Source organism: Strix uralensis, chromosome 30 (genome assembly GCF_047716275.1).
Source record: "Strix uralensis isolate ZFMK-TIS-50842 chromosome 30, bStrUra1, whole genome shotgun sequence".
In the NCBI taxonomy this organism is placed as follows: domain Eukaryota; kingdom Metazoa; phylum Chordata; class Aves; order Strigiformes; family Strigidae; genus Strix; species Strix uralensis.
This window is the reverse complement of record NC_134001.1, coordinates 3,557,235-3,629,323: the sequence shown is the minus strand read 5'-3', so window position 1 is coordinate 3,629,323 and position 72,089 is coordinate 3,557,235. Positions and strand designations below refer to the sequence as shown.

General features: G+C 44.1%; 1 protein-coding gene and 1 long non-coding RNA gene across 2 annotated transcripts; one reads left to right on the top strand and one right to left on the bottom strand.

Moving 5' to 3' along the window:
* Nucleotides 1-16,375: 16,375 nt before the first annotated feature.
* LOC141935932 (E3 ubiquitin-protein ligase RBBP6-like) lies at nt 16,376-59,091 on the top strand. Its single transcript, XM_074852616.1, is given in 26 exon segments — nt 16,376-16,541; nt 24,016-24,115; nt 26,077-26,115; nt 26,779-26,815; nt 28,910-28,954; nt 31,275-31,363; nt 31,481-31,565; nt 32,421-32,560; nt 33,472-33,653; nt 34,377-34,480; nt 34,927-35,243; nt 36,326-36,422; nt 36,501-36,579; nt 36,672-36,729; nt 37,884-38,086; nt 38,089-38,136; nt 38,139-38,244; nt 38,602-38,703; nt 45,083-45,615; nt 45,618-45,769; nt 54,921-54,972; nt 55,828-55,837; nt 55,872-56,411; nt 57,550-58,366; nt 58,368-58,852; nt 58,854-59,091. Coding segments are annotated over 26 exon segments (4,824 nt in total).
* On the bottom strand, nt 47,473-54,911 carry LOC141935903 (uncharacterized). Its single transcript, XR_012626657.1, has 2 exons — nt 54,192-54,911; nt 47,473-49,218 (listed from the first exon to the last, which is right to left on the bottom strand). It is a non-coding gene; the product is annotated as an uncharacterized LOC141935903 (long non-coding RNA).
* Nucleotides 59,092-72,089: the final 12,998 nt, after the last annotated feature.

The window sequence follows — 72,089 nt, the reverse complement described above, 5'->3', positions numbered from 1 at the left end:
GGCCTGTGCCTACCGAGTCAGTGTGCAGAGGTGAAAGCCGTCCAGCTGGCCTTGGCTATCACTGAGCGAGAAAGGTGGCCAGTGCTCTGTCTCTGCACTGACTCATGGGTGGTGGCAAATGCGCTGTGGGGGCGGTTACAGCAGTGGAAACGGAGCCACTGGCAACGCAGAGGCAAACCCGTCTGGGCTGCTGAATGATGGCAAGATGTTGCTGCTGGGGTAGAGAACCTGGCTGTGAACTGCTTAGTGCTGAAGGACTCTGCCCAATGCATTGGTGGTTAATTTTTAATTTTTTATATTTAAGCCCAAGCGACAACAAGCTGCAGCTTTCCCGTACTCACACCACCAGAACCTTCCTGCGGAGTTTGGTTGAGGGATGATCTCTCCCAAAGGAGCCTGGGAGTACCATGGGCAGAAGAGGTGAATCCAGCCCTGGGGTTGGTTTGAAGACTGTTCACTGCCTCCCCAGCCACCCTCCCTGGCTGGAGAACTGCTGCAGCACATTGAAGGCGAAGAGCAGAGCCCAGCTCTGCACCATCAGCACTTCACCGGGACACAGACAGCCTGAGTGGAGCCTGAACCTACCAGTACACTCCACCAGAGACATCCAGAGCACACCCAGACACCCCGACATCCTCCACATGAAGGCCATTTCTCACCCCAGCTGGCCAGTGCCATGGGCTGCCTACCTTCTTGAAGGACATCAGCAGTTTGATGCTGATGAAGCCCATCTTGTTCTTCTGGAGGAAAGCGTCCTTGGCCAGGTTCTTGTCAGAGAGACAGAACTCCACCTGTGACACAATCCTCCAGACTAGCTGCGGGTCAGGGATGGAGCAGTTGCAGCCCAACAGATCAGCCCCCAAATCATCACGAGCGTCACAGAAGCTCCTGGAAGAGCAGCAGGTACACAGGAGTGAGTTGGTGGCCTTTGGGATAGGCAAGAGTCACAAATGCATTTGCCATGTGGCACAGGGAGGCTGTGGGTGGCAGTGAGGCCATGACCCAGGCAGCTCATAGTCCCCACTCAGCTCAGCTGGATCAGCTGCTTCTTTTTCCGTGCATTGGGCTTCTGTGACCAGGTTTTGGTAGCTGGGTAGGGGCAGGCTACAGGGCAATGGGGGTTGTGGTCAGTTTGCCTCCTTCCTCCTCAGGGGAAGGACTCCTCACGCTTTTCCCCTGTTCCAGCGTGGAGTCCCACCCATGAGAGACAGTCATCTGTGAACTTCTTCAACGTGAGCCCTTTCTCACAAACTGCTCCAGCCTGGGTCCTTTCCACAGGGTGCTTCTGTGAGAAGATGCCAGAAGCTTCCCCCACATCCAGCAGAGCAAGCTGCAGCCAGCTCCTAGTCAGACCTGCCGCTGGCCAAAGCTGAGCCCATCAGCAATGGTGTTAGCCCCATGGAGAGCTGCCCACACGGGAGCAGGAGGACCCACACTAGAGCAGTCTGTTTCTGAAGGATCGCACCCTGTGGAAAGGACCCAGCTACCATAAACAAGGCTGCCCTTGCGTTTCTGACACTGACCTTTGCCTCTGCGGGCGCTTACTAGCCACGCTGAACTGCCCGCTGCCGTGGTTCTTTTCTGTGGTCATTCATGGCTTTCCCATGAAGTTCAGGAAGCGAACCAGGCAGTGTCCAAGATGGCTTTGGAAGTCTACATCAAGATGCCTGACTGGGCCCTGAAAAGCCGAGCTGAGCAGGGAGCCTGCCTTTGCCCAGAGGTGGCAAGCAGAAAGACCGCCCTAGAGAAGATGCCAAGGGGCCTCAAAAGGCTTCTTGGGGAACAAGGCCAACGCACAGCTGGCAGGGGAGGCAGCAGGGCTGAGCCGCTGCCAGACCATGAGGTATGAAGTGGGCTGCTGCTGCCTGGGTCGTCAGGTTGGGGCGGTAGCAGGGACATGCCCCAACACAGCCAGTGGGGCACTGAGCAGCATGGGGAAGACTACAGAGGCTTCTGAAGAAAAGCCCCATGGACTGCAAAGCCCCCCTTCTGGGGGCTGGGTTGCAGCTGAAAGCTTGGCTTGATCTCTTGGCCAAAAGCACTGGCTGGGGCAGACTGGCACAAATTAGGGGCAGCTGGGGTCAACAGCAGCTCTGACTCCCCCACACCACTGGGAACAGCCACCACAAGGCTCCCCACGCCCCCCCAGACCCTGGGGGCTGCCTCTCCCAGCACAGCCCAGGGGGGATCCACACGCTCTCTTCTTGCAGAACACCGCCAGCTTCAGCATGGGATGCTGCTCTTTCTTCCTCCTCCCCAACATCATCTTAGCTCTCCGGCTCGCCAAGCACTTCCACCCCATCCACAACCTGCTCGTGCCAGCGGCCAGCACGGGCTGGGTGGGCTGCCCATGGCAGGGGAGATGTGGGCTCCTTCTCAGCCCCCCAATGTTTTCTACTTCTCCCTCCGCAGCTCTGCAGGAGCAGACCTGTCTCTTCCACATCTCCTGTGTCATGGCACTCAAGCTCCAGGCCGTGGGTCTGCTGGGTGCATCACTTCCAGATTTTTCCAAACATTGAGTTTTAAGTATATCTCTAAATATATTTTTTTTAATCTTTATTCATTATTTCCAGATTTTTCTGAACATCAAGAGGTTTTTTTCCAGCATATTTGTGAAAATGTATTTTTTAATCTTTGGTATGGAAGAAAATATTGATGATACTGAGCTCTGATAAGCTAAGCATTTGCCTTATTATCTTGAGGGGTTTGGTGGTGGTGGTTTTTTTGTTAATAGTTAAGTACTTTCCAATCCCCGCAGACTAAACTGACTTATGGTATTTCAGTGAATAAGCAGGGCATTACCTAGCTATTACGCATTCATTCTTCCCTACCTTGCGTTTTTTTGGATAAGATTTTTTTACATTAGGCAGTGACTTTTAGCCAATAGCCAGCAGAGTGCTTGATGGGCCAACTACATGGAACTCTCACTATCTTATTAAATTACACAAATATACTTGTGAGTAGGAGATTTAGGCCAATACAACTATGACCATCTATTACTGGTCAATAAAAGAGATTATTTTTTTAAAAAAATATGCTTTCTTCTGTGTCCAGAGCAATTGTTCTGTGAACACCGTGCTTTGCTGAACTGGAGATCACTGATCCTATCCTAATCACACGATCTTTTTCAATAGTAACAAATTACACAGACAAGCCAATGAATTAAGTATGCTACAAAAAAATGAAGATACCAACCAAGGGCACTAAGCAGAGGTATATATAAACATTGCAACACAGGAAAGTAACCTCTGTGTTCAACAGACCACAGGCATTGCTGAAGTCAAGAGTACTGCCAGCACACGCATTAAGCGTAGCAAATACAACTGTTGATGTAAAAGCCATTCCCTTCCACTCCTGAATTTGCAGTGGAAGTGTTCTAGCTTACCTTGATAAATGCTCAAGCTTTTGTCGATGACCAGTATAGCAGCTCTGAATCAGAGGATAATTGTAGAAAGGTCTAGACAAATGCATGTCATCACCTATAGGCAATAAAGGAAAAGCAAGTTAAAGAAGTAACATCACATTTTTAAACTAAAATTGTGGACTAAAAAGACAGAAGATTGTACAAGTTAAGCCTCAAGCACAGGCAAGACTCCAACTTTGAAAGAAGCCAGTCCTGTTTCTGCCTTTGCTAAAAGAGAGGTAAGACACAAGACTCAATTCCTCCTTGTCTCAAGTGCCATTTCAAGTTGATGTAGCACTCAGAATACGTAGTGTAAGCTGAAGTTCGCTATAAAAAAATCCCAACAATTCTCAAAGGGAATGGTTTTTAAACATGCCACATGAGCATTTGTAAGACAATTAAGGCTGACAATTGAATTTATAATCCATCCAAATAAAGAAGTTTTTCCAAGGTGTATTTCCTCCTCAAGCAATAAATAAAAAGTTCAAAACATGCAGGTAATGCTTTTACTGGAAAAACAAGCATTACAGTATTTCTTGTTTAATAGTAATGTGTTTGAAATTACAAGTATTTCAAGCTGTGGACACAAGCAACTCCTTGAAGTTAGAGCCATACTGTTCTTTCTAAAAAACATCCAGGAAAGAAACTGCTTGCATTATTCTACACTATTTGAAAAAACAGACTAGTCTCAGTTTCACGAACAAAATTTCAACACACGCTGCAACTGAACCAACACGGTTTGTTATCGATGAAACATTAACAGAAACATGGCTGAGCATGTGTTCATAGGAATCACTCACTGGAGAGTCTCCTTGTCACAAACAGGTTACAGTTTAGGCTTACCTAAACCCTCTGGAAGGAGACTGGGTCCACAGAACCAGGTGACCACTTGTGCACACCAAGAAATGAGGTCAGTTATCACCTGCTGATTTGTCAAGTCTGTAAAACCTGAAAAAAGGCGTAAGATGATTGTTGTTATGCAATTCCTTTAATTTTGACAAAACTCCCTTCATCATCCTAAACAGAAAGTCTAAAAATAACACAGTAGAAATCTTTGTCTTTCCATTTTTCACTCTGTATCACTTTCTTATTTGAAGAAAAAACCCACAATCACCACCAAAACAAAAAGCAATCCCTACAAAGAGCCACATTCACTCAAGGCTAAAATAAAAAAAAAAAAAATAAAGCCTGAACTTTTAAATACACTCATGAATAAGACATGTCTTTTTCACATAGCAGAGATTTTTACTATAGCAAAGGGATATTCTTTTTTTCCCTCAGTATGCCAAGGACAACTGATAACACAAAAAGCTACAGAAACTCAAGTTACTTACTTTAGAAGTTACTCATTTATGCTTCCTTTATATTCTTTACCAATTTGCAATACAATATTTGCATGCTATTATAAATTGCTAGCTAAGAATTGCTCTGTTGATTGAGGATGCCAATTAAACTCAGACACCAGAGTAAAAAGAGTAGGCTTATTTTACTGTTAATAATTAAAAGATATAACCAAGTAATACAGAAAATAAGCAGTAAGAAAAATACAGAATATTACACTTAATTATTACTACATACAGTTAATTATAGAAAAATAAGAATAAGCAAGGTAATGCACCTAATCATTACTACACGATGGGGAGAATAGTGATTAAGGAAGATCCATCCCCACTCGCACCCGTTGCCATCACCCAGACCCGCAGGCGCTGGGCAGCCCTGGGTGCAGCGAGGATTTGTTGAGCCTTTCCTGGCGAGTGGGAAATCCTACGCGGGGCGTCCACCTGAGGCATCCAGAGTCGCTGTGAGCGGGTCCAGCCTTATGGACCAAAAATCAGCAAGTCAGAAAGACTTGCACTTTTCTTTGAGTGGAAACATCTGGTTTCATCCTCCTGTGGGATTCTACCCAGAACCTGGCCAGGGCTCGGGGGAGAACCAAGGGAGTTTCTAACAAGGCCAAACACCTGGGTTCTCAGCCTCGAACAAGGCTGAACAAGGGAAGTTGGGTACATTCTCACAACATTTCATCCTCACTACTGATTATATTTTGTCTAAGCTACATCTGTCACTAGTGAGCATACATATTCCGTTAATGATCAGATACTAATAATTAACGCTAATGGTAATACAGATTTTACCAATTAGCAGATACTAATAATGGATAACCTTTGGTTGTGAGGTTCATCTAGAGGTCAGCTTTGTTTCAGGGCCTATTATTCAGGCCCTAGCACTACAAGAATGAAAAAGAACAGTTTTCAGCATTGCTGCACTCAGTTGCTGTAATTTCAACCCAGCTGCTTACGCACCTTCCTGCTGAATGCAGCCTCCCCCACCCACCTGCATGAACTCCACAGCAGTTTCCCTGAACTCAGGGCATATTAAGTGCTATTCCCAACCTCTCAGATTTAAGCCCCTTCTCCCAGCTAAATTTGACTGTCTTCCAGTCATCAACAATGACAAAAGCTCATGTTTCCACAATTACAACCCAGGCATCATTCTAAATCCTAATAAAACATACCAAAGGTTTAGCAATGCTATTACAAACCTTTTTCAGTAAGCTCTTGTGCTTCTGCTAGAAAAAAATTCAAGACTGTGCTAAGGTTGCTCAAAAGCAACTGGCAGCGCTGAAGAGACTGGAATGTCTGTGGGTCAGTGTAGTTGCAAGAGCCATCAAACAGCAGAACCTTTTCAAGAATAAATATTAAATCATCAGCCTACAGAGCAACTTCAGAGTTTCGAAAGTCCACTTCAAGAACCACATGCAATATCACATACCAGCAGATTACTGAATAAGCTCAGTTAGAAAGAATGATTTTATGTTTGCAGAATGGCTACACTAGTACTCACCTGTTTGGTCAAATTCATCTGTTCTATAGATCACTTTGTTCCCTGTCCACTCGAGAACAAACTAGCAGAGAATAAATTAGCAGCAGAACTTGGCTGCTCCTTAAAAAAAGAAAACAAAAAAGAAATGAATCAATGATTCAAACTAAAAAATATATAACATAAAAACAACAGAAGAAGTATTACCTTCAGATGTCCAATGTTTAATGCATCCAGTCGGAAGTTCTAAAGAACCTCTATGGACAGCAGCTGACAACACCGCTCCTCCTAAACATAACAGACAAAATAAAATGAGAATCTTGCATACTTTCAATATCTGAACCATCAACAGTAGGTATACTAATTCAGCATCACAAAGTCAATTAGTACACATGCAACTAATGCCACATTCTTTTTCTGAATTCTAGTCACAGGCTGTACTGCTTGTTGGTCGCAGGAACACATTAAACTTTTCCTCTGGCATTTGGAATTACTGAAGGCTAATTCTCATCTTGATTTGCATGTCTCTGTGTTACCGTAAATCCAGTCTCAAAAGAACTCTCTAAGGCTTAGTTTGAAGTTTTTAGAAGGCAGGCATTCTTTATTGCAGCGCTGGGTGCGCGGGGGATCATTCCACCTAACGTGCATCCACTGAAACAGAAGTTTATCCTTTCTATACCTTAAAGACATGAATATTCACACATTTACCAAGAAGTCTCCACCTTTCTGCCTATCTATTACATTTACATAATGCTGGCATTGCAAAATTACACTACACATACGCAGGGGGTCTTGGGTGGTTGTCGGTGGTCGTTTGGGGAGTTAGCGCCCTACTCCTTTTTCCCTTCTATGGTCATGAGTCTTTTGAGGACAATTTATTCTCCTTGGATGTTTCCCAACTCTGTTGTCCAGCCAAGATGTTCGTTCTTATCTGGTATCTATTCTCAAGGATAGGATATTTTCTCTGTACATTTTAATCACTCAGGTCTTGTTAAATACAAAGTTAAAAATTGTTTGGTAGAAGAATTTCTTAATATTTAAGGTATAATGGATCACTAATTGTTGCAGTCACCAACTGCTCGCAGGCATCAGCTAGCAGACATCATTGTGACAATTTTAAAACGTGGGTTTTGCAGCATATGGATTCCCACAGCTGGAGGGACGGTGCCCAGCACACCTGACACTGAAACTTCTAAAGTGTCTGGCTGACATACTCTGTTCCCATGCTCACGTCACGTGGGTTCCCAGCTGGGAGAGATGCTTTCCTGGGTATCTGGGTATAACGTATTGACATTTTTCCGTGCTATCCTAGGGATCTATAAACGCTAGTGGGGCCCTTCCTGCTCTCTTAGCTTTGACTTTTGGTCTTACGTTTATAAAAAAAAATGCTGGTAAGTGACTTGTAGCCTTTGCTGAATCAGGCCATGGGGAGGCAGTGGTTCATGGATCTTTCCAGAATGATCTTTTTTTTTTGCACAGTTGTCCCCCATAAGTGGAGGCTGAAGGTAACAACCATGTGGTCCCAATTATTTGTATAGTGTTGGGAAACGGGCCAAGAGTGCTCTATTGTCTTACCCAACTTTTAAGAGCAAGAAGAAGGTCACGTCAATTAGCAGGAGGCACCAGAAGTGACTGGGGCCCTGCTGGGTGGCGGTGTCAGTGTCACCCCTGAGGCAGGAGCAGTCCGTGAGACCATCCAACGCACCACGTGCACCAAGGCGCTCACCGGCCAGACAGCAGCAACTGCTCAGTAGGATTCCGGCACACGGGGCGTCCTGCAGGCAAATTTCTCAGTAAGTCATCGGGTTAAAGCAAGGCTGAAGTTTGGGACCTTTTCCTAAAAACAACCATGACTGGCTCAAAATACCATACGAGGAGATCAAGAGGCATGTGCGACTGCAGCTAAGTGTGTCTGTGAATAAGGACACCCGCAGTGAACACCGTCACCAGGAAGAGGAAGGAGGAAGCACCGCAGGGTCACGTATGGTTTAGCCAGTCTCAGGAAGAGACGCGTTGGGGCAGGGGAAGCGGCTCAACAAATGCTGGCATGTCTGCACGGCTGGTGTCCAGTGCAGGTTTGTACCATGGAGAGGTTGTTCCCTGCTGGCACAGATGAGAAATTAAATTCAGTGAAAGGCACTCCCCAGGGATGGGGGGACTAGGGTGATGTGGCAGATGTTTGGTTCACCAAGATAACACCACCCTTCCTCCCCTTTCACCGCCCCCAGGAGATAGCAGCGGGGTAAGGGGCTGGGAGCAGGATGCATGCTGAGCCGGTGACAGCCTCAGGTGAGCAGAAATGAATGATGATTGCCTGTGGGGGTTACTGCTGGGCTGCACCTAAAGGAGTTATATTATTCAAACAGCAGACCCTCTGAGTCCCATTGTCTGCATTTTGCCTTTCCCCTGCACATCCAGAACAACCCTTCTGTTCATCATCCTCCACCTGTTGCCAGCTGTAAAAGTTTAGTGTTCCTATTTCTAACACAATCCTAACGTAAGCGCCGACGGTAAAAAACGCAGTGCTAAAAACAGTTCCTCTATTTTTACATTCGTTTCAGACCGGAATTCACACAATTTGCTAACCATATGCTTTACGAGACTTCCCAGTCCCGCAGGGCTCACAGGACTCCTCAAACCTAAAACTGAAGACTATACCTGCTTCTGAATTCTGCAACATTGATGTCGTCCTAGAAATCACTGTCTCCACTCCCCGGCTGCTCATCAGGAGCCAAGAGATTTTCACAGCTGCAGCACTAAGGGCCTGGCGACACATCTACAGCAATCGTTACTGTGGGATGGTTCACCAAGGCAAAGAAGATGCATGGCTGGAAGAACAGCTTTGACATTTTTTTTTCTGTAAATGCAGCAATACAGTCATTTGGCTAGACGGAGAACCTGATAGGGGAAATCACCTTGTTGATATTTAAGAATAACCTTTATATGTTCCAACCAGAATGTTCACTTCCTATCCCCATTCCTTATGAATACCCCGGGAAGGAGGCCGTTACAGACACCTGGGACACCTGCAGTGCCCATCCTCCCTGCAATAGCTGACAAAGAGCAGTAACCCTGAAATTACATTTTATAGTCCTGCTTTTTCCCAACTCCTTCAGCTCCTCTCTTAGGAATTAGTCAAGTGAAAGACTTCAGCCATGTTCTTAAACAATTCCTGACAGGACGCAAGCCACCGTGCTAAATAGATGCAGACAGGTACAGCTCAAACAAAGTTCAGTAGCTACTCAAGAGAAAATTTTCTCTAACCTCAAGTTAGCTCTTTATTTCTGCAGAGGACACATCAGACACATATTTAATTGAGAACACACTGCTCTAGTTAACCACTGGCAAAACTGCTGTAACGGAGATTTAACACAAGTATTCATTTAAAGCCTCTGCTAACTGGGGCCATAAGTGAGTACCTCACTTGGGAACCAGGAATTATCATCAGAATACCTGCATCTGCAATAGGCTGCTGGGAACTGCTTTCAGAATGGCTTCTAAAACGTTTTCAACACCCTACTATCAACTCTCCTTGGGAAGCAATGGATTTCCCCGTATTTTATCTGCTGCAGTAGGCACCAAAAGGAGGATCCCATTTCAAGTCCTCAGACCTTCCTCAGAAAAAGAGTGGTTTCTCTTTCAAGCTTTCCACAAGCGTGAGCGGAAAAATGGTTAAAAAAAAAAAGTTGTATTAAGGTCAGCAGAGGCAGTATCACAATTTCCATGTTTTCCATCTTCTCCAGATATGGAGAACAAAGTACGATTTAGCAAGAGAAGTAAATTGAGGCTGTGCTTCACCTTTCTCCTTTGCCAACACAATGGAGCCGTCAGCAATAGAACCTTGAATATATTCATCAGGACAATATTCATTTTCACACATTAACCCTTTGAGTCCTGTAAATACAAACAGTCTTTTTGTCTCACGGGGGGGAAAAGTGCATTTTAAACTCCTGAAACAATGGAGAACAGAAATTTTAATTAAAGTTTTACTTGTACACAGATAACCCTCCCTTTAGCAAAGAAAAGCCCTTTTTAAAATTAAAGTTATCATGCTGAAATTGTTAACATAACTCCCGGGAAAAATGCATAATCTTGGCATATCAAATGCCAAAATGACGTGAACTATGTTTAATAAATATTATGCTTCCCTTTGAGTTCATAGACTCAGTTCATCATAGGTGAAAAATATTTTAAATATTTATATTAATATTTAACATTTTTATCTTGAATGTGAACTTCCCAAAATACGCTATACCATTTAGAAACAGACCACTGATTTGTTTTACAGGCTGAAATAGAGGCACTGGGAGACTAACTGGCTACATCAATAGAATCCCAAATATTTTTCAAGCATATATTAGTAGGTAAACACCACTTCCAGATCTCTCGTACTGAAGATGTATACGGCCTATCTGAAAACACCTACAGTGTTTCGGAAGAGTTTCTGAAGAATGGTCTTGACAACTTTAGGAGCAGCCCCAGTGCCAGTTCATCCCCAGCCCAGCCCCTCACACACTGGGTTTTAGCATTCTGGATGGACCAAGTCTATGATAAACTATGGGAAAAGAAGGACCAAAGATGGGATGAAGAAATACAAAACCCCCAGAGTTTTGCCAGAGTGATAAAAACATTTGTTGATTGTAGAAAATACCGCCTATGTAAAGAAGGCTTCCCCGAAGTATAAGGTGTAGAAGCAAAACACAGGCGTAATAGCAACATGGAAGCTGGCCCTGCTCTGTCTTCTAAGGTTAATTAAAACCCTCAGAGAAACAGATCCCTGGTGTGATTCTAACACAGCAGTCTGAGGATCTGGGCAAGACTGAAGTCTGACAGAAGTGATCTCGGCTCTCTGCCATTGCATTTCACAATCACCATTTTCCTTCCTAACCGGAAGAGTCCATAACGGTATTTCCCATTTTATATACCATATTACCTAAAATGAAAGGTATTAATTAGTAGAATAATGTAATTTGCATTTAAGCCCCAGGCAGCAAATCTACAGCAATTTCTGATTTTTTTTTAAAAAAAGGTATATATTATAAAGAATCACTTCAGCTCTCTCCAAGGGAGCTAAGCTGTCAAAGAGCAATGTAAGAGCGAAAGGGATGCAGTTCTGCTCTTCCATACAGCCTCAAAAAGCCTCATTCTTGTACCATTTGTTGTTTAGTCCAGACAGAGGTGCTGTACTCTTGTCTCCAGGAGAGCTCAGCAATCGGCTGTATCAGCAGCTCCAAGGAGGATTTTTCCCCCCGGCTGCTGGTTTTAAAAGCAGGTTAGGACAGACTTTCTCTCACTGTAATGAACCTTCTAAGGATCAAGCACATTGCATTGATTTTCTGGATAAAATTGTGCAGTCAGTCACAAGGCCAAGCACTTTCACAGACCCACTCTGCCCCAGCAGACCCACGGCCCCAGAATCACCCATTAACCCCAGCAAGGGGAAAAAAACTGCAGCTGTGAACCATAAAAGCCCAAATGGGATTCTCAGGTCATGGGTAACTTTGCTTTCTATCCAGTTCAGATGAGGAACAACCCACACAGGAACACAGGAACAGACAACAGCACTGAAGATGCTCACCCCACTCCTGTTCAGTCAGAGCCAGAAAATGATAGAACACGATGTGTCTTTAGTTACTACATGATATCTGCCATTAACTCCCTAAAAATCTGCCCATTTATGGCAAAATAATGAAAAGTCAACTTCTCTAAAAATTTGCAGTAAGATCAAAAATTACTGTCAAGTAACTTTCCCCATCAATTGTTTCTTTACATGCGTCCCCCCCGTACCATCCCAGCTTGACGAGGGTTTGAAGATACGAAACCCAGAGATTTTCTTCTTGCTGGACGGTCACAAAAGCTCAGTCACCTGTCTCAGCAACGTGAACCCTGCGGGTGCAAGAAGCCTTCCATGCAGACCCCCCTCCTGCGCCAGACGACTCTGGACACCAAACCAGAGCGTGCAGACACCACATTTTAAACCATCTCATGAACACAAATGTCCCTTCTGGTGATGCTGAAACTCAAGATGACAGGAGCTGTCTGCTATGAAAAGGCACAACCCTCAGTGTGGTTGAAAAACAAATAAGCAAAAAAGCAGAGGGCAGAATCCCACTGCCTTTTTCTTCTTTAAATTTTACAAATCATTATTAAATACCTGAAGATCATTGTGCTCTACAGCTCAGTAATAACGGATTTACCCTTCCAGAAATACTGCCAAGCATATTTCACTCCAGAACTGAATTTTATGGAACAATGTATGGCATTTGCAACCATTTCCAGCAGGCAAAACTTCAAAATGCCAGTAGACGTCTATTACTTTTTCTCAGAAAAAAAAATAGGAAATTAATTAATTGAAACGTTTATGATAGCGATGCAATGTTGCAAGGAATCTCTGCGTTGATCTCTCCAAATCAAAAGCCTGTACACTAAGAGACAGCTCAAGCAGCTCAAGCCTGTACACTGGGACAGCTCAAGCAGACTTCCCGAAAGATCCAAGGCAGTTAAATATATCCACTGGATATAGGACATCAGAAATCAGGGGAAGTTCCGAGTCCTCAGCGTGTCTCCATTCTACAGTCCCCAAAGAGGTGCTACGGTCAAGTTTATCACACTGAGTTAGAGAGTCACCCAGAACACGGGGAGGAATTGATCTTGTCCCCTCCGGAGCAGTGAAACCCCCGCCAGGGATCAGAAAAGGAGCAAGATCGGGCAGTTTGAGAATAAAGAAATGCAGCTGCTGCCGTTCTCCCGTTCACGAAATCACCTACCTCGTGCAGGAAAATGAAACCACGTTCCCTCGGGCCGCCCGGAGCATTTCGCTGACACCCCCGGCCGAGCCTCCCCCGCCTCCCATCTGAACATCGGGAGGGGGGGAACCGCCGCCACCGGCCCCCAGCGCGGGAGCGGCTCCAGCCGCGGGGCCCCGCCGGGAGCAGCCTCCGCCCCCTCCCCGGGACGTGCCGCCGGCAAACCGGGACCACCCGGCGCCCCGCGGGGACGCGCACACGCCCGCCCGCGCCCCCCCCCCCGGCCCCCGGCCCGGCCCCCACCTTCCCCAGCTCCCGCGGGCCGGCAGCGGGCGGGGGGTGCGCGGGGGCCGCTGGCGGGCGCCGCCCGGGAGGGGACGAGGAGGACGGTGTCGGGCAGCTCGTCCCCGCCGCAGCCCCCGGGACGCGGCGCTCGGGGCGGCGCAGCCCGTGGCTGGAGCTGGCGCCGCTCTCCCGGCAGCGGCGGCGGGAGGGGCGCAGGCTCGGCAGCGGCTCGGCCGCGGTGTGCGGCCGCTCCCGGCACACGGAGCCTCCGGCACACGGACCCCGGGGCCGCCGCGGCCGGCGATGGCGGCGAGGGAGGGGGACCGCGGCGGGGTCCATCGGGGCGGCGGGGCCGCTCCCGGCGACGGGCCGTGGCCACCTCGGGGCGTGCCTGCGCGGCGCCCCCCCCCGCCCCGTGCGCCGCAGCGGCGCTGCCCGCGGCGCGCCTCCCCCCGCCGCCCGGCGCCGCCCGGCTCAGCCTCCGCGCGGGGCGGGGAGCGGCGGGGAGCCCCAGGGGGGGCCACGGTACACGGGGCAGGCCCAGGCCCCGCGGGGGCGCAGCAATTCGCTCTCCGGGGGGGGGGCTTCTGGCGGGGGGCGCGGGTATCCCCGGTTATCCATCGGCAGCTCTCCCGGCGCCCAGGGGCGCTGGACGCGTCCCTGTCACAGCCCATCCTCCCCGGTGTCGGTCTGACAGAATTCCTGCCGGCTCCTGCCCCCGGCAGCAGTTACACCCCAGGAGGAAAGGACGGCGCTTTGGAGAGTTTTAAAGCTCTGACCAAACCTTGACACTCCTACTCCAGATCTGCTCAGGAGCCGGCAATGCACAGGCTTTCTGGTAACCTGTCAGCAGCTGCACTCCCCTGTCGGTACTGACATCTCCCCCTCCATGCCTCGCGCTAATTTACCGTTTACAAAATTTATTTTACTTTATATTATATTCCCAAGGGAGAGCTGTCAATGCCTGTAAAATTTTTTTAACTTTCTTTTGCAACAGCTCTGATTCCCTGTGGACGTTAAAGACACCCACTTAGCTTTGTACTTTCATTGCAATGTCAGTTACTACCATGATTCTGCTTGGGGCCTCTCTTTTTTTTAAACCATCTGTATCTTCCAGTTGGTCCATCACTGACTCCAAGTAACTTTGCTAATATCGTTATGTACACTTCAATTCCACAATGCGCTTGTACTACAGTAATAAAAATACTTACTACCTCAATTGATCAAATAATTACTACTACATTCATTCACTTTTTATTCAGTATTTTAATAAAATTTATCATTACCTTAATAGTATTTGCAACTATTTAGTGCCTGTGATTCTCTACGTTCTAACCCAAACCCTTTTAGTTCACAGTCCTCTACCTAAGTTTGGGAGCCAAATAGATTTAGGGGAGATCCCTGCCTTACTTCATGCAATATTTTTAAATGAGTCTTTATTTTGTTTCTATCAATCAGTTTCATTTTTCTGGTCTTGATTTACATAAAAACCTCCTCACCTGTTCTTCATTAATACACATACTGTCCTGAACTTCTAAAAGGTGGTCTAGGGCTAATCAATTCTGTATTACCATTTGTGATAATAATTTGATTTCTTCTTGCAGGGCTGTAATACTACCTGTGCTTTCATTAATGGCTTTTTCTAATTCTCTGAGCACATTTGGAATAGCTCTTTCTAGTTTTGCAACCCCTAACTGGGATAAAATCTGTTACAGACAGGTGGAACTTAGTGCCACGTCCCATCAGAGGGCTGTAACATTTTTTCCTGTAGATACCAGTAGTTAGGAGCTACAGAGGCAAAAGAAATCCTGGTTCTAACCTGTGCGGGTGATATTAATGCACTTAAAATGCGCTTTTTGGCTCAGGTTGAGAGTAAATCCCTGAATGCCATTTCTCCAGCTACCCAATATTGCCCTGGCAGTTGTGTCAGTGGGTAGCATAATCTTCACATAAATCTGACTGATGTCAATTATTTCCTTTAAACGGGTTAGCACGTGCTGGATTTGGTTGTTCAGGTAAACCAGTAAGGTTCAGACCCAGGGTGGATGACCCAGAGCAATCAGGATCCTACAGGCCTGGAGTGGGAATGAGAATTGTGTCATCATCTTTAGTTTGATTATGGCTTCCCGCAGAAAACCCGGTTAGTCTGTCTGCGAATATCCACATAATCTCGGAGTCTTCAGGGCCTGATAAACTCCATCCAGGAGCAAATGTACAGCGTGATGGCGTGTTAGAATAGGTTTTATGTAAGGGCCTCTGGAGACTCTCCCGTCCACGTTCAGAGACTGTGGTATATAGCACAGCCTGGGGGGACAGGAGGGACACCAGGCGGTGACAGGCCTGGGGGGTGACAGGACGTCAGGTGGTGATGGGCCCAGAGCTGTTGGGAGGGACACCACAGGCCCAGGGGCTGGTGGGAGGTGATGCTGTGTGGTAAAGGCCCAGGGGTGACAGGAGGGACACCACACGCCCAGGGGTGGCAAGACACCGGGCAGTGACAGGCCCGGGGGGTGACAGGAGGGACACCAAAGTCCTGGGGGTGTGACAGGACACTGGGCAGTGACAGGACACGGGTCTTCTGTCCAAAGGCTCCGGGGCAGGCGAGGCGCGGGGGGGGTGCGGTGGGCCGTGGCACCTGCGCAGTGGCACACTGGTGGCAGTCCGTGCGGTTGGTGGCCAGGCAGCCCCTCAGCAGAGCGCTGAGGTGGGGGCACCCGAGTCGCCACAGCGAGCGGGGGGCCTGGCAGCGCTGCTGGCGAGAGAGGGAGTGGAGGCCGAGCTTGCCTGGGTTGCGAAGAGCAGCCGGGTGGGTGCTGCCACCACAGCCCAGCTCCATCGCTGAGGGCCACAGGCCACAGTCGTTGCAGGGGGGGGGGGGCCGGGGCCCCGCAGGGCCACCACGATGGAGCCCTGAGGCCTCCGCCAGCCGAGTCTGCCTGAGCCCACAGGGTCTGGCTGTGGCAGGGCGTCCCCAGCCTGCCTGGCTCAGCCCACGCTGTTTGCCCCGGCCCCCTGGGTGGGCCCTTCCCTGTGCTATCACAGGCCCTAACCTGGCACGGAGGCTGCAACACCATCTGCCACAGCAGGCGCCATCACAGAGCAGGCATCGCCTGGCCCAGCCATGCCATGTGTGCACTACAAGTTCTTCTCCAAGGTGAGCTCTGATACGGTCACCTTCGATGGCCTCCACATCTCCCTGTGTGACTTCAAGCGCCTGATCATGAGCCGTGAGAAGCTGAAGGCGGCCAACTGCGACCTGCAGATCACCAACGCCCAGACCAACGAAGGTGCGTGGGGCGGCGGGCACGGGGCCTCGGGCACTGCCCGGCTGGCGGCGGCCGCGGCCTACGGGAGCCACACTCTGCTCTCTGTGGCTTGTCCCCACGGGGCGTGAGTCAGCCTGGGGCCCGTCACGCCGGCGTGCGGGGAACCGGGAGGGCAAGTGGCACCAGCGATTCAGTGGGGTGAGAAGTGACAATGCGATTCGGCCACGATCAGTAGCTGTGGCTTGTGTTGGGGGCATCACAGAGCTGTTCTTTTGTAGTTGCTGTTCTGACAGCTACCTTCCCATCTGTCTGTTAGACATGGAGCTGGGCGTAGAAGAATGTGGTTCATGTGTGACATACAGTGCTTACAAAAGCTTTTGTTTCCTGGAATATTCTAGGTAAAATGATAAGGAAATGTGGGAGGATATCTTATAATAAAAAACTTGCCAGATTTCTTTGAAATCTGGTGGAGAAAGCGGAAAGTGATGGAAATAGAACAGATGGCTAATTTGAAGAAAAAAAGTGGGTTTGGTAACTTAATTTTGTCTTCAACTTGTTTTACTCCACTACATTGGAAAACTGCTTTTGTGGCTGTTGCAGAAACTGCTCACGAGCAACATTTTGGCTCCAGAGTGTATCTGTGAGTTATAATCTATGCAGACCCTTTAAAGCCATCTTGCATGAGTGTTCTCTCTATCTAAATTATACTTTGGAATTTGTTGTTAATATAACTTCTTTTCTGTACCAGTGATGTTGTCATTCCGATGCTCTTGAGCACCACTTCATCATTCATTTCCAACCTTTTATTTTCCTGGTACTATGTGTTAACCACGTCAGGGCAGTACTGAAGTTTTATGGCAGGTTATTTATGGTGACTATACATAAGAAGTGTTCTTATTTAAATCTAATAAATAGCGCTTGATTCTCAGAGATGATAATGATTTTATATTACTTAGTATGATATTACAGTTTGGTAATCTGCCATCTTGATGTTTGAACATGATTAAAGAATTTGGCATGTGACTTTGCAGAAATAAAAAGAACTGTGTTTTCATTCCTTAGACATTACATTTCTTTTTATTTTTTCCCGTGGTTCTGTGGCACTCTTACAACAGTCTTTTCTTTAAAATGTCTACTAGTGGGTTTTTCCTCTTTTTTTTCCCTCTTTCATGTATTAAAACTTAAACAGAATAAAATGTTCGCTGCAGTAACTGTAACTTCAGTCCTAGCCTTTAAAGTGGGTGGACCTCCAGCTTGCTGTTTATCTACAGATATTTAAATTATTTCCAGGAGGATGTCTGTGAAGACACAATGTTAGGGGTCTTAGGGATGCTGTTGGATTGTATGACGTGTAGGTAAAGATGCATTTCAGAAGTCTTGTATTTTTCTAGTAGTATTGAATAAATTTGTCAAGAGCTTTTGAAAACAATTTAATTAGCTTTAAGGGCTTTGCTGCAGAAGGGTCTCTGAATTTTGTCTTCAGTCGCTAATGTACTTTCAGCTTCACAAATGCTAGCAGGCTGAGTGGCCAGCTGGCTGACGACACTCCTGTAATAGTTGGGTCTGTGTAAAACAGAGCCTTAAAACCAGAACGCTGGATGGTAATGAACTGTGATGGAGCCTGATTAGTGTCACCAGAAGAAAAAATGTTTTGAAATAGGCCAAGGTGAGGAACAGAAAGCAAAGTTTTAGAAGAAAAATTTATGCTCATAAATTTCTTACCCCATAAATTGTTACTCTAATTGACATAATACCAATTTTACAAAATGTGTAGCTTTGTTTTCATACGCAATCAGAATCCAGTGAGGAAAAAGCATCTGCTTCAGTAGGTTCTGTTAGATGTGCTATTGCCCAAAGGTGAAGTTAAAGAGGGAATATCCTTCATACTTTAAAGAGTTTGTTTAACAGTGACAAGTCCTCCTCTAGGTAGGTTGTGTTGCACTTTGACTTTTGTAAAATAAGTCTAAAATTTTAGACTTGGTATATTAGTGTCACAGGTGCTTATTGAAGCTTTTGTAAGGGTGTTTTCCATGTGAAAATGCAAGAATTCTTCAGTGGTTTTCGGAGCAAAGCTAGAGAATATATTTTGGTGTAATATATGTGCATGTCAAATTTTTGGTTTATATGCATAACCATGAATTTCAGTTTTTATTATTCAGATGTACACGCTTAAACTCCCCTTCAGAAAGTAAAGGAAAAAAGTAGACCAGGATATTCTGCCTAAATGGGATGTTTGGAATTCTTACATGTGGACATAAAGTATTGGGTTTTTATAACTTTGTGCAGGAGCCCTGACTACGTGTTGCAATGATCTTGGAAAGAACAAAGTGGAGATTTGTCCGAGTACTCTGACTTTTTACAGCTCAGTAACTGCTACTTTTCATAATGGAAACCTAGTAATAGAAACAATGCTAATATAAGCTAAAAGTAAACAGGATTTTAAATATAGTAGAAAAAAATTATAGGATGGAATCTTTTTAAGATGCTGGGAAGGCAAAATGGATGGTTGGGACCTATTTTAAAAAGGGAGAGGGGATGTGTGTGTGTCCTCTTCCATGCTTACTATAAAGGTGTGTCCTCTAAAGGCAGAATTCCCTTCAAAAAGCCTGTACCCAAGAATGATGCATTTAAACTTGCCTCCTTTTAATTTGATCTGAATTTCTTGACCTGTCTCTTATAACAGATGTTCTCACAATATTGTAGGAGAACTGCAAACTCCAAAACTCTGGTTTCTTGAGTACTCTTTCCTGCCCTGTAACATTCTGACTCAGAACACTTGGAGAATGAGCAATTTTGCTTATCAGGCTAAATACAGAAAAATCTAAAATCAAAAATGGGACTCTGAGCTGGTCTTAGATGACTAGTTTTAAGGAAGAATAGTGCTTTTTAAGACTGTCTCTTGAACTCAGAACTTGCCCGAGTTCAGTGTTGCAGCACGCACTTGGCAGTTTTAGTAGTGCCACGGTGTGATGTCTTCAAAACAGACTCATGCTAACTCTGAGTGACATCATTTGGCCTCACAGCTGATGTCTGTCTGTCTGCTGGAATGTCTTCAACACTCTGCAAACGTAGCCTTTTAGAGAAAACATTTAAGCAGCTTTTAAACCTTGCCCTTCCCTGTGCCGTTTTGTGTTGCAGTGCTACTGTGGGGGAGTTACTTTGGTTACACCCCGGAGTGCAAGGAATTCTTGGGCTGCCGTGCAGCATTATTGCGTGGAGCTGTCAGAGAGGGGATGGAGTTCCCTGTTTCCCTGGCTGAGTTCACAAAACGTGATGTCACAGTGGAGCTCATGCCCTGCCTGTCTGGGAGTCGGCTGCTTTGACTCTGTCACCAGTGGGCTGGGACCTCTCCGGGCTACGCTGTCAGATCGGGTCACGTCCCCTGGCCGGGTGCTCAGGCCAGGCTCAGTTTGGTTCATTACCACGTTGTCTCCAGCATTGCTTTTGCTTTCCCAGTCACACGCTGAAGTGGCAAGCAGGGCCAGTAAGACATTCAGGCATGGGGCGGTCTGTTTATACAGATTAACGATTATCAGATTAACGATTGAAAGTATGTTAGATTTCATCGACTCATCCTTTCAAAGCCATAGAGGTGCTCTTTTGGATCATTGATCATTCTAGTGGAAGAAATAATAGCCGTCTGTTAATCAGGATGTTTCGAGGCAGTGCTTTCAGTGCCAGCTCCATAGATGATTTATTTGTTGCAAAGTGTGCAAGTGGTGTTGATTAGAGCAGAGTTAAAAAAAATGACATAATGAGAAAGTACATTTTTAAGTGCTAGGGAGAAATGTGTTCTTGGGAGTTCCCCTGTTTCCTGGTAGAGGCAGTCTGGCACATTGATAGTCATTTTCATCTTTTACTCTGCAAATCCTCCCACCAGTAGCGTAACAGCTGGTTAACCTAATAAAGGCTTTTCATTGTTGTTTCACATACAGGCTTGCCTCCTGATGACTTCTGCTTTGATGAACTTCTGTACTTTATCTGGGTGAAAATACTTCTCTAGGTAGTGCTCAGAGAGATGCTTTTGCCATGTTGTCAGCCTCAAAACAGTGGATTAAAGCAGACCATAAAATAAAGTAGGAACATCTTTCTGTAACTTGTTTATAGTGTACATAGGACACAAATTATTAAATTTTCAGAATTATAGATGATAATAGATAGATATAGATTTTCAGAATTATAGATGAACTTAAAAATGGGATTTTTAAATTGTTCATTAAATGTGAAGCAGTACAAACCAGAGCATAACCTGAGCTGTCTGTACTTTTTTGCAGGAATAAGGTTGTGGACACTAATGCAATTGTTAAGATTTCTGTCAGTACGAGGCAGCAGTCAGAGTAGCCATTGTTTAACTCGTCTGCCTCCATCCATTCCTTGAAATACTTCTTTCCCTTGACTCTTTCAAGCGTACTGTTGTCATGTAGAATAGATAGCAAGTTTTAGACTGTTATCTCTCTTCTGCTCTTGACTTTAATATACCATCCAAATATTCCTTTGCTTTTGCACATTTTTTGAGTTAACCGAATCCTTATTTTTAATCGCAGATCGACAGATTGTCAGATTGATAAAAGCCCAGTAGCCACTTTCTGGCCATCACTGGCGGTAAAACAAGTTTCGTGCTGTAAGGGAATAGGAATCAGCAATGTTGTTATCTCCATCTTTGTTGAACATTTCTGTTGGAGCTCTGCTTGGACAACTGTGAAAAGTAGACTTGTTGAGCGTGATGTCACTGCTCATTTTGCAGATGTGGAGTTGTGGCGAGGCAGAGTGACACTGCTTTGCAGGTCCTGGTAGTTCCCAAGTCTGGGGAACAGGCTCCTGCTGGGAGATTCCAGTTTAGTCTGAGAGCTGATAGACTAAGCTGGCATCTGCTAAATTCAAATCAAGCAAACAAAAATTTCTGGGGACTTCAGGAATAGTGCTTCAGCTTTAGTCCTTTCCTATTTAAAACAAAAAAGTTAACTTTTTAGTCTACATTGTTTGACTTCACCTTTAATAACATTTAATAACCAAACCAAATTCAATTAATTGAGGTGAAGGAAAAATAATACTAAAGCCAACTGCTATGAGGTCCCTTCACAGAACTAAACTCAGCAATGAACTCTGCTGTATGTAAACACTCTTCCACAAATTCTCTGACTCAGTGACCAAGCTAGTAGGCTACTTCAAGTACCAAATACAAGTATGTGCAGTGATGTGTCCTATACAAATAAAGCCTTTACTTCACCAAGCTATTGTCACTCTTCAGTTCATCCATTTAGAAGTATACTGATTGACTTCTAAGGTGAATTAATTTTTCTATCAGCCTGTTATTAAATGGCTGGAGCTCTCTTCACTGTGTGCTTAACAAGCAGATTGAAAAGAAGGATATCTCTGTCTCTCTCTACATGCAAGGATAGTCTATTCAGAAGGCAGATGTCAATGTTTCCCTTCTAATGGTCAATGAATTGCCATGGAATACTAAAAGAGGATTTATTCCTCTTTTTGCATTGTACACCTGTTGTGCGTGTTCCAATTGACCTCTGCAGGCTGGAGGTCAACTGGTCAATTTGTGAATAAAGCACTGGTTGCTGTCTGCATACCTACAGTCTCTTGCTAGGAGAGGTGCTGCCACTTGTAATCTTCTGTGGAACTACCACAACCCTCAGCTGGGCACAGGCGTAGCAAACTCCTGTCTTTTGTGGAGCCACGGTTGCTTATCCTGTATGTCTGAAATCTCAGTCCAGTGGTTTGTGATCTGGACCAGAGAGAACACTCTGTATGACTCCGTTCAGCAGGTGGAAACAGCTGCTTTGGGCTTCCAGAGCTGCCGCTGGCATCATCTCCCAGTTTTTTGTCTGGGCGTCACTACTACTTGAGCTCTTGTGCCATCAGAAAGTCCCAGTGCAGGCCTCTCTTGATGGGTGGCTGTATAAGGGTTAGATTTTCCTTTTCAGAAGAGTGCTAGGGGTTGGTTTCAGGATATGACTTCTGTAAAAGCTTCTGGTTTTGTCATTAGTAGCCCTTTCCCCTGCAGTTTGAAACTACTCTGAAGTCCAGAGGAAGCTTGCTGTTCAGTTCCCTAAGGGGGAAGAGCAGGAATTAGTTTCAGCTAAATGATTTCTCAGTTTTCTGAAGAAGCATTCTGTCATTTGGAAATAGAAGTAAAATTTTCATGCCATTATTGAAATGTCTTCTGGTAAGTACGTTTTGGTCTAAGAGAGGTTCCTGCCCACAGGAATGATATACTGATAAATGAAGCATAAATTGTGAAATGCACCTATTTTGTGTGAGATCACTGAGCAAAGCCACCCTGACAGAACTTGACTTGATATCTAGCATCTTTGGTTTTCAGACCATCATTCTGATTTGGTCTGCAAAGGTAAAGGCTTTTAATGCTTAAAACTGTAGTGGATTACAGGGAATGGCTGCTGATAGTGCTTTAAAATATTTAGTCATATCCAGGTTGTGTAGGTACAATATAAAAACCATTCACCTGGGGAGAGCTTTGCATTTTAGCTTACTCTGGCAAAGGGTCTCAGGTAGTTGGGTTTTCTGTTTGGGCCTCATGTAAAAGGTCAGAAGGCTTTGCTCCTCTTCAAAAGACTAACATGGTGTAAGCCGAGGCAAAGCATGGAGAGCTTCAGGCACACACTGTTTTCAAAAGGCTTTTCAAGGCTGTCTTCATGAGTAATTTAGTTTGAGTCTCTCTAATCTGCAAAAAATGAATTGAAAAAAATTCATGTCCCTTTGGTTAATTCAAACTAGATGATTAGCTTACTAGGGGAAATACCACTTTAGTTTGGGCCAGTTCTGCCCTACTAGTGAAAGCAAGCTCAACACCCCCCTACCCCCCCCCCCCCCCGAAATTTCTGCAATCCAAGTTCTAGCACTGCCAGTTTCATTTCCATTTAAATGTAAAGCACTGAGCTTGACAAGTGTGGCTGTCGATGGATGAAGCTCCAAGAAACAGAGAGCTGGCGGCTCTCTTCTGTGTTCTGTCAGTCTGCAGCACTTTCAGCATAGGTGAATCGTTTTTAGTGAACAGCTCTGAAAGCAACGGCGCAGAGTTTTCATGCTTTAGCCAAGTGCAGTTTTGTTGCAGGGCAAGCTGGTCAGACTTCAGAATCTGGTTTATGCAGGTGAGACTTTGCTGTGGTTTGTTTCTCTCCAAAGATCTCTCGGGTGTGCAGCCTAACAGAAGCAAAAGCAACTTAAGCTAGGTCAGGAAAGAACCTCATGCATTAGCAGACTCTCCTTTAGTGACCTTTGAGACCATTTTGCATTCAAACTCTTAAAAAAATGAAAAAGACTTTGCTACTTGTGTTTGATATTCAAACCTGAAGATTTCTTGAAAGGTACTCTTAGTGTGTTGAGACAATAAAAGCACGATGTTACATATAAAATTTTGCTTTTATGTCTGTGAAGGGGTTCTCTGAAGTGCTATGTAATTACATATTAATACACATTCTTACAAATTGACTAATGTTTTCTTCTGTATTGATGTCATTTTCAGAATACACAGATGATAATGCCCTGATTCCCAAGAACTCCTCGGTAATTGTTAGAAGAATCGCTGTTGGAGGAATTAAAGCTGCCAGCAAAACACGTGTTATGTAAGTACCCATAAAGCATTGTAGTCTTTGTGAGGGGTTGCAGTGTGTTAACTTTTTTTATGGAGATTAGTTTACAGAGGCATTGGAATCGTATCTTTCTTGTTAAAGCTGCTGTTCCTTTTGGTTGTCATGGGGTAGATTTTGATGTGTCTGTCCCACAGTAGAGTTACATTTTCAGCCCTGCTGGGACATGGGGTTCAAACTCCGACAATGGTGACTTTTAAGATTATTCTGTTGGGTTTGTTCTTGGGTTGATTTTTCTGAGAGTCAAGTTGTAGATCCTGTTTCCTCTACGTGGAGAGATTCCTTATTATATGTGTTTGCTTTTATTGCTTTTGTAGTAAAGACAGATAGTCATCGTAGTATAAACATATAATTTGTTCCCACCTCAGAAGAGTCTGATTCGCAGTGTTGACTATTTGTTGTGTTTGGGGAAGGAGGGGCAGGATATGGCAGGTGTTGTTACTCCTCAGATCTGGGTATGTTGCATACTAGCTATAGAGGCAAGACGAAGGGTTGCCAGCCGGCGAACCATGCAGACAAGAAGTGTCATTCATAAGTGAGACCTGTTAGATTCCTAAAGACGATGTCTGTTTCAGGCAAGAGAAGAACAATATCCTAAAGTGCATTGTCTTTGTGTGAGTATGATGAAGGAATAGGTAATTCTTTACAAACTTGAAACTCAGTAAGCAGTTTAGCATGTTACCAAATGTTGCTAGTTATCTTTCTAAGTCTGATTTTACGCTAAGCTGATACCTGTGCTCCAGGTTTTAATTCTGTATTCCTAAGATTTATGGATGACAGAGAATCGAGCCTATCGATTAAAATTACAGCTATTCAAATGCAATCCTGACTACAGGACTATTGCTGTCATTTATGTATTCATACAGTTCAGTTCTGTATCAGCTACATTAGCATTGTGTGAATGGTCATGTTTTCTTAAAGAGATGCCTCTCCACCACAGTTAGTAGATATTATTAGCTTGTGGTTTTTCCATGTCTTTCTAATGTTGGTTCTCAATAAATGAAGTAGACTGATCAGCTACAGAGTATCTTGAACAAAGAGTGCAGCAGCATTCTGGTACCCATGAAGCATTTGCAAGCAAAAAACCCTGAATTTATGTGGCTCCGCATGTAAACTTTGGGCATATTACTACAGTAGTTGCTGCAGTGCTTTCAGGCACTGCCTAGTAATTCTGGATGCCCCCGTGTTGTGCTTATAGACGTTGTTTTGGGGGTTAATTTAAATATGTCTGCTTAGTGCTGTCTTGTCACTGCATCCTCTGTTTCTGGTTGGATGGCAGCCTCTGCTCGTGTGGTAATGCTGCCCTAAAAGGAGGGGATAGGTGCTGCTAGCATCAAAGATCAAATGAATACCTATACGTGGGGATAAGGAAAGAATGGCACTGCTGTTCCAGCATTGAAAATTAACCAGGCCGATTGGCTTTGTGTTCCTGCAGCTGGAAACGTTGCAGAAACAACTGGTAGAGTGGTGAATGTTTGGGACTGATGAATGTGTGCTGTAATGGTGAAGGTTACTAGCCTTGTAGTATGTTCTTCAAGGTAAATGGATGAAGAAACTACTGTGTGGTAATCTAAAGGATTTCCTTGGACTTCCTCATCCTCAGGAGTGGCTGTGTTCATGAGGCTGGTGGTGTTCTAGCAGTGGCAGGAAGCATGAGCCTTTCTACTTGTACGTAAATTCCACAGCAGCCTTTGAATTGCCTCTGCTCACGGGACACTTTGAATGATGTGTGAATTGTTTGTTAACTATATCAGTGGTTGCATGTCTGATTCATGACATGATGATACATGCAGATACAGATCAATGAGCATGGGGAACCTCAGCAAGTTTTCAAATGTAATAAATATTTCCTAAAATATTGCAGCATTTTCAAGATTATCTTAAAGCAAATTCTGGCAATTAAGACCTTTTTCTTTTTTTTTTTTTTTTTGTCACAGGGCTCCTAAATCACAAAAAATCTTAGAAACTGCCTTCAGGTGACATTCCAACTACTATTTGTAGTCAATGTAGCCTATGTAACACATTTAGTGTTTTGGCACTTTCATGGCTAAGTATGGTAGATATCTGAGCACAGTGCTTGGGCTTCCACAAAGAAACACTGTCCCAAGGACTATGCTGCTGGCTGTTTTGTTATTTCTTTGTCAGATGACTGTTTTCTTCACTTAAGTAAACTTGCACTTTGGACTGTCTAGACTATCACTGTTCTTTCTTGGAAACTAAAGTACTGGTACCTGGTATTTGGTATACAGATACACAGATTGGCTGAAGTTGCCTTCCTATTTCGATGGTTGATTATTTAAGAACACAAAACTGTAGTGCAGATTTAATCTTTTTGATACTTATGTAGTAGAGACAAAATATGTGAGGAGTCCCTCTTGCACTGTTGTGTTCTATAGCTGTAAGTCTCAGAGCAATTGGTGACAAAGTACAAATGTAATTTTGGGGGTTTTTTTTAGTTGCACTGAATGTACCAAGAGAGAACAGTTTATGCAGATGAATAAATTTCCACATTCACTAGACTATCAGAACATAGTATTTTAATGTTCAAATTTTATAATCTGGTTTCACTGCTTTATGCTCGGTAAAAGTGCTTTATTTTAAGTTCTGATCACCTTTATTCTTCTTCTTTATTCTTCTAGAAGTCGAACCGAGCCAGTGAAACATCAAAAGCAGTATGTAAAAACACAATCTCACACTTTTTTCTGCACACTGCACTTGTTTCTAAACAATGTAGCCTTGTATTAATTTTCCAAATATTAATATATTTTCCAGTAAAATATAGTATACATTGTAAAGACAATGTATTTGATTCAACATAGTAAAGACTGAATAACGCCACCATTTGCACAGTTCTGATGTGAATGTTGGTATTTGTGCCTAGTGATGCATTGTATTTCATATTGAATATGCTGGAATATTTCCTGAATGACCTCATGTCAGATCAGGTAGGTTCAGGGTTTGCACAGCTGAACTTGGTTCCATGTTCTACATCTGCCTGTCTATAGGTAGTAATATGTATGTTTGTATATGTGGTTGTGTGCTTTTTGTTTCTTGCAATTAAAATTGTTTGGAATGTATTTTTTGCCATTTCACTTTGTGTCACTTGGCTTTTGTTTTTAAATACTTTCTTTGCCTTATGGTATTAGAAAATGTTATCAAAACCCACTGAGAAACCATTGTTGTTTAACTCGGTACTGTTTATTACTTCTGACTTGGGTGTTCAAACAAATACCAAAACCAGCATGTCCCGCATGTTTTGAGGACAGTTCTGTGCAGCTAAATGATTCCTTTCTGTGCGCTGAAGTACTTGGGTATTTGTTCCTAAAACTGTATAACTGAAGTGATATTGTTTGGGCCCCTCTGAGTAGATTACTGTCTCTAATACAGTGTGCAAACTTTGGCACAAGGTTAGAGCCTGGTGCATTTGTGGGTAATACCTGTTCGTTTTCTTAACTTCTGCCTGCAGTACATTTTTTAATCTGGGTGACTTGGGGGTTGACTGCTGCTTTGGTTTCGCAAAAGTTAAAGCTTTTCTTTAGTATACCACCACTTGGAATTTACATTTGGGAAAGGGGCAGCATTTTTATTTGCGTTTGAAAACACCGTCATTCAGCTGTTAAAATGTAAACAAGTAACACAAGGAAATACTTGACTGCTAGTGGTCTAGATCCTGATTTGCCACTTGGGTCAAATACTGTGTGTAACTACACATTTTGAAGGAGTCTTTATAGTATAAAAATTACTATGTAGTGGGTTTTATTTTCCCTCTTTATTTCAACTATAACTGCTTTTTCCTCACGAGAATGATGTGAGGCATTACACTAACCCTGGATCATTGGATCTGATCACTGATAAGCTGTTAGGATAACTTAATCTAGAAATTTATGAACTCTGTCTGTGTGTTCTGTGAAGAATACAGCCTCTGATTCTTGTGGAATAGTATACAATCAGCTTTAAACTGAAAACTTTTTGAATGTAGGTCTAAAACCACTAATGTGAGATCTGCAATTCTATCACTGCTTGGTTAGAGTTCCTTTTTGGACATGAATGCCTTTCGTTGTGAGGTTGAGTTAGTTTAACTGGCCCAGTGACCCTAGTAGTGAATGTAACGCATTTACATGAACCATGTTGATAGTATTTGATTTAAATCAGGTGGGGTTTTATTACTTGAAAAGAGTTCTTTTCCCTTTTGCTTACTAGCATGTGTATAACCACAAATCACATGTTCATGAATAAGGTTAACATTCTTTTAGCTTCACGTGTTCTCTGACATCTTACCATAAGCTAACATAGATGCTTCAAAAAAAATTAATGTTCGTAAAAGCATAACCATGTGCATTTATAAATGATGAAACATTAACTGATTAATTTACAAACTACACTGAAAGTAAGTTTCCTGTAGTGGTGCTTCCTCCTCAAATAAATATTTTTAAAAATCCTTTTTAAATGAAAATTGACAGCTTCGTTACACCTTTGAGTTTTAAGCAGTTGTGAGCTTTTGACAAGGGTCTGTCTCTGATATTCTGGAGCAATAAGTTGATATCAAGCAGATTTGGTTATTTTAGTTTCTTCTCATTAACCGCATGGGCACTCTTAATTTGTCATAGGTTTGGACTTTGTTTTGAACAAATACAATTACACCTAGGTTGGAAATGCCTCTTTCAGTGACATTCAGAGGGTATAGTGCAGACTTTCAGACTACAGTAGAGGTTAACTATTGCTATGTTTTGGCTGTAGAACTTGAATATGTGTTTAATTTTTTGTGAACAGACTGATGACTCCTCTGCATCTATTTCTCTGGCCCAGTTTATTAAGGTATGTATATATTCTTGTCAAACACTTAAAAGAAAAATGTTTGCTTCATATTTTTAAACCTTTTACTGTGATCTATATCTGGATAACTGTTGTAATGTGAACAAAACTTTAATTTAGTTTTAAATAATTCAGAGGATTTATTTTAACTTTAAAATGTGTGTCTATTTTGATACTATCCTGTAAAGAGTAGTTCCCAGTTTGGGAAGATAGAAGGGGGGAGTACCTTACGAGCCTCAACATTATGTTGCAGTATTACTCATCTTCAAGACACAAAGAAGCAGCACTTCAGAAGCTGCTTACCATTTTTCATAAGGTTTGTTAATTTTGCATTGGAAAGTAACACAATTTTTACAGAAGAATTTAATTGGCTGCAAGTTATGGACATTTCAGGAGTGTTCGCAAGAGCCAAAATCGGAGCCTTTCTGTAACGTGGACAATTGCATGGCTATTTTTGAGTTTCTAGTCACTATAGTTATAGATCTATTCAAATGTTACACAGTTTCATAAATTGTAGTATATATACAGTGGACAACACAATCTAATTTACTTGAATTCAGACTGTGTAAATCGTGCAAATGTACCTGTTTGCAGGAATATACCAATGTGTACGTGTGGCATATTAGCAGATGTGACCTTCTGAAACTGCTGTAATGCCATGGTTTGCTATGGAACTGCTTGCGTTTTTGCTCAGTAATGTGTAACTTTGTCTGGGAAAGCACTAGTGATTGCACTTTGTGAAAAGGACTAGTGCTAGCCAATTAGGTTACTAATCCTTAAATCTGTGAAGATTAGAGAAGGCAGGGCCTAACGCAGAGGAGCTAGTTCTTTCTTCTGAAAATAAAGGCTGGAGTTAATTTCTAAGAAAGACAAATCTCGTCCCACTGGTAATTTCTTCCCTCTCTCACTGTAGAAATTAAATTGTGTACGTTTGGCCAAAAAAACCCTCACAAAGTTTGGAAGGTAGCCACCAAAAGAAATTGGTCTCCATTAGTGCTGTCCCTAAATGCATCCTTGGTTTTGTAAACTCATGTGAAGTTTTACTCTAAAATGTGAAAAACTGCCCAAGTGGTGTACACACTTAAGCTTTTGAGAAAATTCGAGTACTTCAGAAAAATACAGGGACATAACATAAGGCAGCTCAAAGCTGTTACTTACTCTAACCTCTTATGTTCAGGCTGGCTTAGCGTGGAGGCAATGTGTTGAGAGCTTTCTGTTTGATTATTACTGTGTGTTGAATGCCATAGTTGAATTTTGGTCTATTCCTTTGTGGGTTCCAGATGTGTTTTGTAAACTGTTTGGATGCAGACAAATTAGTCAAGTATCTGTAAAGTTTTCTGTAAATGTTAATAGCAATGATTTCATAGGATGTTGAAACTACTTGGTTGCTTTTGTGAATGAATGCATATAAAACCAAAACCATGAGTGGTTGATCTGAATGATAGCTGCTTGAAGGTCCAAATCATTCACAGTCACTCCCTTAGGCCCTGCTTGTATCTGGACTAGTGTGTAACAGTAAAGGCATTTGAACAAATACTACTTAAAAAAAAGCAGATGGCTTCCATAATTTGAAGATCTAGTTCTGCGTAAGGTTTCTGTTACAATTTGTATGCTAAAAGGCCAGAGTCAGCTGGAAAAAAAATGCAGGTAGTGCTGACTGTAGTTAAATCACTTAATATGAAGAAGTTAGTAGGCAGGGGACATGCAGTTTGGGCTGCCTACAGCACATGATGGTCAAAATTGTACTGAAAAGAATCTTTTGCCTTGCTGAGGCATTATAAAAGCTTGATTGCTTTTCATGCTTCTGTGTCTGAAGCTGAATTTCAGCAAGCTAAAACAACTTCTCCGACTCTAAAGTTGTGTGTCCTTTTAATGCTGCAAAATGTAAATCATACTTGCATACATCTCTCTCAGTTAAGTGTACAGTGGAGATCTCCTCCTTCAAATAGTCAGGAGCTTAAAAATCAGCTTAAAAATACTGGATAGTATAATTTTTTCTACACACAGCTTCAGTGCGCTTGGAGGAAAACTGGATCGGTTACACAGGTCTTTGTGTAAGGTACAAACAGAGCCTAAGGTTTTGAGTGCCCAAGAATGCTCTTTTCAAGTAGGTTAACAGGCATATAAACACCATGTAATGGCGTAAGGACTCCCCAGAACATCTTCAGGACAACTCTATTTCATATAAGCAGCTGTTTTCATGCAACCTCAGCTAGCGTGGGGCTGCCCTTTACAGGACTGGGTGGGCGGTGTTGTCTTTGGCTGTGTAGACTTAAATGTGTTTCTAATGTGTGTGTCAAATAATTAATTACCTGTTAAACAGACTTCCAATCTGGCTGAAGCCAACGCTTCTGAAGAAGATAAAATAAAAGCTATGATGATACAGTCTTGCCGTCAGTATGATCCAGTCAAGTAAGTGTTGATAAGGTCAAATCTGTTCTTTGAAGGTTATGGAAAAATTGTAGAGATGGTTGTTTGAAGAAGAGAGACACATGCATACCTTTTTCTTTTTTCTCAAAAAACTTTTAGTTACGTGGGTCCACTTCCACCATCATATACTTGCTTTCATTGTGGAAAACCTGGCCACTATGGAAAGAACTGCCCAACAAATGAGGTAAGATCGTGGGGGACTTCTGGTGTTACTTAATTTTTAGTTTATTTACCTTGGCAGTTACATAATAAATACATGAATACTCATGTTAAGAATGGTTTCTCTTGGGGTGAAACACAGAGGTTATATGGCAACAGTGCAAAGCCCTTCAAAATTTAAGGGAAATCTGGAATTATAAATGTGACATTTTCGTTGTTCTAGGTCATGGGCATTAAATATGTCCATAGATCTTTCTCTGTGCACTTTCATGCATATTTTTATCTATTTCAGTATTATTGGAAATATTTCTGGTTTTAACTCTTTTTAATGACAGTTCACAGTTTTTAGTACTTTGTATAAAAAGAAGATGTTTCTCTTGACCCTGTCTATTGAATATTTGTATGTTTTAATTACACAAGTCTCTGGTTGAATATTCATGCCATTTAATCACTTAATTCATGCCATTTAACGTTAGTCACTGAATGTATATGCATGAGGTATGAATTCAACCTTCATCTGTAGATGGTGAATATCAGTTTCCCCAGTGGCCAATTCAGAGCCCTGCATTAAGCTTTCCCTCTGAACTGCGCTTTGGAGGAGGAGGGGGCTTGTGTCTCTTCTCTGAGGGGATGGTGAGCTGAGGGGTATTTCATCCTTAAGGAACCTGAAGTTAAGCCAAAGAATGTTGAATGAGTTCAAAACACTGCTCGAGCCTTTGGAGCATCCTGGCTATATTCATTTAGGAAAATAAGTATTTTAGTTGAGCAACCCTTGGGCTAGGTAAAAGGAGAGGGTTAGAGGCTTTTCCTGCTTAAAATAATAATTGAAATTCATTTAACATCTTAAGATGAGATATGTCTGCAATTCTTTTCTTAACAGGACAGAAATTTTGAGTCTGTTCCCAGAATTAAAACGAGCACAGGAATTCCAAGTAGTTTCGTGATGGAGGTGAAAGATCCCAATACAAAGGGTGCAATGCTGACAAATACTGGAAGATATGCAATACCAATTATTAATGCGTGAGTATGGAGTTAGTTGGTCTGACCAAAAAGTGAATGAGAGAAGCCAGGTGTCAATGTCTGAGTGGCAATGCAACCAAGCTGGCCAGCATCTGTAATTACAGGGGAAGAAGCACTGTCATTGTCATATCTTAACCTTAAAATCTGTGATACTTTCTAATATTAAAATAGGGTGGTCCCGCTGTTCATGCCCCTGGAAGTTGGTTAAACCTGTGGTATGCTAAGAATCTGTATTTCTATAAAACATTTCAGTTGTGTTTTCAGTGGAGACGTTCTCTTTGAAAGCTCCTTTTGCTTCTGTTTTCTGTTTCAAAGATTTCTTGAAAAATGTCACAAATAGCTGTTGGAGTGAGATTTCCTCTCCCTGACATTTATCAAATCCCATGTGTGAAACAGAGTGACGTTTTCCTGTTGCTGTAACCTAAGAAAATACTACTGTGTGCTGACAAGAATGGCTGTTTTAAAATGCCCTTGGTAGCACCACTGTTCTTCTGTCATGGGTCTCCTTCTGTAGAAGCCGTAACATAGACTTTCATTCATAAAATGTAATTACTTGAAGACTAACTTTATACCGAACCTGCAATTTACATTTACCGTCTGGCAAAGGAGAGGTAGGATTCATTACGTCTGATTTCTAGCTGTCAAAAAATGACTTTTCTAGTCTGAGCTAATTTCTTAGTTGATCCAAAGAATGGGAGAGTTCTGTGGAAGGAAAATTGTTCCCCTCTCTCTCTTCTGGTTTTGTGGCTATAGGAAAGCAGTTTAAACTAAATGCCTACGTTTTTGAAGGCTAATGTGGAGTGAGAAGAATTCCATCTATTATCTTCCTTCGATAAAATCCAAAGCTTGGAAAAGTTTTCCTTTACCCATCTTTAACTTTTTTCCTTTTTCTTCCCCATCCCCCCCTCCAGGGATGCTTATGCTAGAGAAAAGAAGGAAAAGCCTCCCTTTTTACCAGAGGAGCCGTCCTCCTCCTCCTCCTTCTCAGGTGATGATAATCCTATTCCAGATGAGTTGTTATGTCTCATTTGTAAAGATATAATGACTGATGCAGTTGATATTGCCTGCTGTGGAAACAGTTATTGTGACGAATGTAAGTGTTTGTTACTCCAAAACATCACATCTGATCTTCTGAAAGTAGAAATAGGAGATAATGAAATTACTTTGTTAACAGTGCCATTTAATACTTAAGTATATCCTGAACAGGAAAGGACTCTTCTCTTAGAAAGGAAAAAAAAAAGGCAGAAAGCTTTTTTCCCTTTTTATGTACCTAGTTAAACTCTCTTTACATGCAGAAGGGCAAGTATGAGAAAAGTGCTTAACTGTGCAGGTGATTACAGTATTAGCTGCCGAATGCATTTAGCTTGTTCACAGCCCTTTCTCCCATACAAAACTATAGAGCCAACGCTGGTGGTCTCAACAAACAAGGCATTTAATCCACATTCTTCTCCACAGGAGAGTTAGTTAAAACTTTCAGAACTCAAACCTACTAATGACTTTTTGAGATGTGTTTTATTCATTAATGGTGAGGTTGGTGACTGTACTAGACAGTGGATAAAAGACGCATCGAAACATCAAGACGCAGCCTACTCTACATCCTCAACTGTTACAGTAGTGAAGTATCAAAACTGGAGAGTTATGTGCTGCATACTAGAAATTTTTTACACTGTTGAAACAGGAAAATGTTTTACACTGTTGATAGCTTCATGTTCTTAATTCACCCATTAATCATATACGTGCTTTTAGAATTGATTATAATTCCAAAAATTTCCTTATTTTGGCTAAAAACTGTTTTGATGATTCTAATTATTCACAGGTATTAGAACAGCATTAGTGGAATCTGGGGAACATACACGCCCAACATGTCATCAGACGGGTGTTTCTCCTGATGCTTTAATTGCCAACAATCTCCTACAGCAGGTAACATGATGACTTTTACATAAACTCTTTGTAAGAAAAGTCTGTCTGTAAAAAGCTGAAAGGGAAGAAAATATTAATTTACATGTCCTTAAGCAAGGCAAGATAGAATAAGGCTAAATTCACTTCTCAGATACATGATCTGTTGTGACAGAAGGTTCCAACTCTTGAGAGACGATCTGGCAAATTCGGGTCATACTTCTGCTTAACATGATGGCCTCACTTTCACATTTGGTGTTAACACTGAGCTACTTTAAATACAAATACTCTGAGTTACAGTCATTAATGTCAGTGCTTAATGTGATGTGTTCATACATCTGTATGTTGATTTAGTTCAGGATTGATAGCATTTACAGGAATACGTGAGTAATTTTACCCTGTGGAGGCTTTTGTTGGTATATACACTGAAGTCTCATAGTCCCTTTTTAGAAATGTTTTTCTGCCTCTAGGCTGTGAACAGCTTCAAAAATGGAACTGGCTACGGTAGTCAGATGGAGCAGCAGCAGCAGCCACCACCTCCACCACCCCTCGTGAGACAAACAGTAACACACAACCTGCAGCCTCTGCTCCGGTCAACAGTTTCCAGAGAGCAGGAGCCACTCATGATTCCACCGGCTCGTTCTGCAGCTGCTTCCTCATCACTGGCCCCTGGTCAGTGGCCTGGGGCAGCTGGGCTGCCAGTCAGTCAATCTCCTGCTGTTGTCTCTGACCTCCCTCCAGCAGTGTCCCTATCTCTCCGTGCTGAAGAGCCAGGTGGACCTTTTCAGTAAGTGAATCTATAGATCAACGTGACTATAAAAGACACCAAAATGCCCAAGTTAGATTCTTCTTCTTGAGCTTCTCTGCTAGCAATCTGTGTATCATTAGGGACAGTTCCAGACAATTGTGTCAGTTCTGGCGTTTGTTTTTACTTTGAATGAGGACACTTCCATAAACTGGAAGTGTGCCTCATGCAAGAATTTTCTCAGAAGTATTTTTTGTTTTATCAGTCATTCAGTACAAGTTTACCCTGAAAAAGGAACTTTTTTTCCCCAGAAGCCCTTTGATTTTAAGTGACTAGCAATTCCTACAGTAACTAATTAGTTATGTCAGACCTTCCAGAGTGCATTAATTTCTCCTTAGTACTGAGGAAATGATCTTTTCATCAAACGTGTAAAAGCACAATTAGAGGTAAAATTGGCCATGTGTTTTCACATTACCCTTTTCTGCAGTATTTCTACCATCAATATGACAATAAGTCAGAGTCATCCTTGGCAATACACAGTGATGCATACAGTTTTGGATAATAAACATTGAAGCACTGTAAATTTGAAGTATTTACAAACACGACAGTCTAAGTTTGCAAGCCAGTGAAGCCATGAGAAAACGTTAAAAGTCTGTACTTTTGTTTAGGGCTTATGTCCTTCCAACTTTATGCCTTGAATGCAAACAGCCACTCTGCCCAGAAGGCTGTCAGGCTCAGCTGTACCGTTGAATACAAAGGGTCACAACTGGAAAGAGCTTTAAGGGCTGAACTAGCACATAAATATTTCTTAATAGAATTTCAGTTCTTGCATCTTCCAAAGCTGAGATTCTCTGGGTGGGTTACATGTACTCTAATCCTTTCGTCTGCAACTAGCTTCATAAAATATTCTCTCCGTGAGCTTTCTCTTTAAATGCCAGTAGTTCAAACAGACTTCTCGGCAGTGCTTCCTTTGGAATCAGCCAAATTCACATTTGTAAATCTGGTGAAGATTTTTTTTTTTTTTCCAATTACAGTAGCCAGCCTTTTCTCACCTTGGACTTTATATTTCAAGTGGCACTTCAAAACACTGTGTGAATAATAAAAATCTGGGGTTCTTTTTGTAGTGATGCTGATGTAGCTCTACCTCTTGCTGCTCTGGTGACTGATGTTGAACTTCCTAAATCTTCCTCTCTGTCAATCAGCAGTTTGTTGGAACAGGAGGTAAATTTTATTTCAATATCTGCAGTGATTCTTGTATTTTAGTAGCTTATTTTCTAACTGTTAGTGTTTTATCACAAGGGTTCTCATGTGCCTCCACTAAGACAGCCAGCATTACCAAGTCTTCTTGGCCCCCAAGGACAATCAATACCCACAACTGGTAAATAACTGTAACTTCAGAATTTATTTTAAAAACTTATCTTCAGATAAACTGAATGTTTTTTTTTCTCTTTCCTCTCCCCACTCCAAAAGGTCATCCAATGAGAGCCAGTCCAATTTGCTCAGCGCGTGGCAGACCAGGCTGGGAACTGTAGGTATTCTACAGAAATGCAACATACTGCTACTTATAACTTGTTAAATGAGGCCGTTACACAGAACTTGTACAACAGGTGATTTATAATGAAATAAGCATGCACAGGTAGTCGTGGAGAATACAAGTGGTTCCAGTTTTTAAATGGCTTAATTGGAATTGGCCTTAACAAAGGGATCTGTGCTTGCAGCAAGATTAAACTCCAGCACATGATTGAAAAGAGGACTCTGAAAAATGAACGCTTTTTGAGGAAACCATAATTACATATAAAAATGAAATATAATTAAAGCATCAGGTGGAAAGCCACCCTTTTGGTTACTGGCGGAATAGGGCTGAAGAAATCCATTTCCCAATAGAAATCAGCCTCCAGCAGTCGTTTTTTTTCACAACTCAGTTGATACTGATTGAGCAAATTATTGGAAAAGTCAAGGCTGTCATTTTATGACAATTCTGAATTTCTTCAATGTAGCCACCTCAAATAGCCAAGCTGCTCTCTCTCAGTTGGAGAGAGTCTGTTTTGTCTGTTATTGCAGTGTCAAGTTATTCCTTCCTTTTGGTATGTATTAGTTATAGATAGGTTGTAAGGGTGCATTGTGCTTATAAAATCTTAAAGATGAGTCAAAATAAAAAACAGGATCCACCCCACAGATTGTCTAAAACCTCAGATTCAGTAAGCATGACAATAATGCTTCAGGGACAAGAACGGGCCAAAGACATCATCATGAGGCAACAACACAGGAAGTGTACGCAGAAGAAGTTAAAAGAAGTTTGAGAGGAGATGAGTTAAGATCTATGCAGTACTTTGAAGATCAGAAGTGTGAAGTATTAAGCATATCAAGGAGTGGCAGAGGAACGGTGGGCACTTGGCACATGGGAGGTGGGAGTCTCTTAGACACGGGCAGCCTCCATCCACAGTTGCAAAGCTGAGTATAAGGAGAGAAGATGGGGGGAACTGTTGGGGGTGAGGGTGTGGAAGGCAAGTATGAGGATCGAGAAATGAGTGTGGTCTCAAATAAACAGAAAGCAGGGAGAAAAATGCTTAAGTTGAGAACAAGAAGTGCTCGCCACCATGCTCCTCCTTCATTTGCTTTCCTCTTCAAAATCAGGGCAGAGTGTAACAAATAGTAACATGTGGTTTTGGGTTTCTTTAGAAGTTCAAGTCGAGGACGCCCACGCAGTGAATGTACCCAAAGGACTCAGGCCCCAACACTACCAGCATCAACACCGGTCTTTGTGCCTGTGCCTCCACCTCCCTTGTACCTTCCACCACCACATGCACTTCCTCTTCCACAGGTGGTGCCTCCACCACTGCTTCCTCCTCAGTTTCCACCTGGGCAGCCTCTGTCTGCTGGGTGCACTGCCCCCCTCCAGGATATCCCCCAGCTCCTGCAAACACGTCATCAGCTTGGGACCAACAGCAGTACCAGTGGCTCATCCAAATACCATCCCAATGACACAAGCACCCCCTTTACCTAGGGAGGAGTTTTACAGAGAGCAACGGAGGCTTAAAGAGGAGCAAGTGTTTGGCTCAATAAAGTTGTGTTAGTTTTCATGTTTGTATTTCCACAGCAGATCGGACTGCAGTTACACTCAAGTGCATCTGACATAAGCAAAAGTGACATAGTGTTTTGTCCAACAGACTTTTTCGTTGCAGATGGTAAACATGCAAAACTAAAATGAGGTGAATGCCATTCTAAAACTTTCCCTAAAACTTGTGGGAATTCTAAACTGTTTTTGCTTAAATAAGATGTTCACCTTTTGCATTTGCATGCAGTATACATTTTCTCATGTTGGTCATGTTTTGTTTGTTGGTGTCTTTTTGTAATAAAGGTCAAACTATAATTGTAATAAAAGTCAAACTTATTTTAACAGGGGAAAGAAAAAGTCCAGACTTGATGAGTTTACAAATGATTTTCCTAAGGAACTGATGGAATATAAAAAGATTCAAAAGCAGCGTAGGCGTTCGTTTTCCAGGTAACTGCTTTACATACTGTAATGGAGAAGCAGGTTGTCTAGGAGAATCAGGAGGAGTTCCACTCAACCTCTCTATCGTTAGATGGATTGGATGAGCCAAGGCATTAGCAGTGAGAGGTGTTTCATGTGAAGGTTACTAGCTCAGCTACGGCAGAGATTACAGGTGACTGAGAGTTACAGTTTGGCAGCAGCTGCTGAGGAGCAGGTGTCTCTTTTACTAAAGCTTCTCTGCAGTGACACCCTTCACCCCCTGACAGCCGTGAGGAGGCCAGAACCTGAAGAGGTCTAGTTGCTGGATTTTCTGTGTCTCCCCATTCTGATTGTAACCGTTACCTCGAAGCACTTCGGAGGAGGTATGGGAGAGAAATTGTCTTCATCTCTTTTGTTTATCTCTTGTGGATACACAGAGAGATTTTAACCTGGACTGCAAACTGGTGGCTTTCACTAGTATTTTGTTGACATTGTTAAATTTTTCTTAGGGATTAAAAGACCAGACTTGTTTGTAAGGAAATCTAAAATTGGTGAAGGACTTTGAGAGGAGGAATGATGCTAATGAACATATGCAGAATAACAGAATCACAGAATCACAGAATCATCTAGGTTGGAAAGGACCTTGAAGATCATCTAGTCCAACCTTTAACCTAGCATTGGCAGTTTGAACTACACCACATCCCTCAGCGCTATGTCGACCCTACTCTTAAACACCTCCAGGGATGGGGACTCCACCAACTCCCTGGGCAGCCCATTCCAACGCCTAACAACCCGTTCTGGACAGAAATATTTCCTAATATCTAGTCTAAACCTTCCCTGGCACAACTTGAGGCCATTCCCTCTTGTCCTATCACTTGTTACTTGGCTCAAGAGACTCATCCCCAGCTCTCTGCACCCTCCTTTCAGGGAGTTGTAGAGGGCCATGAGGTTTCCCCTCAGCCTCCTCTTCTCCAAACTAAACAACCCCAGTTCCCTCAGCCGCTCCTCATACGACATGTGCTCCAGACCCTTCACCACCTTTGTTACCCTTCTCTGGACATGCTCGTGTAATTCAATGTCCTTTTTGTAGTGAGGGGCCCAAAACTGAACACAGTAATCAAGGTGCGGCCTTACCAGTGCCGAGTACAAGGGTGAGATCACTTCCCTGTCCCTGCTGGCCACGTTATGGCTGATAGAGGCCAGGATGCCATTGGCCTTCTTGGCCACCTGGGCACACTGCTGGCTCATGTTCAGCCGGCTGTCAATCAACACCCCCAGGTCCCTCTCTGACTGGCAGCTCTCCAGCCACTCCTCCCCAAGCCTGTAGCGCTGCTGGGGGTTGTTGTGGCCCAAGTGCAGCACATGGCATTTGGCCTTATTGAAGCTCATACAGTTGGCCTTAGCCCATCGCTCCAGCCTGTCCAGGTCTCTCTGCAGAGCCTCCCTACCCTCTAGCCGATCAATACTCCCACCCAACTTGGTGTCATCTGCAAACTGACTGAGGGGGCACTCGATCCCCTCGTCCAGACCATCAATAAAGATGTTAAACAGGAGTGGCCCCAAAACCCAGCCCTGGGGGACACCACTCGTGACTGGTCGCCAACTGGATTTAACTCCGTTCACCACAACTCTTTGGGCCCGGCCATGTCGCGGATGAAAGTATTGACATGGTAATATTTAGTAAGAAATCTAGGTTTATTAATAACTAACAGCAATTTGTTATTATAAAATAATTCAGAAATACTAAAAGAAAGAAAAGCGACTTATTCAGATTCTAAAATGACAAGATTCACACTAACTTACTTAACGGTACCTATATATACATATATACACATGCATGCACATAACAAAATGGACAAACATACAGAAACAAAGGTGTTTGGATTCAGTGGAATGAACACAGAACAGACACACAGAAACAAGGGTACGTACCCACACACACACACACACACACACAGAGTAAAGAGAAGCTAGCTCAAAGAAAATTTCCCTCTCGAGTTTAGAGCAAATCCTCCCAATGCCTTGGCATTCCTCAACAGGCGATAATTGAGACTCAAGCGGGGGACTTCGCCCTGGCCTTCCGTCTGGAGCAGACGACACCTTAAGGGTTTGGTACCTGAGAGGCGTCCCAGCTCAGGGGAGATGCTGGTCACAGGCCGGCTGCGATCCAGGAGAGCTCAAAGGGTCTCCCTGGTGGTCGCCATTTATAGGGTCCAAGATAATTGACTTTTGTCAAATACCTTCTGGTGCCTTCCAGCAGTTACAAAAGAATTTGATTAATGTGCGACTCTGTTATTGTTCCCATTTGACCACATCCCAGGCACAGGTGTGCCAGGCCCTTAGGAGTTGATGGGCCATTTTAACCATTTCCGAGCAATCGGGAGGGGCAGGAGCCAGGCTCGTTAACATTGTCAGTCCTTATCTCCACAGACTGGTGTATAGCTCGGGGGATGTGGGTGGAATCGCACCTAGCACCAAGCAGCCCAACAAAGAGGGGCGGGGGGGGGGGGGGGGGGGGGGAGGGATTGCACCACCACAGGCCATCGGCCAGTTTTTTACCCAGCAAAGCGTGCGATCATCCAAGCCGCGAGCAGCCAGTTTTGCCAGGAGAATGCTGTGGGAAACGGTGTCAAAGGCCTTACTGAAGTCAACGTAAACTACATCCACAGCCTTTCCCTCATCCAATGAGCAGGTCACCCTGTCGTAGAAGGAGATCAGGTTTGTCAAGCAGGACCTGCCTTTCATAAACCCATGCTGACTGGGCCTGATCATCTGGTTGTCCCGCATGTGTTGTGTGATGGTACTCTGGATGAGCTGCTCCATCAGCTTCCCAGGCACCGACGTCAAGCTGACAGGCCTGTAGTTTCCCGGATCATCCTTCCGACCCTTCTTAACTATGGGCGTCACATTGGCCAGTTTCCAATCTGTTGGGACCTCCCCGGTCAGCCAGGACTGCTGGGAAATGATGGAGAGCGGCTTGGCGAGCACCCCAGCCAGCTCCTTCAGCACCCTCGGGTGTGTCCCATCCGGTCCCATAGACTTGTGTGTGTCTATGTGATGCAGTACGTCACTGACTGTCTCCTGGATTGCAGGGGGGTCATTCTCCCAGTCTCTGTCCTCTGGCTGAGGAGACTGGATTCTCTCAATACAACTAGTTTTGTTATTAAAGACTGAGGCAAAGAAGGCATTAAGCACCTCAGGCTTCTCCTCATCACTTGTTACCATGTTTCCTCCCTCATCCAGCAGGGGACAGAGACTCTCCCTGGTCTTTCTTTTGCTGTTGACATACTTATAGAAACATTTCTTGTTATCCTTGATTGCTGAAGCCAGAGTAATTTCCAGCTGGGCTTTAGACCTCCTGATTTCTGCCCTGCATAGCCTCACAGCCTCTTTGTAATCACTGTGAGTGGCTAGTCCCTTCTTTCAAAGGCTGTAAACTCTCCTTTTCTCCCTGAGTTGCAACCAAAGCTCCCTGTTCAGCCAGGGTGGTCTTCTCTGTTGCCGGCTTCTCTTACAGCACCTGGGGACAGCCTGTTCCTGAGCCATTAACACTTCCTTCTTAAAGAGTGCCCAGCCTTCCTGGACCCCTATACCCTTCAGGATTGTCTCCTAAGGGATCCTTTCAAGCAGGTGCCTAAACAAGACAAAGTCAGCCCTTTGGAAGTCCAGGATGTCAGCTCTGCTTAGCCTTCTCCTGGCCTCTCTAAGAATAGAGAACTCTATTATTTCATGATTGCTGTGCCCCAGTCATCCTCTGACTGCCACATCATCCACCAGTCCTTCTCTGTTCACAAAGAGGAGCTCCAGCAGGGCACCTTCTCTGGTTGGTTCTCTCACCAGCTGCATCAGGAAGTTGTCTCCCACACATTCCAGGAATCTCCGGGACTGGTCTCTCTCTGATGTACTGTATTTCCAGCAGATGTCTGGGAAATTAAAGTCTCCCACAAGAACAAGGGCAATCGATTGTGAAATTTCTCCTACATACCTATAGAATATTTCATCCACCTCTCTGTCCTGGGTGGGTGGCCTATAGTAGACTCCTACTACAACATCTGCCCTGTTGGCCTTCCCCCTGATTCTAATGCAAAGACACTCTACCCTGTCTTCACTACACTTGTGCTCAAGGCAATCATAACAGTCCCTAACATACAGCACCTCCCCACCACCTCTCCTTCCTTGTCTGTCCCTTCTAAAGAGCTTGTAGCCCTCAACAGGTGCACTCCAGTCATGGGAGACATCCCACCATGTTTCTGTAATAGCCACAACATCATAATTTTCCTGTTTCATCATGGTTTCAAGCTCCTCCTGTTTGTTACCCATGCTGTGTGCATTGGTATACATGCACTTCAGATGGGCTGATGTTTTCCCCCCTTCCCCCTTCAAATCTAGTTTAAAGCTCTGTCAATGAGCCCAGCTAACTCCTGCCCCAAGATCCTCTTCCCCGTCTGGGACAGGTGCATTCCATCTAATGCCAAAAGGTCTGGTGCCCTGTATACCAACCCATGATTGAAAAATCCAAAGCCCTGACAGTAACACCAGTCTTGGAGCCACAAGTTCATCTGTTGAGTTCTCCGGTATTCTTCTTCATCCATCCCCCCAACTGAAAGGATGGAGGAGAACACAATTTGTGCCCCCGACTCCTTAATCACTTTCCCCAAGGACCTGAAATCTCTCTTAATTGCTTTAGGACTTCTCCTAGTAATGTCGTCACTACCTACTTGAAAAACCAGGAGAGGGTAGTAGTCCTTGGGTCTCACTAGAGCGGGGAGTTTTGCCTTGAGATCCTTGACGTGGGCCCCAGGGAGGCAGCAGACTTCCTTATGAAATGGGTCCGGTCTGCATATGGGGCCTTCGGTACCCCTCACAATGGAGTCACCCACTACAATGACTCTTCTGGGGTTCTTTTTAGAACTGGTTTTAATACCTGGTCTAGAATGACCCGGCCTTGGTGGACCTTGGTCTTCCTCCTTGTTTGTCTCATTTCCTTCCTCCTTCTCTTCCTCACTCAAAAGTTCCAGGGCCCCGAATCTATTGTGAAGGGACACCATGGAGGGTGAGGGGAGTCGGGAAAGGATTTTCCTGCCTCCCCGAGCAGGGACCTGTTTCCAGCCTCCCCCATCTCTTAGGTTCCCTCCTTCTGCCTGGTAGCAATACGTTGAGGGATTACCTTCCTCCTTTGGAGCCTCCATTTGCTCCTGTTGCTTTAGGGGTGCTAGGGCGTTAGTCTACCAGTCAAGCTCCCTTTCACACTCTCTAATACTTTTTAATCTCTCGACCTCTTCTTTGAGTTCCACCACCAGGCTGAGCTGATCACAACACACACAGGTGTTATCACTGGTGCCTTCCGACAGGACTGACAGTCTCAGACACTCCCTGCAGCCCAGGACCTGGACCGCTGCATGTTTGCGTGGCAGTTCTGACTGGGTCGCCACGTTCTTTCTGGTGGTGGTTTTGACCCGAGTGGAGACCATGGTTCAGTCTACTCGTGGAGGACAATAAGAGAAACTAGCTCAGATAGGCTCTAGAGCCCAGAGATAGACTGCGCCCTATCCGCTCACCCTGCCTGTGCAAACTCTAACATGAAATGGTTCTTTAAAAAACAATAAAAGAAAAACTTTTGAAGAAAAAACTCGGGGTAGCTGATGTTTTCTGTCCCCAGAATTCGCTTGGGCAGGAGTCTGAATAGCTCTCTCTTAATAATGCTGTCAGCTTCTTTCCTAGAGTAATGGTATTGAGTCAAGTTACTAGAGGCTGAGTTTAGAAGCTTTCAGATAAGATTTTTCTTGAAATGTGGTCACTATCCTTGGTTAGAGCTAGAGGTATGTGCAAGATCTTGCTAGGACATCTGCCTAGAAGTGTGGATTAAATAGGCCTGTATGTAAGGTTGCAGTACGAGTATTTTGCATCCTGTACCTATTGCCAAATAAGTAGTGAAGTTAAATAGACTAAGGCGGCATTGTAAAATTGAGCTTTACTGTCTTTTCTTGATGTTTGATACTGTGCTGCAGCCATTAAGACTTGCTCTTTTTGCACCTTACTGCAACAAAAATGATTTGCACTGCATGTAGTTGTGCAGTGAGAAATGCTCACGTACCAGTAGAGGCCAGTACACACCGCCTTAAACCAGGCAACAGCTATGGTAGTTCATGCAATAGAAGGGAGTGGGAATAGACGTACCCTTCCTGTATGTTTTAAACTAACAAAGCAGCAGCTGTTCTGTCTTGTAAGCAGAAACTTTTACATGTGATCACGTTCTCCAATCTGCAGTACCATTCTGTCAGCAGTGAAAGAAGCTTTGACATAAGCATATGGAGAGGAAAAAACAAACCAAACCCAATTTAGGAAGAAATGACTGTTCTGAATTAAATTCCTCTGTGTGTGTGCGAGTGTGTTTTCTGTTTTCTTTAAGGTCCCAGTCTCCCCATCGTGCTTCTTCTTACTCTAGAAGTTCATATACCTACTCCAAGTCAAGACTGGGTTCTTCTCGCACTTGCTCCTACTCTCGATCATTTAGTCATTCCCATTCTCATTCCGACTTGCGATCGCCACCATATCCCAGAAGAGGCAAAGGGAAGAGTCGTCACAATCATTCTAGGTCAAGGTCACATGGTTATCACCGTTCAAGGTCAAGATCACACCCATACAGGAGGTACCATTCACGTTCAAGGTCTTCAGTATGTAGAGGCCAGTCTCCCACTAAACGTAAAAAATACCAGAAGAGAAGAAAAGGGAATGAGAATGAAGGAGTTCCTAATGCTGAATTGTTAGAAGGTATGAGAAAACGAAGAGAGCCAGTTACAGCAGAAGATGTTAAAACAGACTCTCTGTTCATGCTCCCAAACAGAGGTGATGCCACCGCTGTGAGAGATGTGCCTATGGAAGCAGATTCTGTTGCTGTCAAACCAGTGTCTGAAAAGGAGAAAAAAGAGGAGGGTAAGCCAAAAGCAAAAACTGCAAGACAAAGCAGAAAGTAGAAGTGGCTGTTCCTGCTAGGAAAGACAATGTAATAAAACCAGATAAAGCTTCCCAAGAGAAGGTGGACACTGATCATGAAATATCTCCTCGAACAGAACCTCCTGTGAAAAAAGTGAAGGAGGTGTTATAAATTGAGACCACAATGGACTATAATTCACTCTTTATTAATTATAGCAAGTAGAATATGAGCAAAGACAGCGCTGGACGGCAGGGGAGTCTGCGCTCCGCCAACTGCCGTGCTGAGTAGTTCAAATAGTCCCCTTTTTATACATCTTTACTTCCCTGCTCATGAGGTAGTGGAGGTACTCCGCGCATGCTTCAGTTGTTGTTAGGGGGGTCGTTTCCTGCCTCCTGGTATTTGTTGAGGCTGAAGTAAGAAGTCTTCCCTCTTTGTCTCATAGTTGATCTTTCACTCATATATCCTTATATGGGCTGTCTTGTCCTGTTTCTTGTCGCTTTCCTGGAAATCTGGTGGTTATCTTGCATGAGCAGTATCTGGTTCAGTTTGTGTGAGCGATTACAGTTATCTTATCTCACACAGGCGGCGTCCAGTGGTTGTTTGCATGAGTGGTTTCTGTCGTCTAACTTTACATTGAGCTTAACATAAATCTTAATAAACAATACCTTAGTCCACAGTTTCTCACAATCCCCCCTTTTTCTTTTTATCCTATTGTTTATTAGGTGGTACTTTCATCTTCATTCTTGTAAACAATTTCTTTTTCACAATTTCGACATTTATTATAGCACTCACAATAATGATTTTCGCGTGGCATAATACATTCACAATAATTTTCATCTTCATTATTAGATACACTTTCATATTCTACTCTCGAGGTTAAAATAAGCAATTTAGCTGTGTCAAACCGTTCTTTAATAAAATGAAAAATATAGCGTAATATACAAGGCCCAAATATAAGTCCCAGGATCAACATAATAAGCGGTCCTGCTAAAGCCGACAACAAAGTGGTTAGCCAAGGTGAAACATTAAACCAGTTTTCATACCATGACCTGCCCGCTTCACGATCCTTTCTACGTTGGTCTAACCTTTTCCGAAGTTAGGACATGGTGTCTTGGACGACTCCCGTATGGTCAGCAAAAGAACAACATTCTTCACTGAGAGCTACACATAACCCTCCTTCCTTCAAAAATAATAGGTCTAATCCTCTTCTATTTTGTAGTACTACTTCTGATAAAGACTTTACTGAAGTGGCTAAATTTTGGATAGATTGTTCTATTTTCGCTAAATCCTCATCTACAGCCATTTGCAAACCTTGTAATTCCTGACCTTGTACTAGAGAGGCTATACCTGTGCCTGCTCCAACTCCACCCGCTATCAGTAGTGTAGCTAGGGTTACCGCTGTAATTGGTTCTCGTTTTTGTCTATTCCGGTCTCCCTCAAAGTGATGCAATATTTCTTCCGAGGTGTGATAGATTAGACGAGGAACAATAATTACCTGCACGCAAAACTGAGATTGATCAAACACATTTAGAGATAGACAAGGCGTTATTCCGATGTCTGAACAAACCCATTTAGCTCCTGGTGTCGGGATAGCCCATTTGTCCTTTTGATTTTTGTGTTTCTCTATATTGGTAGTAGTGACTGTTCGGTTGCATAAAGGCTGATACTTTTCGGGCACTGTACCTATACATTTTCCTTGACCCGTTACTAATTGAATAGTAATTCCTTGCGTATGATTCCTCCGGCCATCCCATGGACATTCTCGTGGGTTTGAACCGTTAGACCATCGAATCCTTCCTGGTTTTCCAATTGCCTCAAAATATGGTGGTCTAATATTATAACATAACCAGCATTCTTCAGTTAAATTTGGTTTGCTTTCATTAAGGGTACGATAAGAGGCTTGCATTAGATTCCATAAAGGGTCTTTGGATTCTAACAACTTTAAATCCCTGGATAAGGAGAATTCAGTCATGGTACCATTAGCTGTTTTCAAGAAGGAGTCTGGGGAAGGGGTTGCGATGTTCACGGGGACAACCTTTTTTTTAGAGAAAGTGGGTGGATTCAGGACCGGATTTGGTCCTACTGGTAAAGGATTGTGGGGTATCCTTTCTTTTATTATTTTGAAAAAGCTTCCTCTATCTGCTCCAGGTTCCCAATATCTAATTCCCCAGGTACGGCCAATTAACCATGTGTCATCTTCTGGTTGTTTAACTTCAATTTCTATTCTGTCGCATTCTGATGGAGATGATTTCACCCCCCTTACAGATCCCCAGACCCCGGAGCCGTCAGATCCATGTTGTGGTGGAATGCAACCTGGAGGTCCCCAAGTGATACTTATATATTTGTCTCCTTTTGTTGGCCAGTCTGAGGCTATTGTCTCGCAACCCCAATAACCGCAATAAAAATGGCCTGGATAGTTGCAATAACTCTTTCCAGGATTGGAAGCTGGACACACATAGAAGGCTTTGGAGTTGGCTTCCGTTGCCTCCCAGCCTCTCTGGATATCGACCGGAATCATTGAGACTAATTGGACAGTAAAATTCCAATTTCCCGGAGAGGTCTGATTTTGTATTAGTCTAGATTCCTGTAAGTTATATAGTTTCCAGAGCATTGGTTCATGGGGGTTTCCATTTGCTTGGGTTATTATCAATAACAAAACTAGCGGTACACCAGAAAAAAAAGGTGTCTGTCAATTTTGCCAATTTAAGTATATTTTTATCATCCCTGGGGAAGTTTGGCCATTGTTGCTTTTGTGTCCCATTGTTCTGATTCTTTTCTCCACAGTTTGTTCCTCCTCTGCCTCGCCCGTCGACTCGGTTGCTTCGAGCCACAGGGTGTACCATCTTCTCGGCAGCAAGGGAATTCTTCAGGAGAACAGCTGTTTTGGGCTTTCTGCCTGTTTATATAGGCTTCCCACTTTACAGCTTTAACTAATGGGATGAGGCAAGGCACAGTTGGTACTTCCCTTCTTACACTTTATAGCCAAGATTTCAGTTACAAAGGGGATTGGTTCGTTGGAATAGTAACAATAATATTGAGGGTTTATTCCTTTGGTAAAAATTTCCCACCACTCATGGGATTCTTAAATAATTTCTTGTTTAGACTCTAATTGCTTTGATTTTCACTCAGTGAGAGTTCTTTGGATTTTCCAACACTGTGTGCAAACCCCTATTGAAGGGTATCCACATTCACAGCGAGTCCACCATTTATCCTGGCATACCATACACTTGGAACAAGCAAACGGATAACAATTGCGGTTCAAATTATTACACTTAATTCGTATATCTAGAGTGTTTATATCAGCATATTTTCTATATTCAATATTGTGTGGTTGCATGAGTTTAACAATTTCCTTTAGTACATTTTGTATGCTTCCATATATAATATACGAAGAGAGAAATAATTATTGCGAATATAAACAACAATACACACTTTATACCAAAAGGTAATGCGACAAAATGATCAAGCAAAGTTTTTATCATTACTTTATCTTTTCAGGGTTATCTTGGTGTCACCTGGAGTACTGATTACTTTCCAGTGGGGTCTTGTCACTGGGCCTTTAACGCGACTGGCATGAGTCCATCCACGCTCAGCAGTCCGGACAGCTGTTTCTGTTGTAAGCAAAACAAGATAAGGTCCCTCCCAATTGGGTTTTAGGGTTTCTTCTTTCCATGTTTTAACTAATATCCAGTCCCCCGGTTTGAAAGTGTGAATTTTTAAGTCCAATGGAGGTCGTTGCACAATCAGCCCATGTTCCCAAAGTTTGTTACGATGCTCTGCTAATTGTGAAACATATTCATTAATTACACGATCTCGAATTAAAACATTTGTTTGTGGACTTTCAATTCTATAGGACATTCCATATACCATCTCAAACGCTGATATTCCTATATCTGCTCGGGGTCTGGTTCTGAGTATTAATAGTGCCATGGGTAGGCACTTGATCCATGATAGTTTGGTTTCTATCATTAATTTAGTCAAAATAGTTTTGATTTCTCCATTCATCCTTTCAACTTTTCCCGAACTTTGTGGATGCCATGGCGTATGGTATTCCCACTTAATTCCCAGGTTTTCTGCTAGATCTCTAACAATTTTTGACACAAAATGTGTTCCTCTGTCTGAGTCGATTACATCAGGTACTCCATATCTAGGTATAATGTGTTCAAGTAATACCTTAGTAACCTGGTTAGCAGTTGCCTTGGAGGTAGGAAAAGCCTCAACATAATGTGTTAAATGATCCACCATTACTAATAAATATTTGTAACGCCCTACTCTGGGTAGTTCAGTAAAATCCACTTGTATGTGTGAGGAAGGTCTGTATGCTGGGGAACGTCCTCCGAGAGGTTTTTGTCTCGTGTTGTTTCGATTAACCTTTTGACAGGTCTCGCAGGCTGCTGTGACTGTCTTTGCTATATTATATACGCCTATACAGGCAAACTGTTGATTGAAATGATCAACTAACGCCTGGGTTCCCCAGTGGGTTTTACTGTGTATTTTTGAAAATATTTCGAGTGCTATGCCCTTCGGCAAGACTTCTCTCCCATCTGGTAATACGTACTTACTATCCCGTTCCTTAGCTCCCATTTGTTCTAGTTTTTCCTTTTCTGCAGACTCAAAACTCAAATTTTTACTAACAGGTACTGGCTGTATAGTCAAAATCGTATTATAATTGCCTGCCACTCGTTTTGCTTCTATATCAGCTGCGTTATTTCCCCTGACTTGATAATTTGTACCTCGCTGGTGTCCCTTTATATGTACAACTGCTATTTTATTCGGCACTTTCAATGCCCCCAGAACTCGCCGAATTAATTCCGGGTGTATCAATTCTTTTCCTTGTGAGTTAATAAATCCTCTTTCCTCCCATATTTTTCCAAAGGTATGTACCACTCCAAACGCATAGCGTGAGTCTGTATATATAGTTCCATCCTTTCCCTTCAGTGACACTAATGCTTTCCACAATGCATACAGCTCACAGGCTTGAGCTGACCAGCTGGCACTCAGGGGGCCTGATTCTATTGTCTTAAATTCTCCTTTTTCCAACTTAACGATGGCATATCCGGACAATCGTTTACCTTCCACTATTCGTGATGACCCATCTATAAATAATACTTCCCCACATTGTAGTTCTTCTTCTTCTAAGTCTGGCCTAATGCGTGTCTGTTGTTCAATTGTTTGAAAACAATTGTATAATAGTTCATTACCTTCTCCTGGGTACAAAAATTCAGCGGGGTTAACTGCTCCAATAGTTTTTAAAGAAAGTTTAGGGGATTCTATGAGTATTCCTTCATACTTCAATAGTCGGTTATCTGTAAGCCATTTTTCCGCTTTTTGTTGTAACACTCCCCTGATGTTATGAGGTGCATATAAGACAACTTCTCCATTAAAGGTAATGCGATTCGTTTCCTCAAGTAATAAGGCAGCAGCGACAATGATTTGTAAACAACTTGGCCAACCCCTGCTCACAGGATCCAACAGCTTCGATAAGTATGCCACCGGCTTCTTTTGTCCGGCCCATTCCTGAGTTAATACTCCGAATGCTGTTCCTTCATGTATGTTAACGAATAAATGGAATGGCCGCTTTAAATCTGGGAGGCTTAAAACCGGTGCTTGACTTAGCTCCCTTTTGAGATTAGCAAACTGCTCTTGATCCCGAGGGGTCCACTTGAGTATTTTGTCTTTAGACAATTGTTCGTATAAAAATTTAACTTTAAAGCTGTAGTTCTCTATCCATTGTCTACAATACCCAAATAGCCCTAATGCCTGCCGAATTTGCCTCTTAGTGACAGGCATAGGTAATTCTAGAATTCCTTTAATGCGCTCTGGGTCCAATATTTTTTTGCCATTAAACAAATAATGTCCCAAATATTTCACTTTTTCCTCCACAAATTGTAACTTTTCTTGTGATACCCGTAGTCCCTTTTGTGCAAGAAAGTTTAGGAGTCGAATGCTTTCTTTTCTTACATCCTCCTTATTGTTCCCTGCTATGAGCAGATCATCTACATACTGTAACAGCACGTTTCCCGTTTGTACCTGGTATTCTTTTAAGAGTTCTTCCAGGGCCTGTCCAAACAGATTAGGGGACTCTGTGAACCCTTGGGGGAGCACGGTCCATCTCAATTGCTGCCTTCGGCCTGTCTCTATGTCTTCCCATTCAAAGGCAAAATAATCACGGCATTCTTCTGCCAATGGACAGGCCCAAAAAGCATCTTTTAAATCAGCCACACTATACCAGGAGTTATGGGGTCCTAGCTTGCTTAACAGTGTGTATGGATTTGCTACTACAGGGAACCGGGTGATAGTTCTTTTGTTTATTTCCCTTAAGTCATGTACAAGCCGATATTTTCCATTTGGCTTCCTTACAGGCAAAATAGGAGTGTTAAAGGGTGACATACAAGGTTCTAAGATTCCTTGTGTTAACAATCGATCAATTTCTGGTTTTAATCCCCTCCGTCCTTCTAAGGATATAGGATATTGCTTTACCCTTACAGGTATGTGGGGTTCGGAAATTTGAATTTTAATCGGTGGGATTTCTAATTTACTTATTGTATCCGGAGAGTACCAGACATCGGGGTTGATTTGTTTTTGATCATCCATGGTCAAGGGATAAGCAGACACCGTTAGCTCTTGATTTTCTACTTTGATTTCTAATTGTAGTTCAACAATTAAATCCCGTCCCAACAGATTAAATTCTGCTTCAGGGACGAGCAAGAGTTCACCCATTCCAAATTTATTTTCAGTTTCGAATATCACATTTTTGATTTTGCTTACTTTAAAGGGTTCTCCTTTTGCCCCTATTACTTGTACTTTTTCAGGGGAAGCTTTACATCCCTCAGGTATTTGCCTAATAGTCGATTTCTCAGCCCCTGTGTCTACTAAAAAGGTGAACTCTTGTTTATGGGGACCTATTTTTAACTTTATCAAGGGCTCATGATGACTCCGGTCCCCTAAAATATAGAGCCCCTGACTCTCCTATTCTGCTTTCAATATTTCCTCATCTCTGATCCTTTCTCTGCAATTCTTCTTTATGTGTCCCTTCTTTCCACAGTAAAAACAACATCTCTGTTCCTTCTTTACTACTGCGTTCCCTTGTTTTATTCCAGCAGATCTGTGTTCACCAGTCCGCCCGTTGCGATCCTCTCTGACAGCTGCTACCATAATTTTTACTTGTCGCTTGCTGCTCTCTTCTTCCCGCCTTACGTAGACTTTCTGAGCTTCCCTCAATAATTCATCCAACCCTCTATTTTGCCAGTCTTCTAGCTTTTCAATCTTTTTTCTGATATCTTCCCATGATTTTGCTACAAACTGAGTTTTTAGGAGCGCTTGCCCTAAAGGGTCGTCTGGATTTACCCCAGAGTACAGTTGAAAGACTTTCCTCAGTCGTTCCAGCCACTCAGTAGGGCTCTCATCTTTCTTTTGCATTTCATTAAATGCTTTATTGATATTCTGGCCACGGGGTACTGCTTCTCTAATCCCCTGAATTACTATAGTTCTCAGATCTTGCATATGAGTTCTATGCACCGGATCCTGATTATCCCAGTTAGGTCTTTGGAGTGGCCATTTGATATCTGCTTGGGGTCCCTGGGCATGCTGAACATCCCACAGTCTCATTCCTGCTCGTCTAATCATATCTCTTTCCTCGGTAGTAAATAATTGACCAAGGATAGATTGCATCTCATCCCAAGTATAAAGGTTTGGTCCCAAAAATTGATCTAATCTTTCTGCCACTCCAAGTGGGTCCTCAATCAAGTTTCCCATCTCGGTTCTTTTAAAATCTCGTAGGTCAGCCGAGTTTAGGGGTACAGAAATATATCCAATCATAGGCTGAGGTCCCCCCATGGGCATTTCCCTTAGAGGATACATCTGAGCTGCCCCTTTTTGACTTCTAGTCATGCGTCTAGGAGGAGGGGAAGACCCTTGTTCCGACTCCGGTGGGGGAGTGGGAGCTCTGGGGACCTCGGGAGGGGCTACGGGAGCAGGAGGAGGAATGTAAGGAGGGGGGATTAGAAGGGTTTCGTCTAACTCTTCCTGCTTTTTCTTTTGTTTAGTTTTTACTTCATTCAGTGGGTAAAGTTTAGCTCCCGGTCTTTTTATCCATACTTCCGCATACTGACTCTCCTCCGGGTTAAGGGGTTTTTTATTATTGACCCAGAGGTTTAATTGCTGTCTTACCCAATCTTCTTCTGACCCATAGACTGGCCAAAAGGTATTTTTAGAAATCTTCTTCCCTCCCCATATCTTAGTACAGTATTCTATCATTTTCTGCTTATCTTTCCCTAGGGTTCCAGGGAAATACCTCCAATTGTCTAAGACATATGCCAAAGGGGTATTTTTAGGTACAGTGTGTACCCTTCCCATGGGAGTCGAAGGCTTGCTGCCCTTCGCCCCCATCTTCTGGAATATCCACAAACATACACTCACTCACTCCCCTTGTTCCTGGCCCAATCCCTCGCGGGAGATGGGAAACGCAGTACTTAAGAGTCCACACTCGCTTGGTTCAGTATATCGAACCTCTCATTCGTTATATTCCAGGAAACCCAGTCCCGCCCGAACGGCAAACCTGCGAGCAAATTCGCAATATACTTACGCGTCCTGCGTCTTTGTCCGGACTCCCGTGCACAGAATTTTTATGGTATTTTACCGGTTTTCTCCTTTGCTCACTATTCTAGAATTTAGGTTCGTCGGTAAGGTTGAGGTAGGCTGTCAGTCGCGGGGCCGCGGATTGCCGCGGGGCGCCTCCCCGGAGGACGGAAGCCCACCGTTCCTTATCCGAGTCACGGCACCAGGAATTGTTATAAATTGAGACCACAATGGACTATAATTCACTCTTTATTAATTATAGCAAGTAGAATATGAGCAAAGACAGCGCTGGACGGCAGAGGAGTCTGCGCTCCGCCAACTGCCGTGCTGAGTAGTTCAAATAGTCCCCTTTTTATACATCTTTACTTCCCTGCTCATGAGGTAGTGGAGGTACTCCGCGCATGCTTCAGTTGTTGTTAGGGGGGTCGTTTCCTGCCTCCTGGTATTTGTTGAGGCTGAAGTAAGAAGTCTTCCCTCTTTGTCTCATAGTTGATCTTTCACTCATATATCCTTATATGGGCTGTCTTGTCCTGTTTCTTGTCGCTTTCCTGGAAATCTGGTGGTTATCTTGCATGAGCAGTATCTGGTTCAGTTTGTGTGAGCGATTACAGTTATCTTATCTCACACAGGCGGCGTCCAGTGGTTGTTTGCATGAGTGGTTTCTGTCGTCTAACTTTACATTGAGCTTAACATAAATCTTAATAAACAATACCTTAGTCCACAGTTTCTCACAGAGGAGTTATAAAAGACAGACAATGTTAAAACATCTTCTTCTCAAAAGTGTCTTGGTACTTGTCGCGGATGAAAGTATTGACACGGTAATATTTAGTAAGAAATCTAGGTTTATTAATAACTAACAGCAATTTGTTATTATAAAATAATTCAGAAATACTAAAAGAAAGAAAAGCGACTTATTCAGATTCTAAAATGACAAGATTCACACTAACTTACTTAACGGTACCTATATATACATATATACACATGCATGCACATAACAAAATGGACAAACATACAGAAACAAAGGTGTTTGGATTCAGTGGAATGAACACAGAACAGACACACAGAAACAAGGGTACGTACCCACACACACACACACACACACACAGAGTAAAGAGAAGCTAGCTCAAAGAAAATTTCCCTCTCGAGTTTAGAGTAAATACTCACAATGCCTTGGCATTCCTCAACGGGCGATAATTGAGACTCAAGCAGGGGACTTCGCCCTGGCCTTCCGTCTGGAGCAGACGACACCTTAAGGGTTTGGTACCTGAGAGGCGTCCCAGCTCAGGGGAGATGCTGGTCACAGGCCGGCTGCGATCCAGGAGAGCTCAAAGGGTCTCCCTGGTGGTCGCCATTTATAGGGTCCAAGATAATTGACTTTTGTCAAATACCTTCTGGTGCCTTCCAGCAGTTACAAAAGAATTTGATTAATGTGCGACTCTGTTATTGTTCCCATTTGACCACATCCCAGGCACAGGTGTGCCAGGCCCTTAGGAGTTGATGGGCCATTTTAACCATTTCTGAGCAATCGGGAGGGGCAGGAGCCAGGCTCGTTAACATTGTCAGTCCTTATCTCCACAGACTGGTGTATAGCTCAGGGGATGTGGGTGGAATCGCACCTAGCAGCACCAAGCAGCCCAACAAAGAGGGGCCGGGGTGGGGGTGGGGGGTAAGAATTGCACCACCGCAGTACTCCATGGAAAGTTCACCCAAAAGTGTCAAAAGATCACCCAGAAACCAGACCATCCAAGGAGAAAAAGGCAAAGAAAGACCATCCAAAAGAAATCAAGTCAGAGAAGCCCTCCAACAAAAAGGACAAGTCAAAAAAAACTGAGGAAAAAAGCAAACCTTCTAAGGCAAAACCTGAAAAAAGAAAAGTAGATGAAAAGGTTGATGAACATGAAGCCACTTCCATAAAGGCATCTAAACCAGAAACTGCTGAATTGAAAACATCACCAAAGGGGAAGACTGAACCTGATGGTGAAAAAGGAGGGCAAACTCTGGAAAAGAATAAATCTGCTTTTCTTAACAACCCCACCAAAAAGATTAAACTTATCCAGGAAACTGGCAATGAGATTGTGAGTGGAGAAAATGTGCCACCTGCAATTGAACCTGTTGAGAAACCTGAGCCGAGCAGCAGCAAAGTTAAACAAGAAGCAGCAAAGGGAAAAATGAGAAGAAAAGTAACAGCAGCTGATGGATCTAGCTCAACTTCTGTAGATTACACCAGGTACCTCATATTTCTTTTCCTATTCTTTCTTTCCTCCTCCGCCTCCCCAGAAATGTAAAATTCTTTATGGTGACTAATGAAAGGAACAGCTAAATTCATGCTAAATGAGTGAATAATCTGTGATCTTTCCTGTTAAACTGTACTTGGGTCAAAATCAAATTTTCTTAAAGAAAACAAGCAGTCTGTACTGCACAGAAAGCTAATAAGATTAATTCATTGGTGACATGTTGTTTGACCCTTACTTCTGGGACTTTTTCCCCCCCTCTCTTCTTGTTCACTACATGTTGACTCTTTGAGGAGTTCCCTCTATGTCTTCCTTCAAATCCAGGTTACTGCTAAAGGCAAGGATAACAGACATGTCTATACCATGCAATATGTTTCATTTTTTAAATTGCAAGGTAATGTAATGATCTACTTTTGTCAGTATATCATGAAATTATACCCTGTGGAAATAGCAGCTTGGTTGCCAATACACTGTACTGATTGTAGCTTAGAGCACAGTGCCATGTTGACACAGCTACACTGCTTCCAGCTCAGTGCCAGCTTTTTTGGCACTTACCTTGGAGATCTCTCTTCTAGATTCCATTGTGTGACATGTGAAAAAAAGAAAAGTGATCTAGTGTGCAGCTGTTATTACATGTCAACATCTAAAGAAGCAGAACAGAGCAAAATTAAAACATTTAAGACATCACTGGAGACTTAAGATAATGTCTTGCAATTCTAAAAAGTTTTAAAAATGTACATTTTTCTGAAGATGAACACTGAGACATGAGGATAAAACTTTGATTGTGTATACCTCTTCATAACTGCTTGCTTACATGTTGAAACAAGAGTGTATATCTAATTTATCTACCATTGGTAGAAGTAGGACATGAAGGAATTAGCAGATCACACAGTGCCCAATCTGATATTCTTGTGTTTGTGTTAATTAAATGTAGAGTAGGAAGATACTAAATTAATTGGTAGCTCATATTCTTAGCTAGTGGAAGCTTCCTTTCTCTTGTCTGTTCTCTGAATTAAACATCTTTTGAAAAAATACTGAACATTTAAAATTGAAACAAAAGCCGTTTTATGAAGTGTTACAAAAGATGGCAGTGCGTGTATCACCCATTATTAATGTACGTTTTTTTGCTCATAGCACTAGTTCTACTGGAGGAAGCCCCATCAGAAAGTCTGAAATAAAGCCAGATACAAAAGGAACTGTCATTAAGACCATGGAGAAGTATAATAATGATATAGCAGCCCCTGCTGAAGATGTCATTATTATGGTCCAGGTCCCTCAGTCAAAGTGGAACAAAAATGGCTTTCAGTCTGAAGAGGAAGACTTTAAATCTACCCAGCTGCCCACAAACATAGGAAAACCTGTGACTGTGATAAAAAGTGTGAATGCTAAGCCACCAAACCCTGTAAAACACAGTAAAAAAGAGACAGAGCCTCTGGAGGAAAGACAGAAAACTACAAAAGAGGCGAGTTATGAAAGCTCCCAGCAGGATGCAAAAAGTTCAGAAAGTTTGATGTTAAATGAAAAAGACAAAACCAAAGACCGGGATCATTCTTTGTCAGACAAGGACACTTCTGAGAAGAGAAAGAGCAGTGTTGAGAGAGAAAAAGACCACTCAGAACATGCAACTGAAAAAGGAAATGGAAAACTTATTTCTCAATCTTCCAAAGACAGCAGATCTTCAGAGAAACACGGTACTGGCTGTGGATGCACTGCTAAAGACTATATTCCTAACCGAGACAAAAAATCTGACCGTGTTGGCCACAGAGATCATTCTAGTTCCAAGTGTAGAAATGAAAAGAGTGAATTAGCAAGGAGAAAAGACTCCCCTTCTCTAAACAAAGAATCTACATTAGTAAAGAAGAGTAAGCCGAGAGACAAACGAGCAGAGCCATCCAAAAAGGGCCCGGGAGATGCCAAAAGGAGCAGCTACAGTCCTCCGTCTGATCACAGAAGCTGCTGATCACAAAGCTGCTCATGATTCCAAGCATACATTGAAGGAACACAAACCTCTAGGTGAAAATTCGGGAAAAGAGAAAGAGAAGCACGTACCAGAAGTACAAAGCAATAAAGAGAAAGAGCCAGGTGGTAATAAACCACCTCTGAGACGAGAATCACCAGACGTAAAAAATGAGAAAGAGAACGCGACTGGACAAAAGGTCAAGCCCAAGCCTCAGGTAAGCAGCTCCTCGTGGCTCTCTTCTTATCTAACTCAAGAGACTGATGAAGCTGCACTTGTGCCAGACTACAGTGAAAGTGAGAGTGAGAGTAATGTATCTGCAAAAGATGAGGAAGCTGCAGAAAAAAATCCTACAGAGCCGGAAGAAAAGGCTGTTGATGAGGTCAAAGAGGATATGGCAGCACCTGCTGCAGCTGACCAGCCTGAAGCAAGCAGAAGTCAAAGTCAAAGCAGTCCGAACGTTAGCCGCAGCCTTGACTACCCCCTCTGAGAGTCAGACTCGAAGCCACAGCGGCATTGCCAGTGCAGGAGAGAGCCAAGACAGCAAGAAAAAGAAAAAAGAGAAAAAGCAGCACAAGAAGCAGAAGAAGCACAAGAAGTAGAAGAAACACATTGGGAACAAAAAGGAATTGGAAAAACACAAACACAAGAAGAAAAAATCGAAGAAGAGCAAAGATAAAGAGAAAAATGACCAAAACATGAAATCTGTCCCTACCTAGAATGAAAGACTATAAAAAAATTACTTAATTCCTAAGTCATCGGTATTAAATTTTGTTAAAATGTAAATGAATTCAAGCGTTGCAAATAATAACATGAAATACCCTGTGCTGTACTATCACTGCTTGATTCTTTGATTTTTACACTGGAGCTTTATAAAAGTGAACATTTTGTACAGGATTGTGAGTTGTGGCCATGTAACATGAAAGTTTTTGCTGGGGCATCTTATTTTTAATCACCGTTAATTAGTTTGGGTGGAGTTTACTGTACTGTGAAAATTTTCCCAATTGAATATTTTTTTAGTTGCCTGGCAGAAGAAGCTGGTATCAGATATACAATATCAGCAGAATGATTTGCAGAATACAATACAGCCCAGTTATGTCACTTTTTGCTTACAATAAAAAGTTTTCAGTGAACTATCCAACGTGATGAGATTTTGAGGGACAGCTGAGCATTAGCAGAGAAAAGACCAGTGACAGAAAACAGCTCCCAGTAAAAGCTTGCTGATAGCTAACGTGTATGGAAAATAACGTGTCCGTGGGTTTCATTTTGAAAAGACAGGTAGGACTAAACCTTTGGCACTGCTGCAATGTGGGGAGGTACTGCCAAGAGGTGCACTTTCTTCATTGGCCAAGTGGACTTGGTTTTACACTGTAAAAGAGAGTAAATGGCCCCAACCATGCAGCCACTGCTAACAGCTGGTACTGGCTGTTTTAAATTAACATTCTATATGAAGCTGTCACATTTCAACACTGTTCCAGTTCGGTCAGAAAGCTGTTGTCATTTGCCAGCAAACATTTACACATATACTTTAAGATGCCCTTTAAACTGTATTTCCCCTCATAACTATGCTGATCACCAAGATGTTTGTATTTTTTAAACAGAAACTTTTAGTGTTTTCCTGTGGCGATGCCATGATACAGAACTAACCCTTCCATTAAACGTGGGGTTCAGCAGGGGAGTTTGGTAGAAGAAGAAAGCCCACTAGAAAAGCAGGCTTCTGCTTTAAACTGCTTTGAACAATGACAGGAAATCTAGAAAATGTAAATTCAATTAGCTTGATAATTTTAAGATGGATGTAAAAAAAAAAATTTAAAAAGGTGGCAGTATTGGTGTTGCTCAACTGTCAGAAAGGCAGCATGGTAAGAAATACTTCTCGTTGTGCATTAAGGGCAGAACACCCGGTAACGACTGAACCCAGCAGTGAAAGCCCTCGACTGTTTGGCTATGGGATCTGCCCCAGAAGAGTTCTGGGTGAAAGCACTATAAATTAAAGCAGCCTTTTAGAGTTTCCTGCTTGCAGAGACCATTTTGTTCAAAAGGTGTCATTGTTTATAGGTACCATTACTGGGGTATATGACAGTGCAGAAAGAGTAAATAGTGATAATTCATCTTGCTTCTCAGTGGGGGTGATTATCACATTTTAAATATTGGGTTAAACGTTGAGCATCCTGTACTTCCGATGGTTAGAACAAGAACAAGCCAGAATTAGTCCTGGATTTCACTTCCTGTAGTTTGTGCCTTTTCATGTCAAGGCATTCTTGAGGAACTTCAGGTGTTTTCTGCACAAGGTAAAACACGCTTTCCAGTTAAGCCACTCAGATGTTTACTTCCCAGAATCAAAGAGCACAGGTCCATAATAGTCATTAAATGTGCTCATCTAGCGTTTCCTAAGCGTGGTCCAGGGAACTGGTGTCACCAGAGGAAACATGTCCATGTATGGGGATTTAAGGCAGCCTCAGACTCTCCCTTTGCATCATCTGTGCTCGTGACGATGAGGCCACTGAAAACCGATTTCTTCTGCACCATTCTCTGAACATACTTTGGTCTAATGAAATACAGAAAATTTAGGACTCTGTGAAATAGGATTCTCACTTGAGTTGCAATGTGTTAAGTATGCTTTATTATCAGAATAATTAGTAAACTTGCAATGAAGTAAAATTTTGGATGTTTCTTTATGTAATAGCTGCTGTGCAGGAAGGGAAGCCTGGGGTAGACATCAAGACCGATGCTCACTAAGGATGATAAAGGGCTGGACTGGATTCTGCCGGCAGTTGCAGCACCTCCTGCGCTGAGCAGAAGGCAGGCTTACACCAGGGGGTCTGGGAGCTAAACCCGGCACTGATGCAGCTGCTGGCCAGAGATGGGCTACGGGTACAGTTCCTGCTTGCTAATTCTTACTTCTTTACCATATCCTAGGATAGGTAAGTAGCAGGGTGGCAGTGTAGTCTGAGGCGTTGGGCTCAGCCTAGAATGACAAGAAGCCCACCCTGACTGACGTGGTGGGAAGGGAGACAGAAGAGGAGGACGGAAAAGGCAGCTGTTAAAGTAGCAGCCGAAAGCTGGTCGCTCCTGCATACAAGGAGAGCAAGTGTGGGCTGGAGAGCCAGAGGGCTCTGCTGCTAACGCTAGCCACAGGGAAGCAGCAGGTCCTCTTCAGAGAAGGTGCCACGCAATGCAGTCCTTCAGAAGGGCCTCGCAACTTGCTGTCAGTTGGGTCCTGTGACAGGGACAGCGGGGCCATCAGCCTGCAGCTCTGCAGCAGCTACAAGTGACTCTGAAACACTTTTGATGGGGGATGCTGTTCTGGGGGTTGCATTTGGGGTTTTTTAAAACATTTTGTTGAGCTACAATTATTTTTTTGTGATCAGGAATTTGTGTTGATGGTCTCTTTCTGGAGAGCACCCCGACATCCTTTGCTATCCAAAGCTTCCCGCTCTGTTCCTGAGAGGAGCGATGGCTGCAATGGGGAGCGACTCCCGTGAGTAACGGCTTCCCCAGCAGGTTGGGATTGTGTGACTGCCCAAAGGCAACGGACGTGGCTGGTGCTCCAGCCCTGAGTGTTGGTGTGCTGACAACCTAGAGTGAATTGTGGGGCCTTTCCTGATTGCAACCAGACTTAACCAGGTGTTTTCCATTAAACACAGGAAAATGCATTTCGTCACTCCTCTACCACTAGTACAAGACTTGAAAAGATGTCATTGCTCGTGGAAAGATCTGACATCAGTAGGGTTACCTTCTGGGCTAGATACTTGCTTTTTTCACCAAGTTACGATCAGGAACAGGAAGACTTGACCTGATAATTCAATTCAAGACTCTAGAGGGAAAGGAAGGTAGCCTGAGTCACAGAAATCAGAGCTTGGGTTTGTTGGACTTTCAGCAAAGTAGGCAGGGGAACAGACTATTTTCCAAAACTGTTTCCTGACCAGTACATTTCAATGTCAGTGTTAGGCTTCCCCCAGTGTTTCTGGGTTGGATGTAGAGCTGGTTGTACTGGGTACTCCTGTAGAGAACTCGACTTTTAGACATGCTTTCATGCAATAATATTGTGTCATCTCTTTTCAAATGTCATTTCCCTGCAGTCATTGCTGAGGGAATGGCTCCGCCACAAAGGATCCTCTTTCCCCCGGAGAAGATTTGCATGGAATGGCAGCAACAACGGAGAGCTGGAGCGGGACTCCACAACCTGGGCAGTACGTGCTTCCTCAACTCCGTCCTGCAGTGCCTGACGTACACCCCGCCTCTGGCCACCTACCTGCTCTCTCAGGAGGACAGCACTCGTGTGAGTGCTTTCATGAACATCTCCCTGTAAATCTGTTGGGCACTTGTGGTGGTTTAGTCCCTGCCGGGGTCTGAGACCACGCGGCCGCTGCCCCTCCCTCACAAAGGGAGTGAAATACAAAGCCCCGGGGCTGAGATAAGGAGAGGTTTAATACAACAGTGCAACAGCAACACAACAAACAACAACAATCACAATAATAATAACAGTAATAACAATGAACAGAGCAAGGTATGTACCGATACAGCAGTGAGAGGACCGGCTGCGCTCACCGATTCTTCCCGCACTAAAGCGCCCAGACGTGACGTCAGCATGGTATATGAATAACCCGGCTAGATCTTCCCCCCCACTGCTGGGGAAACTTAACCCTATCCTGGCTAAACCAGGACATAATCCACCCCTTTATTCTATGCCATGTGCGTCACATCCAGCTGCTATTTAGCAATTAGCATTAACAAAGAAAAATTAACAAAAGCACAGTATAACTCACGGTGTGTTTTCACCCACAATCAAGTCCCCTTGTGGTACGGATCGGACCTCTCCATCCTTCTGCATCACCCACCAGGTGCACCCAGGTCCTTGAGAAAAAGCAATCCCGTGGATGGGTTTGCCTTTGCTCAGTGCAGGACTAACCCAGACCATTTTCCCCAGCAGATCCCTCATGCACACCACAGGGACACGTGGAAGTTTTGACTGAGCCAGGCCAGCTCTATTGGCAGATCCTCTTGTGTTCACTAACCAAGTGGCCTTTGTCAGATGTGTGTCCCACTGTTTGAAGGTTCCACCCCCCATTGCTCTCAATGTAGTTTTTTACAGTCCATTGTAGCGCTCGATTTTCCCGGAGGCTGGTGTGTGGTAGGGGATGTGGTAGACCCACTCGATGCCGTGTTCTTCTGCCCAGGCATCTATGAGGTTATTTCGGAAGTGAGTCCCATTGTCTGACTCAGTCCTCTCTGGGGTGCCGTGTCGCCACAGGACTCGCTCTTCAAAGCCCAGGATGGTGTTCTGGGAGGTGGCGTGGGACACTGGATAAGTTTTGAGCCATCCAGTGGTTGCTTCCACCATTGTGAACACGTGGCGCTTGCCTTGGCGGGTCTGTGGCAGTGTGATGTAGTCAATCTGGCAGGCCTCTCCATATTTATATTTCATCCATCGATCTTCATTCCGCTGGGGCTTCACCCGTTTGGCTTGTTTGATTGCAGCACACGTCTCACATCCGTGGATGATCTCTGCGATGGTGTCAATGGTGAGGTCCACCCCTCGATCTCGAGCCCACCTGTATGTTGCATCTCTGCCTTGGTGGCCCGAGGTCTCATGGGCCCACCGGGCTATGAACAGTTCACCTTTACGCTGCCAGTCCAAGTCCACCTGAGCCACTTCGATCTTAGCAGCCTGGTCCACCTGCTGGTTATGTTGATGTTCATCAGTGGCCCGACTCTTGGGTATATGGGTGTCCACATGGCGCACCTTCACAACGAGGTTCTCCACCCAGGCTGCAATATCCTGCCATACTTCAGTGGCCCAGATGGGTTTGCCCTTGCATTGCCAGTTGTTCTGTTTCCATTGCTGCAACCACATCCACAGGGCACTTGCCACCAACCACGAGTCAGTGTAGAGATAGAACCTCGGCCACTTTTCTCACTCAGCAATCTCCAAAGCCAATTGGGTCGCTTTCACCTCTGTGAACTGGCTCGATTCACCTTGTCCCTCAACAACTTCAGTGGTTTCTTGTGTGGGATACCACACCACAGCCTTCCATCGTCGATGTTTTCCCACAATGCGGCAAGACCCATCAGTAAACAGGGCATATCGCTTCTCCTCTTCTGGCAGCTCGTTATATGGTGGGGCCTCCTCAGCACGTTTCACCTCTTGTTCTGGTGACATCCCAGAATCTTTGCTCTCTGGCCAGTTCATGATCATTTCCACTAATCCTGGGTGGTCGAGGTTCCCTATTCGGGCCCGTTGCGTTATCAACACAACCCATTTACTCCACGTGGCATCTGTCGCATGACGTGTGGAGGGAGCCTTTCCTTTGAACATCTATCCCAGCACCGGCAGTCGGGGTGCCAGGAGGAGCTGTGTCTCAGTGCCGACCACTTCTGAGGCAGCTCGAATTCCTTCGTACGCTGCCAGTATCTCCTTCTCAGTCAGGGTATAGTTAGCTTCAGAGCCTTTGTATCCCCGACTCCAGAAGCCTAGAGGTCGGCCTCGGGATTCCCCAGGTGCTCTCTGCCAAAGGCTCCAGGAAGGGCCATTCTCCCCGGCCGCGGTGTAGAGCACGTTCTTAATCTCCTGCCCTGTCTGGACTGGCCTGAGGGCCACTACCTGGGTAATCTCCTGCTTAATTTGTTCAAAGGCTTGTTGTTGCTCAAGGCCCCGTTTAAAATTGTTCTTCTTGAGGGTAACGTGGTAGAGAGGGCTCACAATCAGGCTGTAGTTTGGGATGTGCATCCTCCAGAACCCCACAGCGCCCAGGAAAGACTGAGTCTCTTTTTTGGTGGTTGGTGGGGCCATGGCTGTTATCTTGTTTATCACCTCCATTGGGATGTGGCGACGCCCATCTTGCCATTTTATTCCTAGGAAATGAATCTCCCTTCCAGGCCCCTTAACTTTCTGTCGCTTGATGGCAAAACCGGCCTTCAGGAGGATTTCAATTATCTTCTTTCCTTTCTCAAAGACTTCCTCAGCTGTGTCCCCCATACAATGATATCGTCAATGAACTGCAGGTGTTCTGGAGCCCCACCTTTCTCCAGTGCAGTACGGACCAGTCTATGGTAAATGGTGGAGCTGTGTTTCCACCCCTGGGGCAATCGATTCCAGGTGTACTGGATACCCCTCCAAGTGAATGCAAACTGTGGCCTGCACTCTGGTGCTATTGGGATGGAGAAGAACGCGTTAGCGTTGTCAATCGTGGCGTACCACTTGGCTGCCTTCGACTCCAGCTCATACTGGAGCTCTAGCATGTCCGGCACTGCAGCAGTCATTGCTGGTGTAACTTCATTCAGGCCACGGTAGTCCACGGTCAGTCTCCATTCGCCATTAGGTTTTCTCACTGGCCATATAGGGCTGTTGAAAGGTGAATGAGTCTTGCTGATCGCCTTCTGGCTTTCTAGTCGACGGATCAGCTGATGGATGGGGACCAGGGAATCTTGGTTAGTGCAGTACTGCCGCCGGTGCACCGTCTTGGTGGCAATTGGCACTCGCTGCTCTTCAACCTTAAGCAACCCCACCACCGAGGGGTCCTCTGAGAAGCCAGGTAAGGTGGACAATTGCTCAACCTCCTCCAGGGCAGCTATACCAAAGGCCCACCGGTACCCTTTTGGGTCTTTAAAGTACCCTCTCCTGAGGTAGTCTATACCTAGGATGCACGGGGCATCTGGGCCAGTCACAATGGGGTGCTTATGCCAGTCCTTCCCAGTCAAGCTTACTTCAGCTTCTACTAGGGTCAGCTGTTGGGACCCCCCTGTCACTCCGGAGATGCAGATGGATTCGACCCCACTGTGCTTGATGGCATCAGGGTGCACTGTGCGCCAGTGTCTACCAAGGCCTTATATTCTTGTAGGTCTGATGTGCCAGGCCATCGGATCCACACCTTCCAGTAAATCCGATTATCCCTTTCCTCCACCTGGCTGGAGGAAGGGCCCCTCTAATCCTGCTCACCATCACTCACTTGATCTAAGAGTGACTCCTGCAAGAATGACTTCCTGGTCCCCTCAAGAGGGTCAAGCATACTGTTGGCCATTCTATTCTGTCTGGGGGGTTTCTGACTAGACACTGGAGCTGCATCTCTCTTGGAAGACTCCCCTTTCATGGTGGTCTTCCCTTTCAGCTGCTGTACTCGTGCAGCTAGGGTGGGAGTGGGCTGTCCGTGCCACCTCCTCATGTTTTCCCCATGGTCGCGGAGGAAGAACCACAGGGTGCCCCGTGGTGTGTACCTTCCACTGCCCTTCTCTTGGGTGGGGAAGTGCCTGCTTCTAATAGCTGAGACATCGGCCCGTGCAGGTGGAGTGTAGGACATGTCCTCTTTCATTTTCTGGAGCCTCTGAGACAGTTCCTCTACAGCTGAAACCAAAGCATGTTGGGAGGAAGGGAGACTTCCCTCATATTGCTGGAGCTGGATAATCACTTCGTCCACTGTCTGAGTCTGGGTGTCTCGCCACCAGGACGCTACTGCTAATGCTTTGGAATGTGCCTCTGGTCCAGTTTGCAGGAACTTCCACCACATCAACTGTGTGCAAGGGGCCTGATCTGGATCCATTGGTGACCGTTCATCATTCAGATCACCATAGACCATGTCAAACACAGCCAATTCCCTGAGGTTTTGGATGCCTTTCTCCATGTCGGTCCACTTGCCTAACTGACATAGAACATCATCCTTGTAGGGGTACCTCTCCCTCACAGCGAGCAGGAGTCGCCTCCAAAGGCTGAGGGTTTGAGCCTGTTTCCCTATTGCCTTGTCAATACCAGCCTGCTTGGCTAAAGGTCCCAGCTTCTTGGCCTCTCTCCCCTCCAATTCCAAACCAGCAGCTCCACTATCCCAGCATCGGAGCAGCCAGGTGCAAATTTGCTCGCCTGGACTGCGGCTAAAATCCTTCCGCATATGTCGCAACTCACTGAGGGATAGAGATCGGATGATTACCTCTGGCTCTTCCTCCTGCTCTCGTGATGGGCCTGGTTCATCACCACCCTGTACACTGCAAGGGGATTTTTTGGTATATTTGGTTTTCCGTAACGGGGTGACTGATATTGGTACTTCTTGTCCCTCTGGCCCAGCTGCTGTGCTGGTGGAGGCGACTGGTACTGGCACTGCCTGTCCCCTTGGCCCAGCTGCTGTACCAGTAGGTTCATTTTCAGATCCTGCAGCCCCTTCTTCCCCTTGAGGGCAGTGAACAGTGTTAAAGATGACACGGTAGGCATGGGCAAGCCCCCAGCACATCGCAACAATTTGTGTCTCCCAGGTTTTGTCAGATTGTCAACACACCTTTTCCAAACACTCCACCAGTTTATCAGGACTCTGCACTTGTTCGACAGTGAGATCCCAAAGCATTGGGGGTGACCACTGACTCAGGCACTTGCCCATCTTCTCCCACACACCTTGCCATTTATAACTATCTGCCCTCGGGGCAGGTTTCCGGGTGGTGCTATTGTTGGAGAAGTACCGCATGGCCCAAAACAAGATCTGGCAGACATTTAGAAAGCACAGTGCCGCAAGCACACTGGCCTGGGTGCTCCAGGGATAGCTGAAACTCTCAAAAACCGAGAGAATCTCTTCCCCTGGCTCACCCACAGAGGGGGTAAGACCCTTAACAAAAGCCCAGGCAGCAAACAGGTACCGGTTCACCCCCATAAGCAGTGATAAGAGCACATTATAAGCAGTCTGCAGCCAGTACAGCAAAACAAGACCCTTGACACATTTTCCACCGAAAACAAACATCAGCACTAGGAATGCACAATGGATATAAGGATTAATCCAGCCCCACCACACAAGCAAGTTGGCCAACATTGCAAATGTTTCTTATCAAACAATACAAGTAAAAACAGAAAAATTACACCTAACAGATTGCTCTAACACACCTTCTCCTTTTGTCCTTATTTCAGCCCTCTCGTGCCCCACGTTGGGCACCAAAAGTTGTGGTGGTTTAGTCCCTGTCGGGGTCTGAGACCACACGGCCACTGCCCCTCCCCCACAAAGGGAGTGAAATACAAAGCCCTGGGGCTGAGATAAGGAGAGGTTTAATACAACAGTGCAACAGCAACAAAACAAACAACAATAACAATAACAGTAATAACAATGAACAGACCAGGTATGTACCAATACAGCAGTGAGAAGACCGGCTGCACAAACCCACGCGCTCACCGATTCTTGCCGTGCTATGGTGCCCGGAGGTGACGTCAGCATGGTATATGAATAACCCGGCTAGAGCTTCCCCCCGCTGCTGGGGAAACTTAACCCTATGCTAGCTAAACCAGGACACTATCAAAGAGCATTGCATTCTCCACTGAACTTTTATAATTGAAAAATTAGCGTTTAGTGTTACACACAGCTTTCGGGAGAGCATCTGCAATGCCTTTCTGCACATAAGCAATACAGCCTGCTAGCGAACATGGACTCACCGAGCTGGGAGAAGGGGCAGCAAGGAGACAGCTAGCCCTGAATGAGGGGCATGATGAATTGTGCCTTCAGCTGCAAACTAGAAGTGCACAGCCCTGAGCCTGAAAGGATGGTCTTTGACCTATTTGCTATGAAACCAAGAGGCGGTTGGCCCGGACTGTGAGATAACCCCTGCTGAGGAGTGCCAGCTTGTCATGGAGGCAGCCACAGGGGTAAGTCACCCCCACAGGAGTATCTGATCGCCTGGTGGGAGCAAGTCAGATCAGTTCCGGAAACAGAAAGGCTAAAGTGCTTCTCCTCTTCGGCTCCTCTTGTCCCAGAAGCACACTGAGGCAGGTAGAAATACTTCCTGACTCACTCCCAAGGGAAGCTTGAACTAGATTGGGTTTGGAGCTTGGCAGCAAAGCTGCTAAATAGAAACAACGGCATGCTTTAAATAAAAGCAGTGGTGTGTTAAAAATCCATGTGCAAAGCCTGTTTACCTGCCTGATTTCTTCATGTTTCTTTCTCTCTCCCTCCTCCCCTACCCCACAAATAAAAAAAAGTAGATTTGAAGGTAGAAGGCAAACCTGAGACTGCTGGACTCCAAAAGCTCAAAAAACATGCAAGAGTTCAACAGCTACTGCTCTGGACTGCAGTATGGTAACTGTCTAACAGGGCTTGGCCAAGCCACATGCTGGCACAGAAATGGGTCTTTAGTGGTGGATTTGTACCCGAAAATGGTAACTAGGGGGGAAAGCAGGTCGGTATTAGAGTATTCATAAGACCCTAAGCAGATTTTAAGTGAGAATATAAAAGCAAACAGGTCCTTCTCATTACTCCCATGCTTGAATTTGTCTCCAATAAGGCCAGTGAGAGATGCTCCAACAGATGACAGCAGGAACCGTATCAAATCCCATGTCTTATAAACTTGGAAGCATACTTTACTTCAGAAGCACTTCCTTGACACAAATGTCATCAGGAGATGACAAGGAAAATTATGCCTTTTTAAAGCTGTAAAGCAAAGTTGGTTAATAAAAATGTTTTCCTCAAGAAGACGGTAATCTCAATTTCTTTAAGTACAGTACACTGCATTTCCTTGTACCAGCTCAGTTCTCCTTTCCATCCTTCTTAGTCAGCATGCCCAAATTGTCAGGGAGAGTGGCAGCATTTTGACAGGAAAGGCCCCTAAAGCTGCTTACTATTATCTATTGTCATGATGTGTAGCTACGTGACTTGTTTTTCCTACTTTCCCTCTCTCCTACAAAAAACATGTGGGAGGTAGGATGAAACTGGGACCAGGACTTGACACTTGGGAAAACTCCATTTTCCTAAGGAACTGATTCCTTTTATTATTTTTTCCATTACTGTCTTCAATAACATACATCGGCAGAGGACTCTCTCACACCCCTGAGATGCAGAGATACCCCCCAGGCTCTGGAGGGGAAGGCACATTACTCGGCAGGGAGAGGGAGGATGCAAGGCTGCCGATGCCAGGAGGAGGCAGAAGGCCCCTGGGGATGGCGGAGGGAGCCATCAGCACACAGTGGCACCCAGCCCCGATCTGCAGAGCAGACACTGGTTCCAGAAACACAGGCACCATCTCCTGCAGCACGCTTATGCAGGGTCTGACAAAACACTTAGCTTGGCTTTGGCTGCCACAGTAATACAAATACTGCAAAGCAAAAAAATGCAACAGTGTGAAAGGGACACTCATGGACCAGAAGAACAGGCAGCAGCTCTTCTGCACATACAACATTTTAAAATCGCTTCAATTGTCCAATAGACACTTGACATCAGACGCGTAAGACTTGCAAGCATAAAGTATCTCTCTGGTCACAATAACAGCTAGGGAAAGCAAGAAAAGAAAGCCAGGAGTGTTTTGTCCAACTTACGATTTGGGATTTCTTGACTACCGGTCCCCATGCTCCAATCACGAATCCTTGCATCCAATAGCTGAGGACGCTCCATGCATGTAACACCAATCTTATCTTGGTGCCAGAAGAGAAACAGACCAATACAATATTCATAAGCTGATGTATGACTAAAGTATCAATGCAATTTTTCTCATGCCTTGCTATTTCTATTTTGTTTGCTTTTCTGTGTACGCAAAACACATGCTGTGCTCCTAGCTGCTCCATACTCTGCCCTTTTCCATCCTGTAAGAACAAACAAAATGAAGAAAAGGCTTTAACACAACTCCCGCTGCTCACCAGTATCATGGTTGTTTCAGCATTATAGAGTTCAGTCCTGCCAGACACCGAACACTTTCGCACATCTTGGAATTAATTAGTGCCCCAAATTATTTACCTTTCATTTCCACTATCTAATTCCCAGCATCATTAAGTTTTCCTTTTTTTTTTTTTTTTTTTTTCACAAATGCTGTAACTTCTGGGAATAGCTTCATCTTTTTGTCCTGTATTTATACCGCACCCAGTGGCATGAAATCACTTGTACAGAGTGAGATGATGAAGAACTAACACAATAGGCAACCTTCCTGAATTTGACCAAAAGGAGTGGGCGAAAAATATGCAACCATTTCCCTATTAAAAAAAGTGCCATTCTCTTATGTCATTTAATTCCCAATGCTCTATAGATTAATTAAAAATAAATTTCCAAATTTATTTATTTATTAAGACACAAAAATCTTGCAAATTTAATTTTCCCTGCTTGGAGATAAGGACTGCTATAAAGCCTACATCTCTGACGTGGGATTAATTTGACCTGTAGACCCAGGTAGAAAATTTGTGATTCTTTGTTATTTTATTTTTATTGCAAAATGCCAAAATAGTTAAAATCAGTTAACTGGATTCCACCAAAAATCCATTTTCGGAAGAGGAAGTGTACACTCAGCATATGGCAGAACATCCAGCGTGAAATTTCAGGCTGAAACCAGAACCGGAGAGGGAAAACGAACCAGCCTTCCTAAGAACAGCCAGCGCCCCAGTGGTTTCCACACCTGACTGAGTGTGGGAGCACTAAGACCTGCTTCAGGACACAAACCCAAACTCTCATTTCCCAGGCTAATACCTGACACGTTCTCTAAGATGCACATTCCTCTTCATCTTCCTTCACTGAAATAGCTCCGTTTCTTTTCCACAAGGGGAAGACAGCTGGGACACAACCCCCTGGTGTCTGGGTCATCCCCAGCAGCCTTTGGCCCCCCTGGAGCCCAGCACTGGTGCATACAGAATTACCCTACGTGTGCTTTGGCATCTTGAACGCAGCGTCAGTGCACAACTCATGCAGTGCAGAACTCAGAAATTCAGGCCCAGCTACAGCGGAAAGAAGCTGCTTGCAATAGCCCTGGTCTCACGCAAGGCTAGACGTGGTTCACATGCAGATGAAAC